The following is a 72,089-nucleotide window of genomic DNA, read 5'->3' as shown; positions in this document are numbered from 1 at the left end:
CAGAGAAATAAACTTGCACAATTACATAGCAGTAAGTAGTAGGACTGGGAATCAAATCCAGATCTATTTTTCTGCAAAACTCTTGCTCTTTCCATCACATCATGCTGCTTTTAATTTAATACAGGGGTCAGCAAACTAAAGCCTGTGTTCAAATTCCAGCCTATAGCTTGCTTTTGTAAATAAAGTTTTATTGGAATATAAACTTGTAGCCACGCTCCTTCATTTATGTTTTACTGTGACTGCTTTCTCTCTGCAGGAGCAGAGGTGAACAGTTGCAATGGAGACCATACAAAGCCAAAAAATATTTTATTATCTGGCCCTTTCATAAAATAAGTTTCTTGAACCGTGATTTAAGACATGGTCATTGATCACAGAAATATCAATTTAAAATGGAAGAGAGACAGGGAAACAAATAATTAAAATACAACTTAAATGGCTATCTTAGCCTGGTTCCCAGGAAGACAAAACCTGAGGCAGGTCATGTGTTAATATTCTATGAGCAAGTGCAATCCCAGGTAAGAAGTGAGAGGCAGGGAAAAAGAGGAAGCACATACCAAGTAGTGCATTACCCAGATTTCTGAGGAAAGCATAGTTGGTTGTCAGTCATGAGGGATGTTTCCAAGGAGGCTGTTTGGAACAAGTGCACCTCAGAATGGTCCTCACCCCTCAGGGGAAACTGAGACCATCGCTGGTATTAGAAGATGAAGTGAACTGCAGAACTGGTGGAAGCCATCACTGTGGCTGCACAAGCTGGGAAGCACACGACACCTGAGACCCAGGAGATAGAAAATGTCGAGCAAATAGGGACTGGTGCACAAACTAGTCTAGTACAATTCACGCCATCCACTTCTCAGGTCTCTTCTCACCCTTTACTATAACCAAATCTCATACATGAACAAGATGTCCTCACTTCCTCCCTGGGAGAGAAAGTGTATGTCTCATTCTTGAAATTAATGGCCAATTGTAATCTCCTAAATAGACATTGATAGGATTATCAATCTAAGCTCTAATCACTGGTGCTGCAGCAGTTGATCTTGGAGCCATAGGTAATAGTGATCTTCTTTCTCCTTTACCTCATTCCAGACTTCCCTCTCCTTTGGCCAGCATTGTACTAACTCAGTGGAATTAAGCTGACAATCATTCTCAAGGGGTCTAAGCCCTGAATTGTCTTGCCATGTCGATGGAATTGCCCATGCACACTTATCCCAGGCCACAGAAGCACCAATAGATAATCCAGTGAGTTCCTTGGGTATCAGATATAATTTTTCTAGACCCTCAATTTTGTAGTCCCCATACAAGCTCTTCATGGTGATTAAGGTTAATTATCTCATCCTTTGTTGGTTCACTTTATTGGCTGATACTTAATAAAAAATGGCCAAGTGATAATCACAGCTTCCAGTTCAGTGGATCTTACTTTGTCTCCTGGACGAAGTACCCCACCATCTATGACCAGGAAATATAGCTCGGCAGAGCCTAACATTACAGGAAGAGGGATCGGAAATTCCATAAATGGACAACTGGGAATGATGGCAGATAGGATCAATCTTACCTCCGTCTTATGTTAGTTTGGATCATCAAAGAAATATCCCCCTGCAAAATGGGATTATTTGTATAAGTTATTCTTTGGGAGAAATGCCTGTGATGGATAGAGGGGAAAAGAACAGGAATAGGCAGGGAGAGACTATGAGAGACTACAGTGCAGCTCTGATATCTATGAAAGGAGATGGGGAGGCATAATGCTATCCCTGTTACATAATACGCTTTTGATTCTTCCTGCTGCTAGAGATCGAAGGACAGCATTCCCCAAATTTATAGCTGCATGCTAGGTGTCAGAGTCTCACTGACTCCCTGGCAGCGGAGAGGGAAGCTACCAATGCCCCCCTGCCATCACCACACATACACAATAAATTTACTGTAGTCCACATTCATCCACTGTGATCCACTTGGCTTTTCTGGAGGTCTAGCAGGTAAATTAATGGAGACCTGATGAAGACCACTTTGCATCTTTTAAGTGTGTGACAGTAATGCTAATTTTTTCAAAACCTCTTAGGGTGTTATATTGCTGCTGGTATGCTTATCCTGGGGGAGAGAGTCGGGGTTTAGTCTCAGGGGCTTTCAATTGGCCCTTCTATATAAGAATTCTATCAGCTGCTAAGTATAGATTTCGAGCGTAACCACAGGGTGGATGTGTAAAGCCACTGGACTCGTGACGAGAAAAACTTGGGCTAAAAGTGCATATGTTATCTGACCTCCATAAATCCAGAGAACCAGCATGGTATTTCAGGTCTCCTAATATCAGTATTGGCTCAGCCGTCATATTTTACAGTACTCAAGAAGCCTGGGCATTCCAGAGAGGGCAATTACCTTGACCACCGGGCCATTCACAGAAGCACCTATCCCATTGGTCTATATGTCTATTTTTGCCACTATCATACTGTACTTGAAATGGTATTGCAGTTTCTTTTTCAAGAGGACTTCTCTCTTTTCAGTACACTGTGGTTCTGTAAACTATCCTGTATCTAGAAACAGGGTAAGGTACCACAATTTTTCCATTGCCATGACTGATGTTTACCTTCTGCTTGCTGGGTACTAGTTGTTTTCATTATACAAATCAAGCAACACCCAGGTCAACGTCCCCTCTGTATTAGCCCTAAGAAATCTGTACTCTATCAGCCATCACCATAAACCTATGAATCAAAGCTCACTTGCTGCCACTCTTGTCTTGCTATCCTTTATGGTGATTATGTCTCCTTACCTCTGGTGATTAGTGCTGTCACCAGCACCTCCTGTTATTATAAAATCCCACCATTCCCAGTGATATTGGGGATCCAAGTTCCACAGCCAAGCTTCTCAAAGATATTCGGGGCCCACTTCACCAGTGTTATTGCTTACTGTTTTAGAGAATGGGGTTTTCTCTGTTGCCTCTCTGGGAACATAGCTGTTCTACATAGCGAATCCACCTATTCTAAGATTTCCACTACACTGAGTCCTCTATTTCTTCAATCCTCTGCTAAGAAAGCTCCATTTACTATAGGCCATTGCTCTGTCCAAGTTTCAAGGAGTTATCTCAGCAAATTGTTAAGACCAGAAATAGACATACTTCCAGAACACTGAATCCTGAGTCGTATGTAAGATCCCCATGACAATGAATTTTCTCTTACCCACTTATCTATTGCACCTTCCCCTAGTTAGCCCCCTCCATATCCTAACATATTCCTAAGTCCCTACCGATATGTGTCTATATGCCTATACTACGGTTCTTTTGGTAACTACTACTTCTTGAAGCAGCCTTGTGCTTCCCTGCTCAGGCTGTGCTGAAACTGACCCAGCTTATTATCTGGAGGCAGTAAAATATGGTGAGGGGCAGACCTTGATGACAACAAGCATCATCTTCTGAGGCACCTGCTTAAGGTGAGGAAATGAGTGCTGTCTAGGTAAGAGGAGGCTCCTGGTCTCTACATGAAGTACGGACTTGCTTATGATGGCCAGAGAATTCAAGAGAAATTGGGGGTTATTGTTCTCAGTTTCATTCACACAAATGTTCTTATCCTAATTTTCAGGATCCCAACTCTTTCCCTATCAAAGTAATAATTTAGATATAGAAGAACTATTGAAGCTGTACATTTTGTTTTCTTTGCAGACTTACCAACCTTATATGCAGATCAAAGGTTTGAATTTTAGCCTACTCAGTCTTGCAGCTGCAGGAGATGAAAGTATTTCTAAAGATGCCATAAGGTCCTCTGGCTCTTAAAGCTTGACAGAGGTTAACAATTGTCTAGAGACTATATATATATATATTTTTTGCAAGGCTTCTGATGATGTCAAAAGAAGCCACCCAACAACACAATCCTTATAATTATCATTGTTCCCATGATGTTCAAGTACAGAAAACACGTTCTAATACTATGTCATTCACCTGTACTTCAGCTCAATTAACAAGAAGTAAAAGCTATAGCAGTTGTAATGCTGCAGCATACCAGGTGTTGTTACTACAACCTTTCTCATACCAGTTACCTTATTCTATATATTCTACAGCTATGTGACTCAAAATGTGGTCCATGGACCAGCAACACTGGCATCACCTGGAAGTTGGTTAGAAATGCAGAATCTGAGGCCCAACCCAAGAGTATTGAATCAGAATCTGCATTTTATTGAATTCCCCAAATAATTCTTATGAACATCAGATGTAAAGAGTTTTCTCTACACTGAAACAGATCATGAAGCAAAGCGAATTTGCTGCTACTTTTTTGAAGGGTACAATCCCAGCAAAATGAGAAAGGGGAGAAGGAAACAGGCAGAAAAAAGGAAAGCAAATGCAAGAAGGTACATTGCCAATTCAGAACAACTTCTCAAAACACACACACACACACACACACACACACAGGTTGGAAACTGGTCACATAGTATTTCTCCAGAGAGTCCACAAGGAATCATAACAACTTGGAACAATCTGTTGTCAGGAGGTTGGAAGGGAAGAAGTGAGCAATTTATTTGCTGGTTCACTTCTATTTCCTGCCTTCCATCAAAGACTGCCCCAAGAGGTGTTAACTTCCTAGCACTTCTGGATATATTACCAGGCCTCTCCATGCAGCTGTCTGGGAAGCCAGAGCTCCTCTGGGTCCTATGGGACCATATCTGGGTAGAACACTCAAGAATTTTAAAGATGTGGCTTTTTTGTCTTCTGTTTTTCATAGTTTCTGATCACACATCTGCTGTTATTCTTAGATTTGTTCCTCCATTAGTAGTTGCTTTTTTGTTTCTCTGGCTGCCTGCAAGATTTCCTCTTTGTCCTTGATGTCCTATAGTTTGAATATAAAGTGCTTATATTTAGGTATATTGTATGTTTGTTTTTATCCTGCTTGATATCTGTGAGTTTCTTTGATCTGTTGATTGGAAACTGATTAATTTTAGAAAATTCTTGGTCATTATTTCTTCAAATATTTCTTCTGCTCCATTCACTCTTTCTTCTTCCTATATGCCAATTACACATGTGTTAGACCTTTAATATTGTCCCACAGATCTTAGATGCTCTGTTCTGTTTCCCCTTCCCCTCTTCTTTCTCCTCTTTTTTCACTTTGGGTAATTTCTATCAACGTATCTTCCTCCCTTGGGTATACTGATTCTACAATCATACAAGTAGGCATTGCGGACATTCTTCATTTCTCTTAAAGTGATTTTCCCCAGCATTTACATTTGATTCTTTCCTACAGTTTCTATACCTCTTCTGATATTATCCATCTAATCATGCGTATTGTCTACCTTTTCCATTAGATCCTTTGATATATTAGTAATAGATATTTTAAATTTTCTGATAGTTCCAATACCTGTCCTATATCTGAGTCTAGTCTATTAATTGCTGTCTCTTGAAATTGTGGGTGTTTTTTCCTTGCTTCCTTGCATGCCTTTGTAGTCTTTTGTTGAAAGTTGAACACCTCATGCATTATAGCAGAGACCAAGGTGAGTAGATTTTACGTATGGAAGTATTCATGCTGTTTCTTCTGCTAGGCCTTTAGTATGGGAGCTGGGGGTTGAGTCAATCTAGCCAGAAACTTAAATGGGTCTGGGGGATGCTCATGCTAAGGCTCTTCTCAGTGCACCATATGTTTCAGGTTCCCGTAGAATTACTTAGAGTTTATGGTGGTAGTCAGTTTGCCAGAGGGTTTTCCTCAGTATCTGCTCCACCCACAGCTTTAGGTCTTCCTTTGTTTATGTGCCTCAGATAGGTCTCTCCCAGCAGCAGACTAATATTAGCTATTGCTTAAAGATTCTTAGTCTCTGTTTTGGGAAGAGGAGGGGGAATGCTTATTGTATTGCTCTGATTAAGCTTTAGTTTCAGGCAGGAATTGTGTCCCTGGGTTGTATTGATGGGTTCCTCTTGTGATCCTGCCCTATCCCCAGCTGCAGAAGACCTCTAAGACCAGGAGCATTTTTGTTCCTCCTTCAGAGGTAGAGAAGATTTCTCAGTTCCCTGCCAACAGCTGCCATGTGTCTCCACCAATATCCTAAGTGCCACAGGGGTCACTTCTCTTCCTCCAATAGCTTAGGATTTTTGTTCCTTAGGGGGAAAAAATATAAGGGAGAAGGAGGCAGCCTGGTTTTCATGACCTTCTTACTGTGGATGCTTTCCTCCTCTCCCAGATCCTAGGATGGCTTTCTTGGTACTCTCGCCCCACTTTCACTGTTTTTGGTGAGCACTCCTTGAGATCTGTGGAGAAGAGCCTGAAAATGTGCTATTTCCCCTCTTGTCTGCTGCTTTCAGGTAGTCTATATTCTCATTCTGTCCTCTATCTGGCCTTAAGCAATTTGTGAAAGTTTTTAGCAGAATTTTTCCTACCAGTTTGTGCAGTATCTGTTAGCATCAAGCCCAGGTAAGCCCTAATTGCTCCTGTTTTGTCTTTCCTTGGAGGTACCTGTGCTTCCTAAGACTATGGATTAGTTGGTTGCCCTGTGTTCTCAACTTTCTGATGGTTTCATGAAAAATCATGATTTTTCAGATTATGTAGCTTTTTGCTATTGTCATTGTTTCTGTTGTAAGTTTGAGAGTGATGCTCTCTCCAGCTTTCTACACACTAAGTAGGATGAAAATTTAAAAAATCATCTCAGATTACTATGAAACAGCAGGATGTCTGTTTCTGGCTTTCTGGCACCTGCTTTTACTTCTGGTACCATATCCAACTTTGGCACCTTTGGTTTTACAGTCCTTTGGTCTCATCTCCCAGCTTGACAGGCCCAGCATTCGTGCACGGCTTTATCCACTTCCTTGGTTTATATGTCCCATCTTCCTCTGTTCTCTTATGGTAACTCCTCATTTCAGCACTTAATTCTCATGTATCCACCTCTGGGGACACAGTGGTAGGATGGCATTTCCTAAAGTAATTCCTTTCCCAAATGGGGTAAGGAGTTGAACAATAAGGTAAAACTTTTCTAAAATGCCTTGAACATTTTTTTTGCAAAAGTGTTCATTTAAATTAACATTTGATAAACTGTATCAGACATCTCTAATGATTCACCTAATATCTTTCCAACTCCCATCTTACTTCACTCATTGCCATAGCAACCAGCTTTGGTAAGTGCAACTGACAGCACTTTTTCTCCACTGCACCATATAGCTTTTATTTTCTGCCCATTATAGTAATAAAAAATGAAAGAAAATAAAAGTATTTACCTACAGTTCCTCTCTTCCAACAAATCAAACCTTCAATTTTTCTATGTCTCCACCTATTACATGTTCATATACATATAATAATTTTAGGTAGTTGACTTAAGTTTTTATTCTGGTAGGGATTTTGTTTCTGAAATTTGCTTATTTGTTTTTCTTAATATGCCATTATAATAATCTGTTCATGTTGCTAAATAGTCATTATACTTTTAAGAGCTGAGTACTATTCTATGATGTTTGTGTACCCTAATTTAATTACATGCCCCTACTGTTAAATATTTAAAGTTTTTTTCCAGAAATTCCAGTAATAAACATTGCCCCTACAACCAACAATCTACTGTTTGCTTCTATGAGTTTAGCTCTCTTAGATTCCACATACAGGTGAGATCATACAGTATTTGTCCTTCTCTAACTTATTTCTCTTAGCATAAGCCCTCAAGGTATGCCCACATTGTCACAAATGACAGGATTTCCTTCTTTTACAGGCTGAATACTACTCCATTGTGTGTGTGTGTCCTCTTTATCCATTCCTCTGCTGACACTTAGACTGTTTCCATGTCTTGGCTATTATGAACACCATGCAATGAACATTGAAGTGCAAATATCTCTTTGAGGTACTGATTTCATTATGTTTGGATATACACCCAGAAGTGGGGTTGTTGTATCATATGGTAGTTCTATTTTTAATTTTTTGAGGAACCTCCATACTGTTTTCCACAGTGGCTACACCAATTTACATTTCCAAAAATGGTGCACAAGTGTTCCCTTTTCTCCACATCCCCTCCAACACTCATCTCATGTTTCTAAGAACCATTCTAATGTATGTGAGGTGAAATCTCATTGTGATTTTGATTTGCATTTCCCTGATGATTAGTGATGTTGAGCATCTTTTCATGTACTTGCTAGACATCTGTTTGTATTCTTTGGGAAAATGTCCGTTTAGGTCCTTTATCCATTTTTAATCGGATTATTTGGGGGGGTTGGTATTGAATTATATGAGTTCTTTATGTATTTAGTATATTAATCCCTTATCCTATGTATGGTTTGTAAATATTTTCTACCATTACATAGGCTGCTTTTTCATTTTGTTGATTGTTTCTTTTGCTATGCAGAAACTTTTTAGTTTTATGTAGTTTCACTTATTAATTTTTGCTTTTGTTGCTTGTGCTTTTTGTGTCATATCCAAAAAATCATTGCCAAGATCAATGTCAGGGAGTTTTTCCATGTTTTCTTCTAGCAGTTTTATGGTTTCAGGTATTGCATTTAAGTCTTTAACTCAATTTGAGTTATTTTTTTGTGAGTAGCATAAGATAGGGGTCCAATTTCCTTTTTAATTTTTCTTTTGCAAGTGACTATCCAGTTTTCTTAACACCATTTATTACAGAGACTATAATTTCTCCATTGGATATTCTTGGCTCTCTTGCCCAATATTAGTTGACTGTTTGTGTGAGCCTTTACTTCTGGGCTCTTGATTCTGTTCCATTTGTCTGTATGCCTGTTTTTGCCATTACCATACTGTTTTGAATACTATGACTGTAATACAGTTTGAAATCAGGAAACGTGATGCCTCCAGCTATGTTCTTCCTTCTCAAGATTGCTTTGGCTCTTTGGGGTCTTTTATAGCTCCATATAAATTTTAGGATAGCTCTTTTTTCTTCTATTTCTGTGAAAAATGCCATTGGAATTTTGATGGAGATTGCATTGCATCTATAGATGGCTTTGGGTAGTGTGGACATCTTAGCAATATTAATTCTTCCAATCCATAAACATGGAATATCTTTCCATTTATTTGCATCTTCTTCAATTTCTTTCATCATCTTAACAGTTTTCAGCATGCAGATCTTTCACCTCCTTTGTTAAATGTACTCCTAAGTATTTTCTTGTTTTTGATGCTATGCAAGTGGGATAGTTTTCATTATTTCTTTTTCAGACAGTTTGTTGTTACTGTATAGAAATGCAATTGATTTCTGTATGGCTTCTTTCACTTGGCATAATGTTTTTAAGGTTCATTCATATTGTAGCATGTATCAATACTTCATTCCTTTTTATGACCAAATAACATTCCATTATATGGATATACCACATTTTACTTACCTATTCACCAGTTGATGAATATTTGAGTTGTTCCCCCTTTTGGCTATTATCAGTAATGCTACTACATTCAAATGCAAGTTTCTGGATGGGCATACATTTTCATTTCTCTTGGGTATATATCTAGGAGTGGAATTGCTAGGTCATGTGGTAACCCTGTGTTTACTCATTTAAGGAACTGCCAGACTGTTTTCTAAAATGGCTGCATTCTATTTAACATTCTCACCAGCAGTGTGTGACTATTCTGGTTTCTCCACATCCTCACCATCACTTGTTATTACCATTCTTCTTTATTCTAGCCATCCTAGTACGTATGAAATGGCATCTCATTGTGTTTTTAATTTGCATTTCCCTGATGGCTAATGATATCCAGCACCTTTTCTTGTGCTTATTGGCCATTCATATTACTTCTTTGGAGAAATGTCTATTCAGATTCTTTGCTCAGTTTTTAATTGGGTTGTCTTTTTATTACTGAGTTGTAAGGGTTCTTTATCTATTCTAGATACAAGCCCCTTATCAGATATATGATTTACTAAATGTGTATAGCACTTTATTTGGCATGTTTTGGTAACTCTGTACATGATCACAGCCTTCTTTCAGACACATTCCCTGCATTCAAGTTAACTTCAAGCATGCTTTATAATTAAATCATTCAAATTAAATGCATTGGATACACATTCAGTATGATGCCTTCCCTCATCAACATTTCTATTAGATTCATAATACTATATATACCAACACATGGAGATGTTGTGTTGTGGCAGTTTTGTGGCAGGGAGGGAGAGCTCTAGAGCGTTTAACACTGGCTCCACCATGTACTAGCTATGGTACTTAGGATATTACTTCACCTCACTGAGGTTTAATTTCCTCATCTGTAAAATGAGGCTAATGGTAATACATATGACATAATAATGTAATAGTAATTAAACTAGGCTAATGTAGTAACAACTTGACCATAATTTCAGACAAAAACAGTGGTAGCTATTATGCATATTAGTGTTGTTATTATTGTATTTACTCTGTTCCAAGTAATCTAGAGACTTTATGTATATTATTTTAGTTAATTCTCAGAACAATTACACAAAGTTGATATCACATTTTCCTTTTAATATGCAGACACAATCTTAAAATATTATTATTATATAGCCATAAAACACTACACTCAATAATTATTCCCTACCTAAGTATAATTACTGGGTTAGAATATTTGTAAGACATATTTAAATTTTATTTCTCAAAATTCTGGTTTGTTTACCTAGTCTTGTGGATTCATTATTTAAACATAGTGTGATTTAAAGGAATACTTCATTTGTTTAATAAAGAATATTGACAGAGTTTGTTTTGGCTTCCTATTAAATTTTTTAACAAACATTCATATTTTTATTTGAATAGATTTGTGTAGTCTTTCCTCAAACATGTTTTAGTGATTTATATTCAATCATCACATTAATGAAAGAAACATTAAATGGTTAATTTAAGTGTTTATTTTAAAAAGTGACCAGAGGAAAATATTTTAGGAGATGGAAATTTTGGAACAGCACATATTTAAAGAAAAAGAAGGAAAAAGCTTTGTGGTATGTAGTATTAAATTCCACTGTCCCTGAAAATAGTTATCAAGCCTTTTATATTTGCTCAATTTATAGATGGCACTGGAGTTCCAATTATAAAAACATATTTTGGAGGGCTGCTGGAAGTTTGTAGAGACAGTTTTTATTGTTAACAGATACATTTATGTACAGGCTTTTTTGGCCTTTGATAAACAGTGTATATGCTCAGATTCAACATTATTTATTTGAGCACTAAACAGAGGTGCATGCTATAACATCACTGATATTTCATTTATTCCTAAGAACAATGCACAGAGGTAGGTTTATTATTACTCCTATTTACATAGAATAGGAAGTAGAAGTTCAAAGAGGTTGCATGTCTTGAAAAAAGTTATTCAGCTTCAAATATTTAAGAAAAATCTATTCTGTTGCTTCTCCCCCAGGAGGTGATGAAATCTTAATTAGTGAGTAGAGTGGGGGTTTTTTTGTTTTTTTCCATCTTTCCAGCAATTCTTCCTTTAGGAAAGTCTCTTTTACCCCCAAATAATCTGATTGTTTTCTCTATGAAGTACTATAGCAGCAGTTCTTCAAGCATGACCCTGGACCAACAACAGTATAGAATTACCCGGCAACCTGTTAAAAATGCAAATACTCCAGACCTACCAAACAAGCCCTCCTGATGATTCTGATGCATACTGAAGTTTGAGAATCATTACTCTACAGAAATTGCTCTCTAAATGGTCTCTGTCATTCTTAATTCCAAATCTACCAGTGAGCTTAGTCCTCATGAAACTTTCCTCTGTGGTGGCACTTAACAGAATTCACCATCACCTCAATCTTGAAACTGTATTATATTGTTTTCTAGAACGTGTTTTTTTCTGATCACCCATTCTGATACATCCTCACTACCCCTCCTCTTTATTCCTACATAAGATTTCCTAGGTTCCTAAATCCTCTTTTCACTCCTCTTCAAGCTTTTGATTGTTCATTTCATCAATTCCCACAGACCAAAGCATCACACATGTACTGCTGACTTCCAAAACCCTATCTCCTCCCTAGACCTTTCTATTAGTTGAATTATTTAGTCATTAACTCAGTATGTATTTGATACTGTGCAGCGGTCACAGTCAAGCACCATTTGTTGGGGACACCACAGGAATAGAGACAGACATAGCCCTTGCCCTCAGGAGCAGATAATTAAAATTTCTAAATGCCTGTAGAACATTAAACCCTGATGTTCTATAGATCTCATCTCAGTACCATCTGATTTATTAAAATCACCTTTCTCCCTAAACTTAATTTGCCTTTTGAGTCTCACAGCAGTTAAAAGTATCATCAGTCACATTGAAACCGTGATGGACTTCCCTCCCTTCATACCACATATACAACCAACCTTCCCCACCAAATCTTCTTGCTTCTTTAAAACGTGTCTCACAAGCATCTTTCTCCCTCATGCCCAATGTCTTGGGTCCTGTTCTGATCTGTAATATAGTAGATTGTAGTATATATCATACTGCAGTAGATTCCTACCTTTTTTTCCTATTCTTTTTCCCATTCAATTTTTCTTTCACAGTGTTATCTGACGTATTTCCCTATGATCAGAGATTTTGTCATATCTTTGTCCTGCCTAGAAACAAGTAACAAACAACACACTTCAATGGCTCTCAATTGCCCACAAAAACCAAACTCTTCAATAAAACATTCAAAATCCTTCTAAATGTGCCTTCCACTTCCCTTTCCAGCTACATGCCTCCACCTCCCTCGGCTTCTTCACCAATATGCCATCCACTGTCATTCTGCTATAGCCCTCCTGAGCTGTGTCCCTGTGTGCAGTGATTTATCAACACTTCCTCCTCTGGCGACATCCTACATCAGGACCCAGCTCCAATGTTATCTTTTTTTTTAATTTTAGTTATTTATTTATTATTTTTTGGGGGGCACACCAAGTTCAATCATCTGTTTTTATATACATATCTTCGTATTCCCTCCCTCCCTTGACTCCCCCCCCACCCTCCCTCAAGTCCCCCCCACCCTCTCCGTCCCAGTTCTCTAAGGCATCTTCCATCCTCAAGTTGAACTCCCTTTGTTATACAACAACTTCCCACTGGCTATCTACTTTACAGTTGGTAGTATATATATGTCTGTGCTACTCTCTCGCTTCATCTCAGCTTCCCCTTCACCCCCCGCTCCCTCTCAAACCTCGAGTTCTCCAGTCCATTCTCTGCATCTGCGTCCTTGTTCTTGTCTTGTCACTGAGTTCATCAGCACCATTTTTAGATTCCGTATATGTGAGTTAGCATACAATATTTGTCTTTCTCTTTCTGACTTACTTCACTCTGTATGACAGACTGTAGGTCTATCCACCTCATTACATATAGCTCCATCTCATCCCTTTTTTTTTTTTAAATTTATTTATTTATTATTTTTCTGGGGGTACACCAAGTTCAATCATCTGTTTTTATACACATATTCCCGTATTCCCTCCCTCCCTTGACTCCCCCCCACCCTCCCTCGAGTCCCTCCCACCCTCCCCGTCCCAGTCCTCTAAGGCATCTTCCATTCTCAAGTTGAACTCCCTTTGTTATACAACTTCCCACTGGCTAACTACTTTACAGTTGGTAGTATATATATGTCTATGCTACTCTCTCACTTCACCTCAGCTTCCCCTTCACCCCCCGCTCCCTCCCAAACCTCGAGTTCTCCAGTCCATTCTCTGTACCTGCATCCCTATTCTTGTCACTGAGTTCATCAGTACCATTTTTAGAGTCCGTATATGTGAGTTAGCATACAGTATTTGTCTTTCTCTTTCTGACTTACTTCACTCTGTATGACAGACTCTAGGTCTATCCACCTCATCACATATAGCTTCATCTCATCCCTTTTTATAGCTGAGTAATATTCCATTGTATACATATGCCACATCTTCTTTATCCATTCGTTTGTTGATGGGCATTTAGGTTGCTTCAATGTCCTGGCTATTGTAAATAGTGCTGCAATAAACATTATGGTACATGTTTCTTTTTGGATTATGGTTTTCTTTGGGTATATGCCCAGGAGTGGGATTACTGGATCATATGGTAGTTTTATTTGTAGTTTTTTAAGGAACCTCCAAATTGTTTTCCATAGTGGCTGTACCAACTTACATTCCCACCAACAGTGCAGGAGAGTTCCCTTTTCTCCACATCCTCTCCAACATTTGTTGTTTCCAGATTTTGTGATGATGGCCATTCTGATCGGTGTGAGGTGATACCTCACTGTGGCTTTGACTTGCATTTCTCTGATGATTAGTGATGTTGAGCATCTTTTCATGTGTGTGTTGGCCATCTGTATGTCTTCTTTGGAGAAATGTCTATTTAGGTCTTCCGCCCATTTGTGGATTGGGTTATTTGCTTTTTTGGTATGAAGCTGCATGAGCTGCTTGTATATTTTGGAGGTTAATCCTTTGTCCGTTGTTTCATAGGCAACTGTTTTTTCCCATTCTGAGGGTTGCCTTCTAGTCTTGTTTATGGTTTCTTTCACTGTGCAAAAGCTTTTAAGTTTCATGAGGTCCCATTTGTTTATTCTTGATTTTATTTCCATGATTCTAGGAGGCGGGTCCAAAAGGATCTTGCTTTGATGTATGTCATAGAGTGTTCTGCCTATGTTTTCCTCTAGGAGTTTTATAGTGTCTGGCCTTACATGTAGGTCTTTAATCCATTTGCAGTTTTTGTGTATGGTGTTAGGAAGTGTTCTAATTTCATTCATTTACATGTTGTTGTCCAATTTTCCCAGCACCACTTATTGAAGAGGCTGTCTTTTTTCCATTGTATACTCATGCCTCCTTTGTCAAAGATAAGGTGCCCATATGTGTTTGGGCTTACTTCTGAGTTCTTTATTCTATTCCATTGATCTTCCTCTCTATTTTTGTGCCAGTACCATACTGTCTTGAACACTATGGCCTTGTAGTATATAGTTTGAAGTCAGGAAACCTGATTCCACCAACTCCATTTTTCCTTCTCAAGATTGCTTTGGCTATCTGGGGTCTTTTGTGTTTCCATACAAGTTGTAAGATTTCCTGTTCTAGTTGTGTGAAAAATGCCATTGGTAATTTGATCGGGATTGCATTGAATCTGTAAATTGCTTTGGGTAGTACAGTCATTTTCACGATGTTGATTCTTCCAATCCAGGAACATGGTATGTCCCTCCATCTGTTTGTGTCGTCTTTGATTTCTTTCATCAATGTCTTAAAGTTTTCTGCATACAGATCTTTTGCCTCCTTAGGCAGGTTTACTCCTAGGTATTTTATTCTTTTGGTTGCAATGGTGAATGGGAGTTTCCTTAATTTCTCTTTCTGCTCTTCCGTTGTTCGTGTATAGGAATGCAAGAGATTTCTGTGCATTAATTTTGTATCCTGCTACTTTACTAAACTCAACAATTAGTGCTAGCAGTTTTCTGGTAGAGTCTTTAGGGTTTTCTAGATATAATATCATGTCATCTGCAAAGAGTGATAATTTTACTTCTTCTTTTCCAATTTGGATTCCTTTTATTTCATTTTCCTTCTCTGATTGCTGTGGCTAAAACTTCCACAACTATGTTGAATAATAATGGTGAGAATGGACACCCTTGTCTTGTTCCTGTTCTTAGAGGGAATTCTTCCAGTTTTTTCCCATTTAGAACGATGTTGGTTTTTGGTTTCTCATATATGGCTTTTATTATGTTGAGGTAATTTCCTTCTACGCCCACTTTCTGGAGAACTTTTATCATAAATGGATGTTGAACTTTGTCAAAAGCTTTTTCTGCATCTATTGAGATGATCATATGGTTTTTATCCTTCAATTTGTTGATATGATGTATCACGTTGATTGATTTGCGTATATTGAAGAATCCTTGCATCCCAGGGATAAACCCCACTTGCTCATGGTGTATGATTTTTTTAATGTGCTGTTGGAGTCTGTTAGCTAGTCTTTTGTTGAGGATTTTTGCATCTATATTCATCAGTGATATCGGCCTGTAATTTTCTTTTTTTGTGACATCTTTGCCTGGTTTTGGCATCAGGGTGATGGTGGCCTCGTAGAATGAGTTTGGGAGTGTTCCGCCTTCTGCAATATTTTGGAAGAGTCTGAGAAGGATAGGTGTTAGCTCTTCTCGAAATGTTTGATAGAATTTGCCTGTGAACCCATCTGGTCCTGGGCTTTTGTGTGTTGGGAGATTTTAATCACTGCCTCAATTTCCATACTTGTGATTGATCTGTTCATGGTTTCTATTTCTTCCTGGTTCAGTCTTGGAAGATTGTATTTTTCTAAGAATGTATCCATTTCTTCCAGGTTATCCAATTGATTGGCATATAGTTGCTTGTAGTAGTCTCTCATGATGTTTTGTATTTCTGAGGTGTCTGTTGTTACTTCTCCTTTTCATTTCTAATTCTGTTGATTTGCATCTTCTCCCTTTTTTTCTTGATGAGTCTGGCTAATGGTTTATCAATTTTGTTAATCTTCTCAAAGAACCAGCTTTTAGTTTTATTAATTTTTGCTATGGCTTCCTTCCTTTCTTTTTCATTTATTTCTGCTCTGATCTTTATGATTTCTTTCCTTCTGCTCACTTTGGGGTTTCGTTCTTCTTTTTCTAATTGTTTTAGGTGTAAGGTTAGTTTGTTTATTCGATAATTTTCTTGTTTCTTAAGGTAGGACTGTATTGCTATAAATTTCCCTATTAGAACTGCTTTTGCTGAGTCCCATAGGTTTTGGGTTGTTGTGTTTTTGTTGTTTGTTTCTAGATATTTTTTGATTTCCTCTTTGATTTCTTTAGTGATTTCTTGGCTGTTTAAGAGTGAATTGTTTAGCCTCCGTGTGTTTGTATTTTTTGCAGTTTTTTTCTTGTAATTGATATCTAGTCTCATGGCGTTATGGTCTGAGAAGATGCTTGATATGATTTCAATTTTCTTGAATTTGCCGAGGTTTGATTTGTGACCCAAGATGTGATCTATCCTGGAAAATGTTCCGTGTGCACTTGAGAAGAAAGTGTATTCTGTCGTTTTTGGATGGAATGTCCTATAAATATCAATTAAGTTGAGATGGTCTAATGTGTCATTTAAAGCTTGTGTGTCTTTATTTATTTTCTGTTTGGATGATCTGTCCATTGATGTAAGTGGGGTGTTCAAGTCTCCCACTATTATTGTGTTACTGTCGATGTCCCCTTTTATAGCTGTTAGCATTTGCCTTATGTATTGAGGTGCTCCTATGTTGGGGGCATAGATATTTACCATTGTGATATGTTCTTCTTGAATGGATCCCTTGATCATTATGTAGTGTCCTTCCTTGTCTCTTTTAATAGTCTTTACTTAAGTCTAATTTGTCTGATATGAGTATTGCTACTCCAGCTTTCTTTTTACTTCCATTTGCATGGAATATCTTTTTGCATCCCTTTACTTTCAGTCCATATGTATCCCTTGGTCTGAAGTGGGTTTCTTGTAGGCAGCATATGGAAGGGTCTTGTTTTTGTATCCATTCAGCTAGTCTGTGTCTTTTGGTTGGAGCATTTAATCCATTTACATTTAAAGTGATTATTGACATGTGTGTTCCAATTACCATTTTCTTAATTGTTTTGGGTTTGTATTTGTAGGTCTTTTCCTTTTCTTGTGTTTGCTACTTAGAGAAGTTCCTTTAGCACTTGTTGTCAGGCTGGTTTGGTGGTGCTGAATTCTCTTAACTTTTGCTTGTCTGGAAAGCTTTTGATTTCTCCATCGAATCTGAATGAGATTCTTGCTGGGTAGAGTATTCTTGGCTGTAGGTTTCTCTCTTTCAGGACTTTCAGTATATCCTGCCATTCCCTTCTGGCCTGCAGAGTTTCTGTAGAGAGGTCAGCTGTTATCCTTATGGGTTTTCCCTCATATGTTATTTGTTGCTTTCTCTTGCTTTTCTTTGTGTTTAACTGTCGTTAGTTTGATTAATATGTGCCTTGGGGTATTTCTCCTTGGGTTTATTCTGTATAGGACTCTCTGTGCTTCTTGGATTTGGTTAATTATTTCCTTTCCCATGTTGGGGAAGTTTTCCACTATAACCTCTTCAAATATTTTCTCAGACCCTTTCTTGTTTTCTTCTTCTTCTGGGATGCCTATAATTTGAATGTTGGTACGTTTAATGTTATCCCTGAGGTCTCTGAGACTGTCTTCTATTCTTTTTATTCTTTTTTCTTTTTCCTGCTCTGTGGCGTTTATTTCCCCCATTCTATCTTCCAACTCACTTATTCGTTCTTCTGCCTCAGTCATTCTGCTGGTTATAACATCTACAGTATTTTAAATTTGTTATTTTGTTATCCAATGCTGTTTGTTTTTCTGAGTTCTCATGAACTGTTTCTTGTACTTTCTCTATTTTGTTATCGAGATTTTGTATCATTTTTACTCTCATTACTCTGAATTCTTTTTCAGGCATTTTTCCTATTTCCTCCTCATTTATTTGGTCTTGTGGGTTTTTTTCCTGCTCCTTTGCCTGCATGGTGTTTCTTTGTTTCCTCGTGGTTGTCCAAACTTTTGGGGTTGCTTGTCCTGGTGATAGAGGTGTTTATAGAAGACTGTCCAAGCCTCAGACTAATGTCCAAGTATTGGATTAAGCAAATACTAAGTCTAGGAAACACATACATGTATAAGACACACAATTACTCAATCCATTAGGACATAAGGCTCTGGAAAGACCTGACAGAACCCCAGTATGCTACCAGATATTCAAAGAGAAACCCAACAGAAACTGACAACTGAAACAGAACAAATCAGAGACAAAAGCAAAAGCAAACAAACAAACAAATAACACCTTACACATACAAACACTAATCCAGGGAGATTTTGTAAGCTAGGATCAAATATAGAAAAGAGCTAGAGTACCACCAGACAGAATGGAGATTCTCAGAATGAAATTAGACAGTTGTACTAAGAACTAAGACAAAGACAAAAACCTAATATTAAATACCAAGGTGATGAGTCATCTGGTGAATAGAGCAAGGAGTCTGAGCAGATCGACAGTGTTGCTTATAAGTATGTTAAGATAAAATAAACTTAAAATGGCTGGAAGAAAGGGGGACAGAAGAGCATACTGTGGTTGGAAATATGGAAATAAAAAGAAAGGAATAGAAATGTATAAAAGATAGGGATGAAAGGAAAGTATGAGAGATATATTGTCCATACTACCAAAAACTTAGCTAGATATTGTATATAAAAAGGGAAAAAATGAAAATAGAATAAAAAATATCATTAAAAAAATTATGTTATAAAACTTGTAGATCCCTTAGGACTAAGATCGTAATTAATAAATAAAAAAAAAAAAAAAGAGAGAAAAAAAAAATCCAGAACTGATCCCAGAATGGACCAGTTCAATAGGATTGATACTAATATTTCTGTTTCCTTAGAGTCTCAGCAGTAAGTGTCCTTCTCCTCACCTTGGGTTTTTTTGCATTATTCTGTGACCAGCAGAGGTTCCTTTATTGTTCGTCTGTAAGCGTAGTTGTGTGGGGAGGGAGAGAGTACAATAGTGGCTCCTTCCCCTGGGAGTGAGTGAGCAGTGGCGCACTGTTGTTTCAGTCGGGTTTGGAGGTGCTTGTTGCAGAGGGACGCCGGTGGCTCAGGTGTAAACAGAAAGTCTTATAGTTGGGCCTCTCTAGGGTTTTTTTTGTTTGTTTTTTTTTCTCGGCAGCCTCCCTGCTGCCAGCTTTCCAAGGGGTTTTAACCCAGCTCCGCCCGAGTGCCTGAGGGTGCTTGTTATCCCTGAGTGCCTTAGGTGGCCCGCAGGGCGTCTCTCCACTGCCTGCTGCAGAGGTGTGGAAAGAGAGAGAGAGGCTATGCCCGAGGCTCCTCCCCCCCCCCCCCCCCCCCGCCTGTGAGCCTGCAGCATCCAGCCGCCATCATGGCTGGGCAGCTCTCAGGGGAAGGCACTCCTCGCCACGGACCTCTTCCCTCCTGTCTTCTCGGTCCGTCACCTTATTGGCAACGTTTCTCACCCTGAACCAGCTCTCCGGTTCCCACGCTCCCGCTCCCGGACCCTCTGTTCAGCTGTGGATCGACGTCTTGGTCCAGGAACGCTGAGCTGCGGTGCGGACCCTCCGTATGTTTCTCACTTCCTCCCATCTGCCACAGCTCTGCCGCTTCACCCTCTTTGAGCTGTCGTAGATGCCTCCCTACAGGTTATGTCGGGCTCCTTGCGGTCCTTTCTGGTGTCCGAGGCCGTCTGCTGGTGTTCAGCTGGTTCTCTGTGGGAATTGTTGTGTCCTTTGGTGCATTCCCAATGCTTCTGTGGAGAGGGATGCATTCCACATCCCTTTACTTCGCCGCCATCTTTTTCCTCCCCAATGTTATCTTTTCTGTGAACGTCTCCTGCCTCTCCTAGCAACTTTGCTCCCAAACCAGACAAAAAGAATAGCTTCCTGTTTAGTGCTCCTAGAATATTTTGTTGATGGCACTAAGAATGCTCCACTGGATTTTAAACAACTTGAGACTAAGGATTATATTAGTTCATCTGCAGATGCCTGGCATCCAACTCAGTGCTCAGCATATTAGTAGGTGTTTAATAAACAGAGGCGCAATTGATCTAACCCAATTTTAATACTTTTGGTTTCCATGTTGCAGCCATCTGGAAGCAAAAAAATTTAAAGGAATGTAGTCCTATTGTAGATGCAGGCACACGGAAAGTAAGAAGAGGTAGAGCTGACGAGGAAAACAACCTTATAAGCACAGTCCTCATAAGCAGGTAGTTGTGGTCTCCTGGATGATGGCACACAAAATCAGAGCTCTGTGTGATGCTTATTAATCATAAAAAGATTAAGTCACATCTTAAACTCTGTTTAAGGATTAGGGAAATAAACTGTGTTTTGTTAAATAAATATTTTAATACAAATATCAGGATTTTAAAATTATACTTATATCACTAAGGACTCGGTTCAGCAAATAAATAAAACACCATTGAAAACTATGGAATCTAATTTCCTTCTCTCACAACTGTCTGATATTGCAGCTGGGGCTGATGTGGCACACTGAGTTCCCGGAGAGAGGGGCTAAGGCTCCATCTGTCCTGTTGCTGTGCTTCACAGGGCCTGCACTCCCAAGGCAGCCAAGCATATCAGCGTTGGAGCCCCAGGGATTATGTCCACATTCCAGGGCTTTCCCTTTCAGGCTTCCCAGAAGTTGCCATACCACCTCTGTTTATATGCTTCTGTCCAGAATTTAGCAAATGACCACACCTTGCTACAAGGAAGCTAAGAAATGTAGTTTTTCTTCCAAGGGTCATGAGTCCAACCAAAGATTATAGGTTCTAACACCAAGGAAGAAAGAGAAGTGGAGGTTGCAAAACAACCAGTATCCTTTTAACCAGTATTTTAAGCTTCTATTTTCTGAAGCATTCACCTATGTACAGTTTCACGTTCTCATTCTCCAATAATGACCCACAAAGGAAGCATCACTGTATTTGAAAGATTACTGCCTCTCCCACATCTACATTTAAAGTGTCAAACTAGAAAACAACTTTGAGACCACGCGTTCCATTGAAAGTCCATAAACTGTTATCAGTTCAAAAAGATAAGATCAAAAACTGAAAATACTTAAAAACTTACAGTAATTTGACATTTCTGTGACATGCAAGCCCATGATCAGTAGTATACTCGCCTCAATGAACAGAGTGTAAACCAGTTTGGGTGTGATCTAATTTACCTGGTAAGTCACATGTGGCACAAGCTGAGTGAATGTCATGTACACCAGGACCATACGTAAATCCAAAATGGGCTGGCATTTAAAAAATAACCCTGGACTTCCCTGGTGGAACAGTGGTCAAGAATCCTCCTGCTAACGCAGGGGACACAGGTTTGATCCCTGGTCCGGGAAGATTCCACATGCCGCGGAGCAACTAAGCCCATGCACCACAACAATTGAGCCCATGTGCTGCAACTACTGAAGCCTACGTGCCTAGAACCTGTGCTCCTAACGAGAGAAGCCACCACACTGAGAAGCCCGCACACTGCAATAAGAGAAAGCCTGCATGCAGCAACAAAGACCCAATACAGCCTAAATAAATAAATAAAATAATAAATTAAAAAAACTCCTGCACAAAGAGTTTGAAACCCTAATCTACATCAATTTAAGGAAAACACTGGGGCCAGGACTTGGGGTTGCTGACTTCTGGCTCAGCATTGGCTGGCTTGTTCCTTTGCTGCTCTCAGATGCTAACACTGATGTCACTAACCCACATCTCTGACCACTGGAGGGGCTCTAGAGTCATTCCCTAACAAGCGCTCTAAAACCCACTGTGGGTGTTTCTGAAATCTCACTGGCTCCTCTGGGTCTGAACTGCAGTGTTCACAGGATGGATGCTGTACACTTGGGCTCCAAGGGCTGTTTCACCCCCAGCTTTTGCCTCCACTCCTACCTTACCCTCAACACTATTCTGAATCCTGCTCCAAACTGAATAAACTATAGAAAACTATAAGCCTATCCCTCATCCAACTCTGAAAATCTCCACTGTTTAAATGCCACTACTGCAGTGCTCCCACTTCCTCAACACACACACATACACACGTGCGCACACACACAGATGGGGAGAGCAATTTAGATCCAAACATTCTCATTTGAATCAATGATCAATGGTCACCCTTTAGTGGTCTGATGAAGTTTCTGAATAACCAGTTCACTGAGTTATTGTCGAATTTTTTCAAAAGATTAGTTTTGGTGATTGTTCACGTCAGTAGTTTAAACAGATGATTGGATAGGGCAGCTCAGTTATCAATTTCCCACGTGATTCACATTTCAGATACTGAAGAAATCTTCTGGGACTCAGCATTTAGGATGTGGATGGATGAGCCTTCCTTTAAACACACTTTACAGCCTTTTCTATTTCTGCAGGTGTGTGCCCTGGCCCTGCCTCTACTTCTGCTGGTGAAAAGGTTCTTTACAAACCTTCTCTGCCTGGTAAAAGATATATACCTGATGGTTTCCTGCACTTGATAATTTGGAAAAGCTGACTGTCAAAAAATGGATCTGGAACCATCATGAAGGGCCACATTCTACTGCTTCAATTATGTTTCCATTCACATAGCAAATGATTTTAACAGCTGGAAGTGAACTTTGGAGAAAAAATGGTCTCTACCAACATTAACGTTTTTAAATGTACCTATGGTGCCAAACAGTACACCAAAAAACAATCACCGCTACACAACCTCCATGCAAAAGTGTTGTTTCCTGTGGGATCCTTTCCTTGTGCTGCAATGGAGAGCCACAACGGTTTGTGTGTGGATGTGGGGGCGGCAAGCTACCTGTATGTAACACTTTACCATTTTAAAGCACCTCCAAATATACTGTCTCATCTGATCCACACACAATCAGTTAATGTGTTTGCCAGGGTCCACATTACTCTATTTTTTGGTTGAGGAAACAGAGGATCATAAAAGTTAAAGAACTTCCCTCAAAGTCATATAGGCAGTAAGTTAAAGGATTTGCACCACAAACAACCTCTCAACTCTTACTCATTCACTTGGCCCTGACTCCTATTTGGGCATTTTTAAATATTTCTGCATAAAAGAATATCAGCCAAACATTTTCACCTTCATTTCCTTTAGGTATTATCATTGGTTTGTCTCTGACCATGCTTTCCCTGCCCTATTAATACATTTAATTTATTTTTGATTTTTCACACAGTGCATTTAGCTATAAACTCTTGAAGGTGAAGGCCAGGTCTTCTCCATGGTCAGTATAGTTCATGACATATATGTCTCCTGGCATTCAAGGGACCGCGATTTAGTTCCTCTCTTTGGCCAGAGCCTTCCTTGGGTGCTTTGAATCTGGCCAGTGGGCATTAACCAATCAAACAGCTTCTAAGGTTCTGGCAGGACTTCTAAGACCTCCTCACACATAAGTTCAGGAATGAGAATAAGTCAGACTATTTTAAACAATAAATGCAACTATTCTAAGAACTGACAGCACAATGTTTTTTCTAGTCTCTTTGAAGACCAGAACTACAGATAAATGTGCAATGTCCATCATCTCTCTTAAAAAAGAGATTCTGAGTTTTCTTAACTATACTTCTCATCTGGAAAATTTGAGTGTATTGGTGTTGAACCAACTACCCTAAATGGTATTACAATATACTGTTCAGTGAGAAAGTAAAATGCAAGAGCGTGTTGGGAAAAACTTAACAAGAAGGCTGCAAAAACTTTAGAAGTGTAAAACTTCGTCCACAGGGGAGTTGGGACACTAAAACTTCCATCAAAGCACATGAAAATGACATCAATGGTCTGTTATCCCCTCATAAATGAACCAGACCTGGGCAAGGACATTTGAGCAACATCAACCCTTGTCAAACCCATAACAAAGTGTGACATCTGTTAAATCATTAAAGGTTCAAATAAAATGTTAACCAAGACAGAAAAGGAAGGGAGAGTGCTGATAGCAGGTATTAGGACTAAAAGTAAAAGGCCAGAAAAGACATGATTAATTCCTGGATTTTGGAATATCACTATAGCTTGTTGGCTAAACCTTCCCAAGTTCCAAGTCACTGGAAACTACTCTGGCAATAAAAACACTATGGAGATCTGTAATAGATGGATTTAGGGCTTTTAACACTGATACAGCTGTTTCCACAATAAGTGGAGATCCTTTGGCTCTTCACATCCTCATCTTCCTCCAGACACCTTGTTTCAATTCCATGGAATGTAATTCTCCCTGACCTCAAAGAGAACTTTGTCCTTGAATCAGCTCCGTAAGAACAAAAACAAAAATACTGGCCTATAGTACACATCTTAGTTTTTATACCTGACTAAACAGTGCATTCTTTTTTCTCTGTCCTTTGAGTCTGGGGCATACTAGCCTTGGATGTTCCCTTGTACAGGAAAAAGTGGACTTTCCCTTCAAAACTTGTGACAGAGAGAAAGCTAGGTAATCATCAAATTCTTTTATTTCTATTTTCCTGGGGAAAAAATACTACATTCCCCAGATTCCTCTTCAGGTACGTGGGGCTTTGGGATTGCTTTCTGGTGTGAACAGAGGTCATTAAGTGTCACTCCCAGGCTAAGGTAATTAAGAATAGGTGTGCTTTCCCCATACACTCTCTCTTCCCTTTCCATGGCAAACTTGGAAGTCAAGTTCCAAATGACACAGCTACAAGGAGTCAGCCTGGGTGCTTGAGTCACCAACTGGAGGAAAGATGCCACCTGACTTACATGGAGCTCTTAAGTAAGTGAGAAGTAAGCTAGTATTGGGTTATTCCACTGTTATTCAAGGACTGTTTGATACAGCAGTTAGCATTACTTTCCATGACTAATATATAACTTATACAATGCTGAAATTTGCTAAAATAAATAAGCCTGAAATTTATATGATAAATGCACCATAAAGGGATGGGGATGAATGTGCATCCAATCGAACTCAAGGAAACCTAACTGGCCTGAAGGGGAACACCAACCAGCCTTCATATGTGGGTACATGGGGACTTCCTGCAGCTATAAGGAGAGGTGCACAGGAAGTACCGTTTCATACCTTTGGTCCTGCCAGTCAATGAGGGGGGCTTTAAAAGGAATGGCCACAGTCCATTAGCTCACTTTTATGGCTATGTGTGGGTGAAGCCAGAGAAGGAAGAAGCAGGAGAATCCAGAGCAGGAGGACCCAGCCCAACCCTACACAGGCAAGAATGAAGCACTTTAGCAGGTCCTCCAACACCTAAGACCCAAGCAAGTATGCAGGCCCAGCGATGAGAAGTTGGGGTGACTGTGGAGACAGTATCAGTAGCCAAGGCAACAGGCAACTTCAGCAACTTGGTGGCAGCAAGCAATAATAGCAGAAGCTCTAGAAGCACCAGTTTTCCAGGGAGGAAATGCAGGAGTGCTGCACCAGCTGGCCCAGGCTGAGGCTCTCAGTGGGCCACAGCATGAAGGGCTGCTTGGAGGAGCTCTGGTTACAGGTGAGCATAGAGGACTGAGGGAGGGGCTGGGCTGCAGGCTCAACCACCCAACTGATAGAGGAAGCAAGGAAATGCCTATTGTGAGAATTTACTGTATCCTTCTCCCACTAGCGTTGTTCTAGAAAACAGTCTACTGGTTCTGCCTTCACCCTTAATTCTGCAATCCATTAAAACCAGCAGAGGAATTCAGATTCATATACTGTAACAGAGTATAGCTGTCTTCTCACTCTCTTTCCCTTCCCCTGAGAGAGCGTCACAGAGTTGGCAAATGTGGCCACAATACCATGCCACAGGAACAGGCAGCCCTCTCTAAACCCCTTCCCAGGGCCAGGTGGACCCCACTGCTGGCTGCATACCACACTGCTCAATACCCACTATGCACCTTATTAGGTGGGAAAAATTCCATCACAAAAAGCCATCCTAAATCCTGCTTCAATTCTGCCATATTCTGTGCATTTGCTAAGGAAAGGAGCTGGATATTTATTTTGGATCATTTTGGCCTGTACTCCACAAACAACAAGCATAAATGTGCTTCATGGCATATTAGTCTTGGGGTCACCTCAACCTTAAACAAATTATCTGCCATTCCAAAATCAATGCATAAACACCATGACATTTATGACCTTGGGATGCTTACAATCTTGTAGAACAAGTCACACATGCACATATAGATCTCCATTCTTTTCTAAGAGACAACTAAGACTGGAAAATCTAAAGACTTAGCTATGCTAGACTGACATTCAACCCATTATCAACCTGCACCCTTTAGCAGGAGAAAGCTGAGAGCTTAGTGGGTACTGAGCAGGTCAAAGAGGGAAGAAGGAGAAGAGACAGAAACAGAGGACATCTTGCAGGCCAACTGCCTGGATAGTCTTAGGCAGTGGATCCAGGACAGAGAACTTAGCTCCATAAAACCTAGAGCCACCACTGGATTCTTCACAAGTACTCAGTTTAGAAGCTCTACACACTAAGAGACGGTGAGGGAGGCTGCGGGAAAGGAGAGCGGCACTTGGTAGTTAGCTCCTGCCCCAAATCCTCAATACTTACCAGACTATGGACTTTCTACAGTGACCTGCAGTGCTCCTGTCCCCTCCAAAAAAACACTGAGATTTCTCTACCTTCTCTTGGAAGTCATTCATGCCATGACTCACCTCACTGTCAAGGTCATACAGACAGCTGCCACCCTCACTGGTGCCTAAGAGTGGGGCTGCTATACAGAACCCACTTGTGGACCTGCAGCCTCAGGGACTGACCCCCTCTTACACTTCCTAGTTTAAGACAAGACCCATTTTACCAACAACTCCTTCTCTCTGCAGAAAAATAACTAGTACAGGTAAGCAGAGAGAGTAAAGGAGCTCAGAAATCTTGCCCATATAACTGTACTGACACGTCTTCAAGTCTAAAGCTTGGCACTCTCATTTGCTCTGAGGCCAAAAGTAGAAGTGCCATTGAACGCTGTGTAGCTGTGGAAAAAGAGAAAGGAAACTAACATTTGTGTTCTGTTAAGGAAAATAAAAACAGCAATAACAGCCTCACACAAAAGCTTTCTTAGTGATCTAGAAAACCCTCTCCTATAAGCCTATGGGATAGACTGTCCCCACTTTATAAACAAAACTGGGTCTCAGAGAGAGAGAGAGATTGTGCCTTGCCAAGGGTTACAGCAGAACCCTAAGTGCAAAGCCCAGTACTGAATTCGGATCTGATTCCAAAGTTCTTTCCAGACACAAAACTGCCTCTATGAAGAGAAGCAGCTTTAGCCTAACTGTAACAAAGTAAAAACAAGCCAAGAAGAGTATCTGAGTGTCTTGGAACTTGGAGGGGGTGGGGGAAGGGAAGGGCAGTCGATCTCCCAAATGGAACAGCTGCCACTGCGAACATCACCACCATCATCACCACTGTCATTATCACTTTAGGGAACTATTGCCTACTATAAGAAACTGATTAGATTCCTCCCTGCACACTATAAGGATCTTGCTTTGCTCTTTACTCTTGCTGCTAGGAAGCTCAGAGACCAATCCGAAGTTCCTGTGTAATAACTGTGTAGTACTCCACATGCATATCAAGAGTTCCTTTTTTCTTATCTTGATCCTGGATTGTGACTTCTATTTCACTTGGTTCTAACCTTTACTCACCATTTATATATTCATTCATTATATATATATTCTCTAGAGACCCCTCAAAACTTCAGTAGAATAAGGTAAGCTATGTATGACATTAATTTAAAAAAATAATTTACCTGGGTACAACTTTCATCTGTAGCATCACACAGATTCTTTAGTTCTTTGAATTCTATTTCTAAAATATCTGAAGAAAAAATCAAGACACCATCTGGTGCCTTTGGAAAGACAGAGGTAATCAGGTCTTTGATCTGCTCTGCACATGGACTGGGAGAGGGAAAGAGGACCAAATCTCTCTGACACAGACAATCACTTGCTTTATTAAACAAGTGTCTTGTATTACACACAGAGTAGTGCATTATGCGGATGCACAAGAAAAAATTATGATGAAAAGTAGATACTGAGCATATTGAGTACTCTGGGTTTTGAAACATTAACATCACAGCTGTTTCTAATAATTTTTCTCTAACTGCCAGCTTACTGCCACAACATGTACTAATGTAACTGTAACTGCCCCAAAATGTTTTTCATTTTTTCAAATGAAGTCTTCTTAGAAATGATTATGCAACTGAGACCCCACAGCCATCTTAGCTCACTACCCCACATACAGGTTATTTTGTATTCATTTTTTGCTCTGCTATATGATTCAAGATGGGACAGTTAACAACAGCCAACCTACTTATAAACTTCTGAAATGTGCCTTTCCAAACAACAAAACAAACAACAACAAAACCCCAAGAGAACCTCACTAATGAGAAAAGTCAAGGAAGTTCATCAGTGGTGTGCCCTGCAGTTTTAAATGTAAATAACAATGAGGAAGAAACTCATTCCTCGCCTACTATCAGGGGCGCTGATAAGGGTAACAGGTCACGGAACCGGCCTGGGAACTACGTGCTAGTAGGCCCAGGGCTTGGGGAAATTTAAGTCTTCTTTGTTGCTGTTTAAGGGTTCTTTGGTTTATACCATTAAAACTCCGGGGTTAACTCGATCTCCAGTGCAAACAAAATATACATTAATATTCCTTTCAAGTTCTTCCTTCTAGTTACCTTTTAATTCTCAATTGTTTCCCTCCATCCACCTAGATGCTTCCTTTTCTAGATGGTTTTACAGTTTTGTGAAGAGCTGGGGGGACTTCTTCCTTTGAGACTCTCCGCGGAGGTTTGACCATCGGAGACCAACGTCTTCTCTGGGGTTGGTTTTCCTCAGAGACTTGGGGTCGCCTCCACTGCGTCCGCAGATCAGGACAACCTACAGGGCTTCCCTTTCTGCCTGGGTTCTGTCTGGGGCGCTCAGCTCCTGTTTGGGCCAGGAGTTCCAGAGTCTCCCACGGCTACTGCCCGCGGCGAGTCGGTGGGGTCCGCGCAGAGCCGAATACAGGATGCCGGGAAGGCTGTTCCGCCCAGGTCAGGCTCGGGACGGTCAGGCTCGGGACGGTGCGGATGGTCCCCAGGGCGCCACGTGCCCCCGCCGGAAGCGTGGCGATAAACGACCAGGAGCCCCTTTCTTCCGGGAGGTCGCAGGCCGGGGCCTGAACTACCCTCACCCTCCACCTTCCAATCTGGGAGGGCTGTGAACAGCCACCCAGCGGGATAGTTGACGGTCTCTGCCAACCCCCCCCCCCCCCCTCCTCCACCGGAATATATTATCCCGCCACCACCTGGCGGGCGAGCCGGCAAGGATTACTAGCCCCGTTGTAACACTGAGGAGGTTAAAGCCGGGACGTGGCCAGGATCCCGAAACAAATGCGTGCAGAGTCGCGTCAGGAGGGGAGCTCAGTCCCCGTCTCCCCGCCCAGAATCCTCGGAGCCGGGCGGGCTGCGGCACAGGCCGAGGCCCGAGGCCGGGGTGGATTCCGGTTCACGCCCTAAGGGGAGGAAGCGGGCGGCGACGCGGCTGCAGAGGTCAGGGGCCCTGGAGCGGCCGAGCCGAGCGCGACAGGAGGCGTGCGTCGCGGAGCTCAGGAGCCACGAAGAGGCCCAGGCTCCCCGGGACGCGGTGGGTGCCCACCTCCCGCGCGCCGCCTCCAGAAAAACGGCGCCCGCGCCGCCCCGGAACTAGAGCTCCCCGCGGGCGCCCTTAGGTTTTCACTCGCTCTGCTCTTTAACCCGTTTTTAAAAAGAGACTCTGAGCTCGAAACTCTCGGAGACAAAACTGCCTGCCCACGCCAGGCGCTCCCCGTCCCCGCCCGGCCATGGGGACAGCCGGCCCGCGGCGACTCCGCACGCACACGCACGCTCATGCAGGCACACATGCGCACACGCCGCGCACGCCGTGTCAGGGCTCTGCCGCGCCTCTCGGGCTACCCCCGCAGGGTGGGGCGAGGCCGCGGAAGCCGTCGGTGCGGCGGTGCGGTCTCCTGGGTCTGGGGATGTCTCTGAGGGTTTTTTGATGATCCTTAATTATTAGTTCCCCTCCGAGGAGGCAGCGCCGCGCTAGGCGAGGGGCCGGGGGCAGTGCGCCCTTCTCAGCCGGCGAACGGAGGCACAGGCGCGGCGCCGGCGCCCACGCTCATCGATGACCCTCAGCGGGCTCTGAACCACAGGGGGCTGAGAGGCCTTTCGGAGGGAGCCGCCCAGGGAGATGATGTATTTATTCTTCGCACTTACTGTGCGCTTAGCACCGAGAGGGCTGGTCTTTGCTCTTAGCAACAGAAACCCGCGGCTCCGCAGCCCTGACTTCCTATGGCCGCTGAGCGCGAGTCCGCCCGGGGGCGCGGGATAGTAGGCTCGGTCTCTCCAACAGGTGGCGAGGGCTGGCGGCGACCGACGGGGAGGGACACTTTCCGCCCTGCCTGACCCACGTCTCCTGGGTGTCGCGGCCGGCCACCTCGCTCCGGAGAAGAGGGGCGAGGCCTCGGCGTGCGCGCTGAGGAGTGAATCTGCAGGCGGGCTCCGGACTCCAAGCAGTTACAGCGCCGACGCCGAGAGTTTTCTAGGAGCTTGCTTTGATTTTCCGTCAAATAGGTTTAATTAATAGCTGAGAGGAAGCTACCTTTCAAGCGACCTGAGCAATCAGAGAAGCTCCTCTGCTATCCAGAGAGAGGCGGGGGGGTGTTACTCCCTGCTCAACCCCCCACCCCGACCCCCACCCCCGAGTTTGCCTCCCTAGTCCTCTTGACTTCACTCGCACACAACCCACTGGAGAAGTCTCAGTTATAAATTACGGAGTCGCCTAGGCGTGGCCGTGCCTTTCTCCCCTAACATGCCCCTTCCTCGGATGACTGAACTCAGGATGGAATCCGATTCCAGCTCGGATCCCCGTGGCCGAGCCTCAGTCACTCCGGTCGGGCGAGCCCAGCGGCTGCTGGAAAATCGCGGCTGCAGCGGGCGCGCGGCTTCCAGCGTGCTGCTCTCCCGAAGCTGCCGCGATGCTGATTTATGCTCCAGCCGCTCGCGAGAACCCCGACGCTTTGACTGGGTTAATTTTTGTCAATTGTTCCTCATCACACTGAGATAGTTTGCAGCTTGAGGTGGGTTTTATTTATCACCCCGCACATTTGAAATACAGTCAGACATAAAAATAACTGACTCTGGGACTCTGGCGCAATATTGGAGCCGTCGGGGAATAATTTGGCTAACTGACTTGGACGTTTCACCTTCTAAACAGAAATGCAACTCTCAGTCAAACTGTAAATCAGATTGTCTTCGGCAATGGAAAAAAAAAAAAAAAGGCACCAAACACAGGAGGAAACGGAAACAAAATGAAAGAAAACTCAGATATTGACCAAAGCAAAACGAGCTTCAGAAACCCAGACTGGATTTTAATTTTAGGCGTGGAACCTCATCGATAATGTGAATTCGTAAATGTTTTACCAGTCGGATCTGCCTTGAGGATTCTAGGGTGCCCCTGGAAACTGGACTGATTTCTTTTTACTGTTACTGCTGTTTTTGTTATTAAATAATATATGCTCTTTCGGGGGGTCCCCTTGAAGAGCTCCAGTTGTAAATGTTAACGAGAATGATCTGGGCAGGACAGGGTGGGAGTTCTGGGAACGACCTAAAACTTGGAGAAGAAGGAAATCAGAAAATTTCCCGGCACTTTACTTGTTCCCAAATTTCTGTGAATAGGTAGAAAAGAATCTGATAGTCTTCTCGGCGCCTCAGGCATTCCTCTCCCCCACCTGTCTGGAAGCCCCCGATAATGAAAGCTCCGTTTCTACTGCCACACTTAGACCGAACGGTCTGAAGCCTGGCCAGGACTGGCCTTTAGTAAGGCAGAAACTGGAAAAGAGAAAACCCACTCACGCGACCACTCAACAGTTGATCGCTTAGGGGAACTCAAAACGCAACCCAATAAAAGTTATGCCAGGGCGGAGAGCATCTGCTATTATTTTTGCATTATTTCACACAACGCTTACCCCGCACAAGTAAATTTCATTCTAACGTAACAAAGCGGAGATCAGTCACTAGCGTTTCCCTAGCTTCTACAACGGAAATCTGAAGACGGCTTTCTTGACATGAACCCACAGCGACCTTAAATGTAGGCACCTGCCCCAGTCTTAGGGTATTAAACAAATATATATTTGTTTAAACTCTTTTTTGGCCAAGACCATTCACATAACTTGCTTCTAACATTTCTCCAAATAAACTGGAACAGGAGAGCTGTGACTCTTAAAATCCACAAATTAAAATTAAATTTAAAAATACCACAGAGGGCTTCAGATAAAAAAATTGGAGGGATTATTTTCAAATAACTGAAGGTTTAAGAGAAGATGGTAGTTGATAGTGCTTGGTATCCATACCCAATATATAATATTAAATTACGATTGCAATCAAAACGTGGTTTCAAAGGCGTTAAATGAAATAAAATTAAATCTAATATTTTGATGGGGAAAAAGATCTGCAAGTAGTTGGAAATTTTTCTCAAAAACAAATTTAATTGGTGTGGTTTTGACATTTGCGAGATCCGATTCTTATCTAGTGGTTTTTGTATCAACCCCAAACCGGTTTTGCTCAAGTTGACATCTCTGTTTATTCAGAGTGGGAACTCAGTAAAGTGTGGCATGCTCTCCTGACGGGCAACTCCTGTGCTGTGAATAACCCTTTGCCAATAGATGGTCTGATGTTCTTTTCAGTGTAACCAGCTGGGAAATTAAAAGAAAAATGTTTGCCTCTCAACATAATTATTTTTATTTGTTGTTTTTTCTTTATTTCTAACATATCAAGAGGAGTTCTTTCTCTTAGAATCCCAAACCACAAATATCTCCTAAAAAACATATATTTCAAAAAAATTAAATCTACAGATGTAATACATACTGTGAACCCTATAAAATGCGTTTACAATGCTGACTTAAAGAAAGAAATTTATAACTTTCATATGTACCTTCCTTTTGCAATAGGCAACTGCCATATGTTTCCGACTTCCATAATTCAGTTTTTCCTGGACATCTGTAGCAGGTAGTGAGTGCTTCTTAAAGTACATTTTATGTAATTTGAGAAGTAACCCGCACCAAAGACTAAAGGTTAACATAAAAAAGCACAGGTCTTTCTAGAAATGCTAGTTGTTCAAAATTTACATCACCTGTTGTGCATGGCCTGAGATAGCTTTTTCCTCTCCCTCTTTCTTCTTGGGGCTGAATTTGGAAATGCAGTATTGTAAATACTGAGGATTCTTTACAAGGAAACTTTCCAAAATATCTAAATGTTTTGGTAGAGTTCCTCTTGTTATTACTGTTCTTTAGCCTTTTGCTTGAAGATTCTCATTTTGTTCTTCCTGAAAACCCAGGCTGGAAGTGTACTGCAGTCAGATTATTTTATCTGAGACAAAGTTTTATAATTTTATATGAAAAAGGGGGAAACTATGAGCTCTTTCATTTTTCATCTGTCTTAATTGTTCATCTTACACTTGTTAAAGGATGGAAGAGTTTACACAATTAAAAGTAAAAACAAAACCAAACCAAAAGTAATGTAGAAAAGTCAAAGCTTGTTCTCAAATTTTTTTGCCCATGTGTTTAAATTCAGGGTTCATTCTTAATGATAATAATGTTTTTCGATAGCTCATTTCTTTTTGTGCAGTTCCAGTGCTAGCCTTAAATTAATCTGTTAAAAGTCCTTTCATTCAGCTGAAACTGAAATGCCTCATTTGAATAAATATGAATAAATTCCAGCCACATTCTTTATTGTTTACCCTTTCAGCAAATAATATAAATGCGCACAAAATTTTCACTGTTTAACAGCTGTGGGTATATACACATATGAAATAAAACAGGGCCCAATTTACAGCCAATTAAAGGGTCTAATAATTTGTATAAAATGCTACACACCCTACCTAGTGATTCTTACTAACAGGGACTCAGTTTCCTTTTCAGTTCATTTTATTAAACCAGCAGACTCAAGATAATCTTTGTTTATGGGGAAAAGTAGCATTAAATCTTTAATTCAAAGAATATGATGTGGCATATTTAAAATATCAATTTAAACATCATTTTATAAAGCATACCCATTAACTATTTAGAGAATATTATTTAATTTTCCCATTCATTGTCCCATTTTGATTTACGTCCAAATTGAGCTGTTGCAGTATTGATATCAGCAATGTCCAACTACCTATCCTTGGGTATTTATTTACATCTAGGTGTTAATTTCATTACCACCTTCAAGCCAGCTTATATTTGGATCAGGTATTAGTGATAGAGACAAGTGTTTCCTTCTTGGACTTTTCTGTTACTAACCCCTTACTGTAGTAGGGTTGTCAGAGGACTGTGGGTCAATGAATGAAGAAGTGAAGGGGCCGGTTTTTCACTGCACAGGGTGAAAAATATTTGCAGCATCATCTGGAGTTACAGCAGATACTGCTGGAAATTGGACATGAGTGGAGAAGGTCATTCGCCCATCGGAGTGAGTTTTCTTCCGGATACATTGCAGGTTCATTATGTCCTCACGGCCCCACGACTTGGTGGGTCAGAGGCCCCTCTTCTTCCTTCCTTTTCCTTCCCCAAACTGGAGAACTTGGACGTGGGAAGGAGGGAGGGGGTGATGATGACAAGCTTACCGTTAGAGTACACTCCTTTTGCTCTCCCCAAACTGCGCACCTCCCCTCAACCCCACCAAGAAATGAGCACTGATTGAAAAATCAACACTAGAATGAATCTCTCCGGGCCCCAAACTGAGCGCTCCGGAGCCCCAAAGAGCACTTCGGTGGGCTGCACGACTTCTTTGCTAGCGAGACTCGGTCTCAACTAATCAGAATAAGTAAGAGGCTGTTGGAAGACGAGAATGGTAAACAATAGCCAACATGTGGGTTAGTGCTGTCTGTGTGCGCAAATCCACGACAGAGGCGAGCCGCGAGGAATCTCAGTTCTGGATCTCTTTCTCCACGGGGCCTGTGTTTGCAGCTGCAGCCGGAGACCCGGCAGGGAGGAGGCCCGTGAGAGCGCAGCGGTCCAGCCCCCGGCAGGCTGAATTTACTCCCGTAGCCTTTGTAAACTTACACAGGTTATAATTTATTATTTTTATTAACCCAGATCAGAGGGAGAGGCGAGAAGAGGAGCAGGTCAGAGAAGGGAGTGGAAGAGAGTAAGGGTAGGAAGGGAGGTGAGAGGGAGCCCCAGCTCGCGGGTAAGGTGCTGCCGGGTGACTTGGCAGTTCTGAAGTCCACGCCCCCAATTAGGATGTGGCTTCTTCCCAGATTAAGTTACAAATTAAGGCAGCCAAATAAGTACCCGCTTGGTACTAGGATTGGGCCCTTGCTCACTCCCACTCTCTCGTTTATTTCTGTACTTCTCACTAAATTAATCTTCTAGCTAATAATAAACCTTTTTTTTTTTTTTTAACGCGTGGGAAGGAAGTCCGGATCCTGCCTGTTTGGAAATTCGGGGACCACCTGATATAACTCTCATTCACGGGCCAAGAACAGACTCTCGTGTGCCAAGGCGCCCCTCCTGTGTCAGATCTTCAGCGTGGGAAATTAATCCTAAGGGCTAGAAGCTCTTATGGACATCGTCAAGGGTAAAAGAAAAAGAAAAAAAAAAAAGTCTATCTAGACAATGAAATCCTAACGCATAGGATTTTTAAATTTAGAATTAAAAATAAGCAATTGTTTATAAATATAATACAAGTAGCTATGTCAGGTAAGAGGAAATAGTAAGCTCTCTCCAAACACACACACACATTTACACTATATATAGTGTAAACAGGCTCTAGGCTGAGAAAGCACAGCGGGAACCAACAGAGAGAATGCTTTTGAAAAAAACTGTTCGGAACTGTCCAATTTTAAAATGCACCGAGAAAAATAAGGAAGAGGAACCGACTGTGCTTTTCAACGCCCACCCCCGCCCCCGCGATAGTTTTGCTCAACGGCTGGACAAGGATTCCACTAGGCACCATTCATTCGCAAGGCTCTTGTGTCCTTCAGTCTCCCCCACCCCCACTCCCCGGCCAAGTTTCTGAGACAGGTCCACTCTGATGATGTTCTTCCCTGGATGACTTTTATTTGAAATAGAGCCTTGCTATTCTTGCCAGAGGCCTGACAGTTTCAGTTTTAATCGTTTCCTTAACATAGCTCACGCGGGGAACAGATATTTTCTCTCTTAAAGTGACGAGAGGCACACGTTCCCCGGTACGCACGACCCCCACTCATGTTTACATGCGCGCAGGTGCACACGCGCATCCATGCACATACAGACACGTGCACGCGCGCACCCCGTCAAGTGTTTCTCCCACCAGTGCGCGCCGTGTCCCCGCTTCCTTTGCTCTCTTGACTCACAAAGTGCAGGGCCCTAGCTTGGCCCTGGCACGCGCACGCCACGCTTTTGAGAAAACGCCCTATTAGGGTGATGGCTTCGCCAGCATTCCGAAGGCCGCGACTCCGCCAGCCTGCCAAACCGGCCTTCCTTCCCTCCCGCTCCCGGCAGAAGCTCAGCGCCTCCTCTCGGGAGCGACGGTCGGGGGTGGGCTGAGGTCTGCGACCTCTGGCTTCCCGGGGTCGGGGGCAGCTGGTCCCGCTGGGTCCCGGAGGCTAAGCCGGATTCAATGAGCCCAAGGTGGAGAGCGGCAGTGCGGCTCTATCTCTATGGTTCCCAAAGCCCAGCCGGGACTTGGACTAAGGAGATCAGAGCCTTGGTCCTGTCCCGGGCGCCCAGGGGGTATCTGGATTATTTTTAAGGGCCACATTCTATCTGACATCGTGGGTGTGTGTGAGGCCCGGCTTTCCAGCTTTGTCTGTAGGGACACAAGTCCCCGGTGTCCGCGCGTCCCGAGGGCTGCGCCCCTTGCTGCCTGGGGTAAAGGAGAAAGAAGTAGTGTAGGGATACAGGAGGCCTTGGGGCTGTGTGACCCTCAGAGAGCCCCGCAGCTCCATGTAGTCCTTTGTAAATCAGTTTGAGCTGCGGGGCGTATAAACGGACAAGAACCAGTCTACAAAGCCGGCTTCGAGTCTGGAAAACCGCATTCGTCCCTGGCGGCCTGGGGTTTCTCCGGAGGAGCCGATCCCCCTTCCCCTGCGGTGGGGCCGGAGTAGGCCTGAGGTCCCCGGCCACTCCACCCTTGGGCCCCAGCGCCTCACGTTTCTAAGGCCGCATCGGGCCGCTCCTCCTTGGAGTCACCGAGAGCCTGGGCCTAGAGCGGAGCGCTCGGTCCCCGCAAGGCTGCCGGTGCCGGCTTCAGATGCCCCAGCCGCGCGCAGCTCCGTGAGCAGCCTCCGGCCACGTCTGCGGCCCTCCCTCCACCGTATCCCCCTCCCCACTCCCTGCCTGGACTGTCTAGGCGGCCTCTTCGCTCTCCCAGGCTCGCGCCTGTCTTCGGATAGGCTTCAGAAACCGGGTTTGCGCTTCCTTTTAAGGCTATACTACCGGCCCAGGGCGCCGCGGAGTTTGGAGGTCCTCCGAGGTCCGGACAGCTCCAGACCATTCGCACAACCTTCTTTTGCAAATGCAAAACACCTCCTCCGGGTTGAGTCCGGTTCTCAGTCTTTTAAAAGAGGCCTCCCGCGCAGGTTGTTAGGGAGTCGTGTTTGACCCTGAGGTTGCCGGGCCCGCCGGGAACGCCTCTGAGCACCGCCTGCTCTGGTTCCCTCTCTTCTGGTTGCGTTGGAAGAACCGCGAGTTCGCCCTGAAGCTACGGTAAAAAGATCGCAGTGGCGAAGCTACTGACTGAATCACTGTACAGGAAACTAAGAAAAAAGTAAGAAATAATGGGGCAGCCAACAGTGTGGAGGTTGAACAGAGCGAGGGAGACAAAACGAAAACAAAAACAATGCTTTGTCGTGTATTTTATACCAAAGATTTTAAAGTAACATGCATCATGAATTTTATTCTCCGAGAGGCTTGCTCTATTTACACCGCATCCATTATTTTTGTTAAACCAGAGCAAAAGTCGAGTAGAAACTACAAAACAAACTGTACAGATACATGATTAGTGTTATTCAATTAAAAATGTCTTCTAAAAACATTGTTTTAAAGAAACATATTGGCTCTTTAAAAACCTGAGAAAAGAAGTAACAAATTGTCAAAACCCAGGGCAAACATGAAGTTACGTTAAATCACAGAGACTTTTTTTTTAAAACTGCAATGGAAATTTTATTGCATCTATAACATATGTCACTTTGCGAAGTGTTTAGGGGTCTTAAAGCTAAGTCCTTATTATTAAAGACATAAAAATTAAAATACCAGGTTTAAATGAACTATCCTGGTTTGAAAGAAATGGGAGGCTCCGGAAAGAGCTTGCTTTTTTTGACTAGTTCATATAAAGGATTGAGCAATAATGGGGTAAAATTTTGCTCTCCTAAATAGGAGGATTTAAACATCTTGAATTCCCCCTCCCTCCCTAAGAAAAACCCACGGAGTAAAACAAATGTCTAGTGCCAAGCCCGGCGCAGAGTGGGTGTTACTAAATGCAGGAATGTGTACATGAGAAAAGACGGGCCTGGTGGCTGTGAATTCTCCCCACTCAAAATGTTCTGATTTGTAGCAATATTAAGAGATAAGGGAATGGGACTGGAACTTAAGGTTTCTTGAAAGACTTGATATTCTAATGTGGTGATCACTTTGGTTTAAAGCCAGGAACCTCAGCCTTTCAGGTCCTGGTGGGGAAAGCTGGAGACTCCCGGGCTGGACTGTGCTGTGGGAGGCAAGGAGACTTGACCCGGTTCAGCGCCCGGGCTGGCACTTCCAAGCCAGACGGCGGCGCTTTCCACTCTAGGTTTTTTGCGACCTTGTAAGGAAGTGGGCGCGGGCTGAGCGGAGTCGGCGCCTCCTGATTGGCTGGTCTTCTCGGTGATGGACAGGACCCTGGACTCCGCCCCCGCCCCTTTATTGACACTAATGAGCAAGTTCTTCCCACCGCTCTCCTGCCTGGAAGTGCTGACAGATCAAGGCAACAAATTTCAATTACAATCCCTAATTTGTGTCCGCAGAGTGTTTTTTACCCATGTTAGTCCTCTCTGGCGCATCAGTCGAGGCAGATCTTGGAGCAGCAGGAGGAGGTGGAGGGGGTGGGAGCGAAGAAGTCCATCAGTGAGAGAGCGCGCGAGAGAGACCGAGGGAAGGAAACTTGGCGGGCGCGTCGCTGGTTCCTCGGATCCCAACACAAGCGCGAGAGAGGAAACGCCAAATTTGTTTTTGCCCGCGGCGGGGAAGGGGGCAGATCTGGGCCTGCGGGAGGCCCCGAGCATCGTTCAGATTTTGGTGGGGGAAGGAGAGCGAGCGTGTGCGTGTGCCCGCGCGTGTGTATATGAGCAAGGGGCGGGCGCCGGGCGGCGGGGATGGCCGAGAAGCGGAGGGGCTCGCCGTGCAGCATGCTAAGCCTTAAGGCGCACGCCTTTTCCGTGGAGGCACTGATCGGTGCAGAGAAGCAGCAACAGCTTCAGAAGAAGCGGCGAAAGCTGGGCGCGGAGGAGGCAGCCGGGGCCTTAGATGAAGGAGGCTGCAGCCGCGGTAGCGGCGCCGGCGAAAAGGGCTCCTCTGAGGGAGACGAAGGCACTGCGCTCCCGCCGCCGGCTGGGGCGGCATCCGGGCCCACCCGGAGCTGCGCAGACCTGGAGCGGAGCTGCGGCTCCCGCGGAGCTGCTGGTGAGTCGGCCCCTTCCCGCTTAACTTCTTCCCTGCACGTCCCCTCCCGGTCCCGAGGGCCAGTATCGCGGAGGAGAACCTGAACTTCTGAGAGTTGTGGGTGTGTGTGCGCGCGCGCGCGGGGCCCCTGCGCGCCCGGGACAACTCAGCCACAGGCGCACTAGCCGTGCGTGTCAGGGCGCAAAGCTCGCGCTGCCCCTGTCGCTCTCGCCGCGCAACTCGGGTCACCCTCCAGAAAGTTAAAATGCCGCTCTCAGCCTGGGGTCTCAGGCTGCCGCCGCCCACTCGCCAACCCGCGCCCTCGGCAGCTGCAGTTTGCGGCGCTCCGGGGCGCGGATCTGTGCTTTCCGCATCTGCCTCCCTTGGGCTTCCAGCCCCTGGATGCTCTTTTTTTCTTTCCTAACGTTTAAAAGCATGGGAATGGGGGTGCAACGGCATACCACCCCCCACCCCCCCCCACCGCCCCCGAAACCGAAACGAATGCCTAAACCGTTTGGGCAAAGCAGGAAGAGGGCGGCGTATTTGCAAACGTGGTTTCCCGAGGGGTGGCTGAGCCGTTCCGTGCCTTCTTTTGATTCCCGCTGCCAAGGCCGACGGCGATCGTGGGCTTTGTTTTTCGCGCTCTTATCTTCCCTTTGCTGCTTTGCTAAGAAGCCCAGGGCGGCCGGGGAGTTTGGCGAGAGCGGTGTCTGAAGAGCTTTCTGGAAGATGCCTCCGGCCGGGCCCGAAGCAAGGCGCCTCGGACGCCTATTGCGAAGGGAGGCCCAGGCGCTTGGGAAGAGGAGCCCTGGCGCCAGTCGTTTTCTCTCCTTGCTCTCCGTGGCGCGGGGTGTGTCGGGGCCTACAATGGGGATCTGGACTCGGGAACCCATCTCAGGCTCCGTTGGGCATGCATCCCAGACTCCGGGTGCGGCACAAAACTTAGTTTGGGGCCTTGACCGGGCGGAAGCACGGAGGGTGGGGTGGACGCGGGCCGCACGCCTCTGCGGGACTTGAGACTTGGGGGCGGAGAGGGCCCTACTTGAGCGTCGAATGTCCGTCCCTTTGGCTGGCGGAACGAGTATTTACCCCCCACCATGGGCCTGTTTGTTATAAGGGCCCGGTGGCAAGAGAGCTTCCCCTTTCCTCCCGGTCTTTTTCCTCTCCCCACTGCCCTCGCGGGTTAGTCTGCCCACCAAGCTTCCATCTGGAGCCCTCACCAGTTACCCCTCTCTGCCCTTTGCTGCCCAGGCGCCTGTGAGGACGGCTTCCTGCAGGGCACTTCCCCGCTGGCATCCCCGGGAGGCTCCCCGAAGGCGTCGCCGGCGCCCGCCCTGGCCCGGCCCGGGACCCCGCTGCCCGCGCCGCAGGCCCCGCGGGTGGATCTGCAGGGAGCTGAGCTCTGGAAGCGCTTTCACGAGATCGGCACGGAGATGATCATCACCAAGGCGGGCAGGTAAAGGGCAAGCTGGCGCGAATGGCCCCGGCCCTGGCCACCCCCCATCCCTTGGTGGGTTAGGAAGATGGACCTGCAGGGCGGTGGGGTCGGTGGTTAGCAGTTTCTACAGACAGGACAAGGCCCCGGGTAGTGGTTCACTTTTGAGACTGGTTTTGCCTACCTAACCCGGAGTGCAGTATGGCGAGGGGCACAGCCCGGCCGTCGTCTCCTTGGATGCTAAGGAGAAAATCACTGTCGCCGCGGAGGCGGTAAGGGTTACTTGTTGATATTCCGCATGCAGGGAAGTTATAGGTTCATGATCATACTTAATATCTATTCAGGTATTTACTGAGGCTTTAGTTATGTTTCTGGAACTATGGAACAGACTCTCCACCCCCCACCCCCTTTTTTTGAAACGCAGTTTGCTCCTCAACAAACTATCACTTGCTTTTTCAGATTCGAAACTTCCAGTTGGTTCTTTATCAAAAGGTTTGCTGGCAGTATGAGAAATGTGATGTTATGCTATTTTGATATTAGATTAGGATGAAAATTACTAGAATCACTGGTAATACATGCTTAATCCCTGAAAAAACAATTGCCCCTATTTCAAAAAAACATTCTTTTTAGAGATTCACAGTTACGTGGTTACATATTTTTTCCTAAATGAAATCCAACAAATTAGCCTATGTTTGCTGAGGAATACCAAAAGAATTTGTAAGTTATATCTGTTTTTTGAAAGTGTGAAATTTGCACATCCATCAGTAAAATAGATTTGTTACACAGATCACACTAATTTGAGGAAGGCACAGAAATAATTGCATTTTAAAGTTTTCAGTTCCCTTAGTGCAGTGAAATCTATGAATACCATCTTCCTTAAAAGAAACTTTAAAAAGCACACAAAACTCTTTCAAGGGAGTACACATGGCAAAAACCTGGATAGCATAAAAGTATCCAAACTTATTAGAAATTACAAAAACATATTTTATTGAATCCATATGCCACCTTCTACATTTTCACAGAGCTTTTATTAATGATCCAAATTCAGTCTTCAACAACACAAAGCAACAGTTGTCTTATAAAGGATGTAGTTAAAGACCTTTACTCTTTATCTTACAGGTGCACTGAAATAACACTAAAACAGCCAGCGTATTAAACTGTTCTCATGCCTAGTTAGGAATAATGGACTTTCTTTTCTCTGAAAGTGGTCTTTAATGGCATTATTGTTATAGGAAACATTTTTGGTAAATAACAGTACTAAAATTTGTGTTATAAGGTTAAATTAGCAAAAATTAGATTAACTGGAAAGGTCCTAGACATAAATCATTAGATGAAAGATTTTTTTAAAAAAAGAGAAAACTGCTCTTTTAAAAAATATATACAATACTTTGCTGTTGTATTCCTTGCTATTGTGCCCTTTTTAAAAGATAGGTGCATTTACTTTAGCATCTCCTTTGCTATGCATCTCTGGGAAGCCAAGAGACATGTGGATTTTCATTTGTGTTAATTAGCAAAGTTTTGAGTAAGTGTGGTTAAAAAAGAAAGTATTTTCAGGGTATGGTGGGGGAAGGAATGAGTTGGTAAATATACATTGTGTTTAGTTTCTGCTTTCAATAAAGAAGTTTTACTATACCTTTCAAATTTAGAGCAACTTTTGCACTTCACCTTTACCATGCAGCAGACAGGAAGTTCTGTCTCAATAAAGAACATATTGTTTGGTTATGGCATGGCACATTGGCTCCTTGTGCTTTTTTATAACCCTTTTAAAATTTCACATTATAATATATTTTATCACTTTCAGAAATTCAAATTCTCTATTTCTACCATTTAGAACACTTTATTATTTGTATTATTAAAGTCAATTTGCTTAGTGATTTTTGTTTAAAAAATAAAGTGCTTCCTGTGCCATTATTTCTTCAGTGTACAAAGTTTTTTTTTTTTTTTGGCTTTAGCTATACTGACATTTCAGTAAACGTGGAATGCACGTACAGTGTACAACAAATTACATTTAAGTGATTCAGTTTTGATATGTCCTGTATTCAGATTCTTTGAATGACATCACCAAAGTGAATGCTGTAAATTTGTCCATGTGAAAAAATACAGATTCAAGAGTTTCCTTTGCTTATTCATCCTCCAGGCGTAATTAGAAACAAAAACAAAACCCAAACCGTCTTTGCTCCCCTCCCTTATACATAGGCGCATGTTTCCAGCAATGAGAGTGAAGATATCAGGATTAGATCCTCACCAGCAGTATTACATTGCCATGGATATTGTGCCAGTGGACAACAAAAGATACAGGTACAGTGATCAGACGGGGTCACAGGATAAGAAGACGCTGGGATTTTACGGGCTATGCCTGTTTGATCTGTGCTGACTATAATATTTATTTCCAGAAGCCTGTAGAATTATCAGAGCCATAATCCAACCCCCGTCACTTCCAGTAGTCTAGAGGGTGCCTTCTCTTGCAGTAAATGTGAAAATTTATTTTTGTTTTGTTTTGAATAGGTACAGAAATGTCTTTAAGTGTTGAGGAATTTTAATAAGGGGCCAGTTTGGTATTGGTAAACTAAACGTGTCTTTTATGTTAATTCACATTTTGATTAGGATTTTGAGAGGAAATGTTGAGTAAAGTTTGCAGATATACGTAATAGTTAACAAATTGTTCCATTTTCTTCGTGATTTTTTGGACCTTTAAATAAATTCCCTTTATTTTGTTGGGTACAAAATAACAACTGTTCGCAAGACTTTTTTTCCTTTGAGAAAATTATTGAAGATTTTTAACAATTTAGAAAAACAAAATCTCACAATTCATTACGATGTTAAGACATCTTTAAGCTGGCGATGAATTTGTTACCTTGTTGTTTTTTGGCTGGTAGTTAACACGATAATTTTTTTAAATTTTTGTAATATTTGGATTTTGAGAGAATATATTTATCTAGATATCAAGTAAAGTTGGAAAAGATACTTTCTTCCGTATCAAACCAACCTTTGCTTTTCCTTCTGCAAGTAAGCAAATTAACAGTCTTTGATGACAATTCTTTTTATTTTCCTGAGGAGTTGAAAAATGCTAACATTTAAAAAAGGAAATTCTGAGTGGAAAATCGGAAGATGCTGGTTTAAATTTTGGTCTTCTTTGTTTCTGTCTTTTAAGTAAACAGCTAGAGCATTTAAAACAGCAAGTTTCAAGATGAAATCGGATTTGGTTTTTATTACTTCTTAAGATTTAGGGAGTCGCTTTTTTGAAACAGGTTTATGGTGTCGAAAGTATACAGATTTAATTAGTACAGGCACATATGGAATACTAAAAATATGGGTAATAAAAAGGACAGTATTTGTGTTTTGTGTATAAGTTGTATCACTCATTTTAATTAAGTAATTCATTAGGGAGTTTTGCTAAAATTATTTACTATGTGATAGAAGCTAGAAGGCATTGAAGTTTATTCTTTAAGTACACTTGGTTTAAAGTCCATATTGTAATTTGGGTTTTGTGCTGAGGAAGACAATGTGATTCTAATGAGCTTAGAAATTATTCTTTTCTAACTTTGTCTTCTATTTCTTTCTCCAAATCTCTTCCATATATTTTGGATGGTGTATTTTACTTAACCGATCCTTATTTTTCCCACATCAAGCAAGAAAAATGTCAAGTATTAGTATCAAGATGCCATATTTTAAAAGATCAAATTATAAAACATATATTTGCTTTCACTTATATTGCACCTCAAGAAAAAAAATATTTTCAGCATTTGTATTGAGAATGTTTCACAAAGAATATGTAACATACAGCATTTCTTCTCTTAACGGGTGTGGATTTTTGAACTCTTCAATATGCATACTTTTTCAAGGTTTTGACAGAGCATATTACTCTATTTTGGCAATAGCTCTATATCTTTTGTGCTGCTTTTTCTTGCATTTCTTTTCCAAGTTTTTCAGCAATAGTAGAAACAAATATTTTTGGTGTATTCTCTGCTATCGAAGAGTGGTATTTAGTCAAATGAAAAGTGATTGTGATTAATTAGACTGTAAAATTAATATTCACAAAAGCCCATGCACTTAGGAGCTTATTTATTGAAATTGCACTATATTAATTAAGGGAAGCTGTTTTTATTATTATTATTATTAATTTTGTGATAATGTATTTTTTCCCAAGAAAAGGAATTAAATACAAGACATATTGAACTCAAAAGAGAATGAAATGTGTGACCATAGTTGAAACAATGGGCCTCACCAGAGATATTATGAAAATGTTTAATGCCATTTTAAAAAGAAATTTGCATACTATACTGGTAGAATTCTCTGAGACTATTTGTAAATTGTTGCTTTAAATTGTGTGCCATATGGAAACAAGTGGAAGAAAAACATCCAAGTATATAATTTAGTTTTCTGCCCTTTTCTAAGTCAATCATTCATATACTAGTTTCCAGTTTTTGAATTGTGTATTTTAAATTAACATTAATAAGTGATAGTCTGTTGTCTTATATACTGCTTGAAACATTGTTATTTAAATGTATTATTTTTACAGAGTCTAGCTGACATACATAAACAAACAGAATAGGATGTTTTGTCTCTTAATTAGAAAGGTAATATTAATTAGATGTATCATAATTTTTAAAGTTTGATTTATATTTAATTAGTGATATGAAAAATTTAAGGGTTTTCCTACAACAGTCAAAAAAGAGAAATATAGGAGATAAAGTCCTGCATTTTATGATTATACAAACTTTTAAAATTAAACTGAATATCCTCAGATTATAGTGTGAATAGAGTTAGAAAAAATAATTCTAAATAATAGATGGAGCTTTTTTCTCTATGAAAATACATTTCCTGAAAGTTCTGACAAGTTCCCTTTGCCTTTTTACCATTTATCTCATCAGTTTGAACATAAGCCTAAAATGGGAAGGGATAAAGAAAGTGGGACACTTTAAGATATAATTCTCAAGTATTTTTGAGAGTTCCTTAAAGGGGAGCTTGACAACTCAATAGTTGTCATGTCAACTGAATATTCAGATGAAAAAATGTAAAGCATCAGAATACAGACAGAATGTCTAATATGTACAAGTGTGACTCATCTGAATTAAAATACTTGCAGTTATGGTGGGAATACTGTGCATGTTTTTCACGAAATTCTTAATATACCACTTTGAGTGGTTAGTAGCCTACCACTGCTTTGGAGAGTTTTTTAAAAATTCTTGAATTCTTATTTTATACGCCTTGAATGTAAGGAGCAAATCATTGAATTTTAGACTTCGAAAAGGGTGCACGTATTGTCTGAGTCTACTGAATTGGGAATTCCAAGAAAGCAATAGTCCACATCCTGAGCCTTATCGTTGCCTTCTAGGTATGTTTACCACAGCTCTAAGTGGATGGTCGCGGGCAACGCTGACTCCCCTGTGCCACCCCGGGTGTACATTCACCCGGACTCGCCTGCCTCGGGGGAGACTTGGATGAGACAAGTGATCAGTTTCGACAAGCTGAAGCTCACCAACAACGAACTGGACGACCAAGGCCACGTGAGTAGATGGCCTCCCTATTTTGCCTGCGTTGGATGGCGCAGCCATTATCTGTACTGTGCCTGCCTGAAGGAAATGAACTTTTTCTAAGATCGTGAGATTCCTCTCCTGGTTGACCAGCTTGTACACAGTCTGTGCAAAATCAAGGTTATATGTGCATCAGACACTATGCCTGTGGTTGGAGGATTCTATGAAGCATTTAATAGATAAAACTAGGTATTGCATTTGTATTGGAGTGGAAGAACCTCAGCCAGCCATTTTTAGCCAAAACATTTGTTTGAAATCCCATGAGGTGCTAATTATTACACTGTGAATATGAATTCTTGGCAGTTGGGTGAGCAGGGATAATGATTTCTTGTGTCCTGCCTGCGTCCAGTTCTGTCCCCAGCTGAGGCTTGTTTCTTCTCAGCGCCGGCCCACGCTTATGCTGCTCGCGGGTTCCACCTGCAGTTGTTTTGTAACGACATCTAAAGTGTCAGAGTATGTTATAATACTAATTCCCTTTAGTCTTAAAACTGCTGAAATAGGATATATATGCTAAAGTCAGCCATTTCAGTAATATAGTCATTTTAAACACCTTATTAATTTTTACACAGTATTGTTCTTAGGCACGATTTCTATTCTTATTAATTTAATGAATAAGTAACTCTGGATACATGCTGATTTCCACTCAGTTTTTCTGTTAGGTTTCTGTTATTTGAGAGGGTTTTGATTGAGGCAGGATTGAAATGCCTTTTGAAAAATGTATCCTACATAAAAGAAACACCAGCTAGTTCATTCCTCAAAGGGGTGACATGGGCCAGTCTTTTAAAACAAAAATGCAAACTGTCATAAGCTAGTAATACAGCGATGACAGGATGTGATTTGTAAGTTGCTAGACAGTATCTTAAGCAATTGACCTTAATGACAACATTCAAGTACAAATTTCATTGTGGTACAGATGCAGTATCTGGATTTTTAAGACTGGTCTCTCTCAAACTGCCAGTGTTTTTGTGTATTTGTTGCCTTTTATGATTTAAAACAGAATCAGAAAAGTAACATTGTACATTTTATTTCCGAATCCAACTTCATGTCCTGTATTTTAGTGCATTACTTTGCTTCCCTTTTTTTTTTTTTTATATACACAGTCAAGTTGTAACCATTATTTTTCACTTGATTTCAGAGAAAGAACAACTAGTTTCTTCTGTCTTATTGAGGGAGCTAACGGTGAAATTTTGTCAGTGCATCCACTGAGGAGTCTTTAATTTTTTTAGAATAAAAAATTTAAAAATAACTGGCACTAAGCGTTACTTGTTTTAAAGGCTTAAATTTACTCTGCTTTTCTGAGTTCTGTAGTTTGAGAATATATCTTCCAAAGAGATCATTGGGTCTAAAAACTATACACTGTCATATATAAGGCACTAACTCCTTTAAATAATTTAAATAAATATAGTGATTCTATAATTCAAATTCTTTCAGATCAAATTACTGGCTTTATATCTAATATCTAACATATCTACAATATTGGATATAGATCTAGTGATTTATCTATTTTATTTTTAACTTCATAATTTCACTAGACTATTTAAAACAGCATTCTCTAGAGAAACAGAATGAATAGAATGAATAGATATAGATAGATGATAGATAGATAGATAGATAGAGATAGAGATAGAGGAGGGATTTATTTTAGGGAACTGGCTCACACAATTATGGGGGCTGGTAGGTCTGAAATTTGTAGGGTGGGTGGGCAGGCTGAAGACCCAGGGAAGAGCTGACATTGTAACTTGAGTCTGGAGGCAGCCTGGAAGCAGAATTTCCTCTTCTTCAGGGGACCTCAGTCTTTTTCTCAAGTGTTTCAACTGATTGGATAAGGCCTACTCACGTTATGGGGGGGTGTCTGCTTTACTCTACTGATTTAAATGTTAACCTCAACTGAAAAATACCTTCACAACAACATCAAGACTGGTGTTTGGCCAAATATCTAGGTACCATGGCCTAGCCAAGTTGACACATAACATTAATTATCACACAGCATTTGTTTAAAACACAAAAGAATAGATTGCAACTTGAGTCACAGTTGTTTATACTTAAATAATGATAACATTTCACCATTAAGAAAAACAAAAACGTAGCAGAAAACAGACACAATCTATAGAAGTGTGTCATTTTCCAGTAAAATTTTTCTTTTAAGGTTGTAGCAGGATGTAATACTTTAATAAAAGAAATTAGTGTGCACAGGGAATAGGGAGAGAAAAATATGTACCTGTGCATTTTAGAAGCAAGGAAATTGCCTTTGCAAATAGTAAAAATGTACCTCTTGCTTGATACTAAAGGCGTAGGTAGGAGAGAAAATGCTCTTTTCCATTTTTTATTTAAGAACAAAGTTTTGAAGACTTTGTAAACTGTAACAGGAGATTAGAAGCCATAGTCTCTGCCTTCAGTGATCTTGTAGGCTAGATGGGGAGAGAAGACAGGCACACAGGTGATTGGGCTGTCAGCGCACAGCAGCGCAGCTGCCACATTGTTCCAGCAGGAGAGATGGGGAAGGCTCCTTGAAGAAGGTGTCTGTTGTGTTTCTTGGCTCAGTTCGATGACCCTAAATAAGGTTAGATTAGAGATTAGGAAGTCATTTCTTACTCTATTGTTGATGTGATTCAGGGTCTGAAAAGACAGCCGTACATTGTGAAGAGACTAATTCAGCAGTCCCTTTCCTGATGCAGAGACCTCGCAGGGACTCTCACCCCTCTGCCCTCATACAGTTGAGCCTCCCTGCCCCCCAATTCTAAAGGAAGTGACACTAATCTCTAACTAATCAAGCTGTAGACTCAAATGCGAGGGAAGTGATGTTCCAATTTGCTTTCTAAAGTACTTTCCTATTTTCTGTCCTCTCGGTTCCCAGTTTTACTCTGCTAAAGATGTACAAGTGTTCAACATAGTGACTTGAGAACTCCATGTAGGCCTGGGACTTTTATAAAACACAGAGAGATTGGAGGATTCAAATTGTCACAGGGCTGTGAGTGGACCTAGGGCTGCATGAAACATGAGATCGTGTGCCATTGTGATCTTCCCCAAACTAATTTTTCACTTTTCCAAATACCAAGAATTGTTTAGAGAGGAATACTGGTGAGAATCGAGAGGTGTAGAAATGTCCCACCACATCACAGCTAATCTCGAACGTTGTAAAGACTTTATAATCCCTACTTGCCCTTTGGGGGACCCATAGTCAGCTTTGTCTTGGATTGTATACAAACCAAGCCTGGTCCTTGGGCTACCTGTGTGCAGATGGTCAGCATGATTGGGTTGGGTATTTCCTCCTCATCATGTGCATGTTTCACTTGGAATTTGCTGTCTGGAGGGAAACATTTATGTGAACATTTCCCTGCAGATTTAGAAGACATGTAACAGGTAATGGTGCCCCTTAAACCTGGGCAGGACTTGCACCCACAGTGCTTTGGAAGGAAGCAAGGTCAGGCAGCCACAGCCAGGGAACCTGTCGGAGGGTCTGTTCTTCCAGCAGCTACGGATTCAGTGATACAGAGTCACCCTAGCTCTGAGTCTGTCCTCACCCTCTTCCCATTTCTGCTTGAGAATCAGGTGGGGAAGCAAGAGATCACAGGGGAGATTGCCGAGATTTCCCTGACGGAAGGAACTTGCCATGGCCTAGAGGTCTGATGTTCGTGAGCACATCACTTTGACTCTCTGGGCCCTGGTTCTCTCATGTGTTATATTGGAACCAGAGAATTTTGAGTGAATCAAATGAGCTGATGCATTTGGAAGCCCATGTGTGTAAGGAGTGCTTCATCTACAGTGTCACACCTGAAACAAAACCCAGGCCACTTTGCTATGGAGTTTGCAACCCTGTGTAACTACCTGGACCCCTACCATGTAAAGCAATCAGCATCTGGTATCACCAGAAATGCAGGGAATCATGTTTTTGTTATCTGCTCCCTCTTGGTCCTTTGCTTGACTTGTTCCAACACTGGCATTTAGGTCATCTAAAATTTCCGGAGTCAGCCAATAGTGTTTCCCTACCGAACTGTTTTGTAAGGCACAGGCGGTATGTCTGTCACACTACCGGCACTTTAGGCCCATCAGATCAGAAATAAGTAATATTGTGCTGCTTTTGATTCAGACCTAGTATCTTTAATGTGGGAAAAAACTGTATTAACCTGCACATGGGAAAGCGCCCTGTGTTTATGGACAGAGGTCCATGTGACTGTTTGTGCTACTAGGTAATGCCCCAAAGGAAAAAAAAAATCCTCCATCTAAACAGAACAGAGAGCAGAGAACATGCAGATCAGATATAATTATTTGAGTTTGGGTAATGGGCGTTATCATTGTGGTCTCCTTGTTTATAAGGCCAGTGGTTTTCCTGGTTCTACTTGTTTTATTAAATAAGCAAAACATTCTTGACCACTTATTATAACTTTGATAGTTCTTTAAAAAGCAAATAATGCTATTTTGTAAAGAATAACTGAGGCTTGTTTAGCATTCTCTGAAAATTTCCAGGGATATACTACATTCCTATAGATAATATTGAAAGTATATTATTTTGCTTGAATAATTTTCAGGTTACTATTGGTAGTTACCCTTTAATGTGCAAACATAGGCATGCCTCAGCTATTTCTGTAACCTACCCCAGAATACCCCACCTTAAGTCATTTTGGAGATTCTGTAAGGATATAAACAAATGAATAAAATTAAAATGTATGTAGCTACATGGAGAAATCTGCTGGAGAGAGCAAAGACTTCGTAAAACAAGAACTCACTTTTCATTGACTAGTAAACAGAAACCCAAACGAATTTTTGTTTCCTTCACTCCAAGTCAGTGCACTCTCATCTTCTGAAATTGGCTGTGCGTTTTATGTTTGTTTGTTTCATGTAAAGTCGCTTTTTCCAATTTTTCTTCTGCTCTGGAATTTGCTAATCATTAGAATTAAATCTTGCTTTTTCAGACTTTTTACCCGACTCACAGCCAGGCATACATCTTGTGTTAGACTTAGTGTACACACACACACACACACACACACACACACACACACAGAGAAAACAGTGTTTTGCAACACAGTACTTATCCTTACTATAAGCAGCCACTCTATTTTTCTACTTTATCTTCTAATTTTACTTATTTAAAAAATTTCCAATTGCAACCCTTTAAACTGATTTTGTGAGCCATGAGTGAGTTATTTGAAATTCTGTCCTCTTTTAGACCTGGAAAAAGACTTGTCCAGAGGTTGCTGATTCGTATTGTGTGTCCTCAGATGATGATGAGGGCTACTGTCCCTTCTTGTCCTTTCCTCAGACTCATGCTGTCCCTCCATCAAGCATGTCTGGTGGGTAACAGTATTAGATCTGCTCTCCAGGCATTTCCTCCACTGATAGAAAGAAAATGTTAGGGTTAGCAAACCCCCAAAACTGTTGGTTAGTAACAGAGAGTAAAAAAATTCCTTTGGGGGCAACAAACACACTCTACAGGTAGAAAGGCTGTTTGTGTTTGGGCTGACCAGTGATTCTGAATTTGACTTATTAAAACGGTGCACATCCTGAAAAACATGAGGCAGGTCAACCAACCACTGTGTTTTCCCCAGACTTTTGTTTAAGTGTTTCTCCAAACTCCTAACACCCTAAAACCTGAATCCAAATTGTATAGCTCAGGAAAGTTATAAATTCGTTGGCCAAACTCATTAGTGAATACCTGATTTGAATTCCCGGCAGCAAATATTCTACCTCCTCAACCTTGAAAGTATAAAACATATAAAGAAGAAGAAAACATTCACCCACAGTTCCATCATCTAGAGATGACCACTGTTCATATCTTTGTGTCCTTTTTACTGCATCCTTTTTACTGTCTATTTTTATGTAGTTATGGTAAGTTTAATAATAACTTGAATCCTTTATTCTAATTTAAGATTTAAAACGAAGTGTTTCATTATGTGGTTAAAAATGTCCTAAAAGCATTAGTAATGGCTGTATAATGCTGTATCCCATTGTGTGGACTCTCATTTACCTAACCAATCTACTCATGGTTTATAGTTTTTCCACTGTTATAAATGGTGCGTTGCACATTTTTGTACATGAAACACTTTTCTGGATTTGGAATATTTCCTTAGGATAAATTCTCAGAAGTGGAATCACTGGGCGGAAGACAGTTGAACCATATCATCAGATTCCCCTAACTGAATCTGAGAGCTTTTTCTTCCCCAGGTGTCTAGGTTTTGGAAGCCTTCTTGTGATGGAAGCACGGACGCTGGGCTCTCCAGGCAAATCAGAGACTTTGTGAGCCACACATAAGGCAGACCCTGGGGTATCCTTAAAATCCCTTTGCCCTTGAATAGACATGTTATAGTCACCAATAGGGGAAAAATGTTCTCTGAAGAAAACCTTGGTGTGCAAACACTTGTTTTTAGGGGATGGGTGTGGTGGAATTCAGATAATCATTTCAATCTCATTTTTAGTTTTATGGGTTTGGACTCTGTGTTCCATTAGGCTCATTATAAATAAAATGCTTATGAATTTATTCTTGTGTTTTCAGAAACAAAAAGTTTGATGTTACATTCATATGGTTGTACACAGGGTTCCACCAAAATAATGATTTCCTTTTTTGCTTTTGTATTTTTATGCACACTTTACAAACAGCTTCCTAGCTGTCTCACTCCAATGTTGATATACTTTATTAAATTGGCACTTCACAGCCTTGGATATTTTTATTTCCAACTGGGATTTGTTATGCATATTAAATATTTAGTCAAGGTGTTGAGATTGGGCAGAAGTTGCTGACAAATTTGGCTTTTCTTTCCCTGACATAGATTATTCTTCATTCTATGCACAAATACCAACCACGAGTCCATGTCATCCGTAAAGATTGTGGGGACGATCTCTCTCCCATCAAGGCTGTTCCATCTGGGGAGGGAGTGAAGGCATTCTCCTTTCCAGAAACTGTTTTTACCACTGTCACCGCCTATCAGAACCAGCAGGTACTGTTCTCAGAATTGGGATCTTTCTAGACTTTTAATTTCACATGCAGATTGAAAGCTAGCTCTCCTTTCCACTGTATCTAAATGTTATGAATTGTCATAAAGCATTTGCCATGTGTGACACCCAGAATATATAGGTATTGTAATAACAGTGATTTATCCACGATTCCCCACGTAAAGCTACTTTAGTGAGGATTTCTTTAGACCAGAGTGTGTCTCATGACTGGCAGTGGAGGTTTACTTTCCATTTTGAGACATTGAATCCTGATGTCATAATTAAAATTAGAAAGCATGTGTATTGACTAGGAAATACACATGTAGAATATGAAAGTGAGTTGTATCACAGGGCATGGGATTTGACAGTGCACTTTATTTTAAAGCTACCATCCCTGTATTATGGGAAGTATTTCAGAAGCATTATCCTATATAGTCATTTTGGTATATATACAAAAGGGATATTTCTTTCAAGATATGCTTTAATTGTGATAGAGGTTGGGGCATATGCGTCTAGCCTGAGAGATGAGCGATTGTGGAGTAATCCTTTCATAAAATTAGAACTAACTTCAGATGTGAAATACTTCTTTTCTAAATGAGTTAAGTACATGTACTTCTTTAAGGCTGTGTCAAGCAAGTGGAGAATTGAATTGAGGCAATTATTTTATCCATGCAATTCAGGCCAGTTTTCATAAGAAACAGCGATGGCATTGAGGCTGATGTGGTCTGTGGTAGATTTTTTAAAAATTTCAGCAGTCAGCAGAATTATTTTAGGTTTCCACTTCTCTTTAGGTTTATATACATCTCAGTTAACAATTTTAGGCTTTATAAGCTCTCTGTTGTGCTTTCTGTTGTTTTAAAGCTTCTTAGGAGATTTGGACCCTGTCCTGTGCGTCCTCCTTTAGGGCAGAGAGGCTTATCTACTCTCATCCATGTGGTGACACCAGTCCCACAGCCCAGGCTGTCCTGTCCTCTCACACTCACATTGTCACACTTGTATACAGGCTTTTAGGAGGGAACATGAAATTAACCTTTAAAAGGGCTGGAGATAATTAGGAAGATATTCTTAAAATATGTCAGGTGTAGAAAATAAGGTTTTTTTTTTAAGGAAAAATATAATGCGTGGGGAGAAAAAAGCAGAGGCATTTGGTACCCAGTTCATCTTTTTTCTCTGTCAGTCTCACTCCAACACACCCAGTTAACTGTGTTAAATGTGTATATTCTACCAGCCTCTGTGATACAGTAAATGAGCTGCAGTGGACTTTTTGTGCATCTTGGTGAATAACATCACTTCACAAATGTTGAGAAATCAATTGAGGATGGAAAAATTAGAAGAAAGGAAATTGATACTGGAAAATCATGTTCATTTTTTTTAAACTTCCCAGCTGTTATTTTTAAGAACTTTTGGAAAATTGATAAGCAGCCCATGTTTGCTGGTTACCAACATGGGCTCTAAAGCCTGGGGTCCCAGCCCAGTTCTATGGCCAAGTAACCTTATGATCACAGGAAACTTAAGCCAGGATAAAAGAAAACGTAAAATTGGGATAATAACTACATCTAAGTTGCTATGAGAATTCAATGAAATGATATGTACAAAACTCATATTACAGCATACATGGTATGCACTCAACAGATGTGATGTCAGTAATAAAAATCATTGATAATAGTAATTGTGACAAATCTATATTTAGACAAGGTACCATTATATAAATCTGTACTCTTTTTTAAAATACTATTTTAAATGAACATTTAAATTATTTAAATGGTATACATGGTGAATTACTTAGCAGACCCTTATATTATCTCATTTATAATGTAGTTTTATCCAAAAACTAAGACAGTAGCATCTGGAGTACACCTACCTCAGGGGTAGCATGGCTGATTGGCAGATGGCTGAGACCATATACGCACAATATAGGGGGATGGCAGATGACTTTCCAAAGATGCCTTTCTTTACCTTAGTGTCATCCAGCAGTGTTCATTTGTCCTTGGCCAAAATGGCACCATCAAAAGTATGTTCATTGACTTTGTAGATTCCACTAAGCTAAGGAACACAGAAAACAAAGCATGATGTGCTTCTTAGAAAATAGGCTGTAAACTTCTCTGGGCAAAGTGGAGATCTGGTAAGAAACAAATGGGATGTTGTTTATCCGTGTCAATTTCAAGATGGTATCATCTTGAAAATCAAAAAAATTGGTTTTAATGGAGATGATTAGACCACTTGTAAAAATTTTTCTTTCGAATCTTGGGGTCTTCCTGGGCAAAAATCTGGTTATGAGTCAACAAATTACAACTGTAGTTAAGATGAAGCCATTATGTATCTCTCCCACATGTGTAAAATTGAATCCCATTGGAACCTTCAAGTCGTGGTTGCCTCTGGTTAGACATTCATTGTATTGCTCTGACCAGGTCATGACTCCACAGACAGAAGAGGAGATGAGAGCTGTAAAGATGATTCGAGGAAAGACAAAGAAAAACAGGGGGGCAGGAAAGTTAGAGGAGTGTATGTTGCCTATTTCTGACGAAGGTTAACATTCAAGCGTATAAATGGGTATTAAATAGAAGTTGGATATTATCTGTTCCCCGTCACCACTACTGCAAGAGAAACAGACACATGTCACAGAGTTAAAGGGAAGAACTTTAGTTTAGAGAGATTGTCAAGCAAAGGGCAAATGATTCAGAATCTCCTTCTCTAGGGATGTTAAAAGCGAAACAAACTTTATCTATTACAGAGCTTGAATAGAGGTAGGGGAATGTCCTTTTCATAGCAAATGAATGTCTAGATGATTTCTGAAATTTTCTTGTAGCTTTGCTACTAAGATAATGAAATACCTGAAAAGTAGGGGAAAAGAACATAGTAGAATCCTCTGATAGTTCTGGAGTTACTTATAGTTCTTCCATCATTTCCATTTTTAATAACCTTCCTTGGCATTTATAATAAGATCTGATATGTTTTTTTTCTACTCTGCAGATTACTCGCCTGAAGATAGATAGGAATCCCTTTGCCAAAGGCTTCCGAGACTCTGGGCGTAACAGGTGAGTCTCAGTGAAGAACATTCTGGCTGTGATAAATATGCCTGATTTTTTATTGTGAATTTTCCATTACAAAGTAAACAGTTAAATTTGCTGACATGGTTTTGAAATAATTTCTGATGAGGATTTAAATTTACTAATATCATTGAGCCTTGGATGTAACTTATTTTGCACGTGGCATTGTGGCTTGTCCATTTCTAATGTGAATGTTGATGTGAGATGCTGGGGTGAACACAGAAGTTCTCAGGGTATACAGTGCATGCTGCCTCTGAAGGGCCTTGTGGAAACCAGCTTCTCCAGGGGCTTTAATATCCCAAATCAAAATACTCTGCCCTTGGTTTAGAATTTGCTTAGTGATGTCACAACTGTGTATTGATCTGTCTCTGAAATAGGACACAGACTCTTGTTCACTCAGATTTCAAACTAGAATATGAAACTATCCCCCACTGCCAGGACAGCTGATGTTCTTTAGTTTCCAAATTTGTCTTGGCTCTACTGACAGCCACACACTTGTTTATTTTTTCTGTGTCATGTTTTATGGTGTTTGTACTAAGTGGGAGAGCTACAATAATGAATTCCACTCTATTACTTTTTATCAAAAAGCAGGTCACCCTAGTCTGTGTGCCAAGAGGTTCTGAATTTATTGATATGATTCTATTCCAATACAGTTTGGTGCAACATTTTCTAAAGTAACTGTTGATAGTAATAATAGACTAACGTTCTCCAGATGTCCTTTCAGGGTAAGACTTTGACTTAAATGTTTTTAAAAGCATTTTGTTTTTAAAAAGTATTTGAGACATTTTTATCACTTTATTCCAGAAATTATTCTAATACTTCTTGAAAACTTGGTATTGATAGGCTGTGTCTACATGAGGTTAAACTCCCCAATTATCTTATTTTAGGAACAATTTCACTTAAAATTTTAGAGAGAAAACAATCAGGTGGTAGTGCAGACTTTTAGTTCTGTCAGCTGATTAGCCGGGCAAGGTAGGTGTAGACAGAGACCTTTTCTCAGAATAAACTCAAGTTTTTGCAGAAAGACTTGATTTCATCTTCATAATGCAATGGTTCGTTTAAACACCGTGCAACGTGAGGATTAAGATGTATGAGTGTAGAGTAGCCTTTAACTTAGCACAGGCAGATCAAAAAGACTGACTAATAACAGGGCTTCCCTCTGAAATTCTTCACTCTGTAGGAGGATCTACAGGTATTCCTCTACACGGTGTCTGCTGTATTCAGATTATTCTATTGTTTTAGGTGTCTCTTTCCAAGTGGAGAAAACTTTGCTTGGCTTTTGTTCTGCTGCATTAGCTCCTGGTTAACTTTGCTTCTCAGAGGAGTTTCTGAAAGTTGAATAATACAGTAACTGAGGTGGTAACTGGTAAGGTGACTGAAGGAAGCTCCTGGGATGACTCCTTTTTTCTACCTTGACAAATACTCTGATGGAATCTCTTTGTGGTTTTGGTTGTAGCAGAAGAGTATTTATCTATTTAAGAGCCTTGCATTTCTTTCATTTTTTTTAAAGCAGATTATAAATTTATTAAAGCTCACTGAAACTCCAGGAGGGCAGCACTTAGGCTTGAGACTATACAGTCAGTAACTGAGTCCAAGCTCTCCTGTTAGATGGATCTAGCAAAGACCTCGCAGCTGTTGACATTGTGGGGTTACATGGCCTGTACGTGGCCTTTTTTTTCTTCTTCCACTGTTATTGAGATGTAATTGACATACAGCACTGCATAAGTGTAAGGTGTACCATATAATGATTTGACTCACATATATCACGAAATGACTATCACAGTAAGTTTAGCAAACATCCATCATCTCATATAGATAAAAAATTAAAGAAATAGAAAAACAATTTTTTTGCTTGTGATGAGAACTCTTAGGATTTATTCTCTTAATAATGTTCCTATATAACATACAGCAGACTTAATTATATGTAATATGTTACACATTACTGTCAGTTCATTTTTGAAGCAATAACTTTAAACATATTTTTAAAGGTGTATTCTGGGTAGTAGTCATAGTGGATAAGTCTAAAAGAAGGAGTGAGATGATGATACTATTACAAGTTTTCAGGAAGAATTCTAGATAAGTCAGCAGAATGAAAAGGCATTTGTCTTTTTAAATTTAATCAGTGAAAAAAAATCAGAGGCATTGGTGAAAATAAACCACTAAGTCTCTTGTTTGGTACCATGAGGTCAAAATGCTAGGTTCTGTAGACATTTTTTCTTCCCTGTGGCTGTTTCAGGAGTATATAGGCATGGCATCCATGGTGCTTGCTACTGTTTATTGCCTGACTCTAAAGCTTTTAAAGTTTTTCATGGACATGCAAAAAATAATGAATTATGTTTTAACACTTTTTAAAGGTTGTTAAAATTTCAAATTTTTATTTTACTTCAAATGTTTAAACAATATCTTAGTAGAGCAGAAAACATGTTGAGCTTATACATAGCTTCCTAGTTAGTGAAATGAATAGTTTCCTTTTTTTTTTCTCATTTAAATGACTTCTCCTGCTTATCATAGAAAAGCTTTTCAGTGCTCATTTTGGAATGCTAAATATCTATGACTTAGTATTTCCAGTTTTAAAAAAATCTGGTTTTAACATTTTCCTCTGAAATGCAAAAGACAGTTATAAATAAAAGAGTGAATTTGGTCAGCTTTAAACGTTTCTAACTTATGTATTATTTTCCTTTAAAAATAAAAAAGCCCAGGTTATCAGGAAGACCAGGAGGGTGCATTGGCACTGAGGACTTGGGGGAGGGGTGATCTTTTTTCATGTATTAATAGAAAAGAAAGCCCATGAGGAAAAGTTCAAAATATTTCTTTCATATCCCTGGTTTTCTTGCACTGTTGGTATTGCTTTTTAATACACATTCTATTTTTATTTTTCCTTGACATGAAATAAACAAATTATGCAGGACAAGAAATAAACTTGGACTTGTGATTTTTTAAACTTTATAAAACAATTTGCTTTAATTAAAAATTATACCTTCCTGGCTATTTATGGTTCTGTGGCCTATTTTATAGGAATCAGTAGCTTCAGCCGTTAAAAGCTCTCCTGCAGGACATTTGTTACGTGAAGGAGAATTTATGTGCTGAGAATAGTTTCATTCTTCGGTTAGGCCTTAGGGTTGACCCTATAAAATGTTTTACTCAGGAAGGTACAAAAATTTCTTCTCTTTAAATACTTCAGGAAAAAACATAACCATTTTACTAAATAAACTCGGCCATTTGATAGCATAAATTAGGGGGGGTGATAAAATGTGGAAATTGTTCAAAGGCATCTTGTATAAATTATCGCCTTGGCTACACTCCTGCAGGAGGTGCCTTTTATCTTTCCTTTAACTAGATGGGAAAAGTCTCCATTACTGAAGAAAATGAAGGCTTTTTTTAAAAAATAGTCCAGATTCAGCTAATAAATATTTTATAACTGTTTCCTGCAAAATATCTGAAATCCTTTCTGGAACTTGCAGTGTGAAACAGCAGCCTCAAGAAAAATATCAATAAGTCCCAATCAGATTACTTGTAGAAATGTCACCTTCAGAGCATCTCTTTAATGCTTAGGGTTAGATGTTTGTGAAGATCAGTAATTTCTCCCTCAGAATTTGGTCTGTGGGTTTGTATTTGAAACATAATAAAGTTTACACTGGTGAAAGCAAATCATGCACTGATGCTCATCTCTACAGTTAATAAACTTCCAAGTCCCACAGATGCTCATTAATTACCTCTTACTAAATTCCCATAGAGATCACTCCAGGACTGCTTTTGTACCCTGAATACTTTATTTCATTTCATTTCATTTTATTTTGTTTTATTTTATTTTTTAAGAACTTTTATTGAGATACAATTGACGTACAATAAACTGCATATATTTAAAGTGTACAATTTGGTATTTTTTTTCTTATTAGTAATGTATATATGGCAATCCCAATCTCCCAATCATGCCACCCCCAACCCCCCGCCACTTTCCCCACTTGGTGTCCATATGTTTGTTCTTTACATCTGTGTCTCTATTTCTGCCTTGCAAACCAGTTGATTTGTACCATTTTTCTGAATTCCACATATATGTGTTAATATATGATATTTGTTTTTCTCTTTCTGACTCACTTCACTCTGTATGACAGTCTCTAGGTCTATCCATGTCTCTACAAAGGTCCCAATTTCGTTCCTTTTTACAGCTGAGTAATATTCCATTGTATATATATATGCCACATCTTCGTTATCCATTCATCTGTTGATGGACATTTAGGTTGCTTCCATGTCCTGGCTATTGTAAATAGTGCTGCAGTAAACATTGGGGTGCATGTGCCTTTTTGAATTATGGTGTTCTCTGGGTATATGCCCAATAATGGGATTGCTGGGTCATATGGTAACTCTATTTTTAGTTTTTCAAGGAACCTCCATACTGTTCTCCATAGTGGCTGTATCAATTTACATTCCCACCAACAGTGCAAGAAGGTTCCCTTTTCTCCACACCCTCTCCAGCATTTACTGTTTGTAGATTTTCTGATGATGCCCATTCTGACCAGTGTGAGGTGATACCTCATTCTCGTTTTGATTTGCATTTCTCTAATAATTAGTGATGTTGAGCAGCTTTTCATGTGCCTCTTGGCCATCCGTATGTCTTCTTTGGAGGAATGCCTATTTAGGTCTTCTGCCCATTTTTTGATTGGGTTGTTTGTTTTTTTTGATATTGAGCGGGATGAACTGTTTATATATTTTGGAGGTTAATCTTTTGTCTGTTCATTCGTTTGCAAATATTTTCTCCCATTCTGAGGGTTGTCTTTTCATCTTTCTTATAGTTTCCTTTGTTGTGCAGAAGCGGTCTCCTGAATCGTATATCAGATATCACATAACTAAGTCCTCCAGGTCCTAGAAATGAGGCCCTTTCATAACTACAATTACGAAAACTCATCTATGTGGTTTAACAAGGCAGTTTATACAAAACTGTGTCCTAACTTCTTTAGCTTAAAAAAGTTTGTTTCTAGAAAGTCATACAAATTGAGTATTCATACAAGCAAAAAACAGAGTAATCAGCTAAACAGCACCCAGCATTCATGAGTCAAGTATTAAATGCAACTGGCAGATTAGGTCTGGCTTTGGGACTGACCAGGCTGCCAGATTTCTCGCCAATCAATACTTTAACGTACATAAAATATTGCTGAGTAGAGTGGTCTTGGACCAGGTTTGTAGTCAGCCACAGATAGGATGTTTAGTTTGGAAAAAAGTCACTTAATGGTAAACAACTTTCGAGCTAGGAGAAGATTCAGAGCTTTGTATTCCAATCTTCACTTTGTGGGGAACTGCAGTCCAGGGAGCTTCAAACATTTACTCAAGGTTAGTGGGTTGCAGTCACAGCCCAGTTCTCCTGATCCCCAATCCAGTGTCCTTACCACTAAATAGTCCTCTCTCTGGGGCACACTGATTCCATCTGAAGCCAGACTCTGTCCCTCATGCTCGGTGCAGCCCAGGGCAGGGCAGGGTAAGACGGTTTTATCTGCACACACAGGTCACTTACTATGGGTCTTTAGAGAGCTTTCACCATATTGTATAGGGGGTGTGACTCTGTGAGGGGGTTTTCTATAGTCTTAGTTCAGAGCTCATGACTTGTAGATGCAGGGAATCCAGAGGAGGTAGCACGTGGAGTCTAAGCTATTACAGATGGACCCTGTCATTAATATCAGCATTAAATCCAAATTATCTGTATTAACTAAAACTGTGTCCAACAATGACATAAGATGTCTGAATATTGTTTGACATTCAGGAATCAGGCATTTCCTTCAGCGGAGCTGTATGTTTCAGGAAAAGCACAATGTTACCCAGATTAACAGATTGCTTAGGGCTGAGATGGTTGAGGGAAGAGTGGTGAGGCCTTGAGAATGTGCTAGCAGAGTGAAGGGCCTCATTTCTGGAACCTGGAGGACTTAGTTATCTGATATATGGAAGGGAAGACTCTGAATCACTTATGGTAGGAGATACATACATTTATGTATGTATTTAGAGTAGTCACCTGTGTTTTAAAATATACATATATCATGTAAGGAGCCCATAATGAAGTTATCCTGTCTCTTTGTGTCCATTCATTAAGTGTACGTAGGGGCTTTAAAATAATGTGTGTGATGCTAATACTAGCTCCATATACCTCAGTGCCCTGTGAGATCACCCTCCTGCGATCCCCCTGCAGGCTGGGCTGAGAAGCCAGGGCTGCACCGCTCTCTTCCCTGGAGCCCACCCTGGCTGCCCTGGGTGTGGTGATCACGCCTCTAAGAGAGAAGTCAGTTTTCTTTCTTTTCAGCTGGCTGCCGAGGCACCGAATAATGGATAGAAATGCCTCTTTACAAGAGCATGCTTTTGTGGAAGAGCCTTCCTCATTAGAGGGGGAGTAACGTAACAGGGAGAGAGGGTGGGCTCCAGATCACAGCATAGTCTTGGACTCACAGCAGCTAGGATGGACGCTCTTCACCTCCGCTTCCTAACCCAGGGAGACAGTTTTTTATCCTATGAGGTCGGCTAAGTTTTCCGAGAACATTAACAGGACATCCTGGATGGTTTCCATCCTCTTGTGCTCCTGGTGACAGAACGGTAGCACATCCCTGAATCATTTGGTTTTTTCTGTTTGTGCCAAGCTTCTCACCTGCCAATGTGGGGGGCCGCTGTCAACACCAGTGGTGTTTTCTGAGCTGCTTATTACAGGTGAAAACTCCGACTGCTCCTAACTGGGCTTCTTGTTTTCACTCCCATCCTGATCCTTCCATATAGAATGGGTTTGGAAGCCCTTGTGGAGTCATATGCATTCTGGAGACCTTCACTACGGACCCTCACCTTTGAAGATATCCCTGGAATTCCCAAACAAGGTAAATCACAAAGTCTTCTGGGTCAGGGACTTCCTTGGCGGTCCAGTGGTTAAGACTTCACCTTCCAATGCAGGGGGTATGGGTTCCATCCCTGGTCTGGGAGCTAAAATCCCACATGCCTCCCGGCCAAGAAACCAAAACATAAAACAGAAGCAATATTGTAACAAATTCAATAAAGACCTTGGGAATGGTCCACATCAAAAAAAAAAAAAAAAAAATCTTAAGAACAGAAAAACAAAGGAAAAAAAAACAAAGTCTCTGGGGTCATATATACAGCCAGTTCCTGCCTAGATGCTCAGGCACTGAAAAATGCACAAGTCATTGCTTGTCCTCTATAATGGTGACCTCATTACCAACATCCTCCTATTATAGGATCCCTCTCTTTTCTGTCTGATATGGGGTTGGGCCAGGAAAATGGCTGTTGTGGTCATAAGAAGTTTTGGATGTTTTAGGCTCTTTATGTACTTCACCCTTAAATCTCGTCTTAAAATTAGAGGTAGACTAGTTGGCCCTAGTACCAGGTGTACTTCACAAGTAATTGTGGATGTTGGTCTCAGTTCACCCTTTCTGGCCAGGTTCCTCTTCCTTCAGCAGAACTGCCTCTAGCCAGGGTTCTCCTGTCGGATTTATGATGAGAAGGTCAGGCACACTGAGGCAACCTTCCCTGAGCTCACCTCTGAGTATTTCCCACGAGCCCAGGGCTGGTGTTTTTTCCTCGGAGGGAGCTGCACGGAAAGGGATGATGCGTCCTCCTTTACACGGGAGGGAGGACTCGCAGCCCACTTCTGCACCCAGGCTTTTTATGCCTGATCCTGCCCAGCACCCTGCTGAGAATTTAGCATGCTGGGTTTGAGATAATTATCATTGGGCAGATTGGGCTTTTAGATTATTTTGAGAAGCTATATAAAACACTGTCGCTAGAGCAATGAAGGTTTTACAGCCTGTCCAGCCCATTGGAATTCTCTTCTCTCCTTAAGTTCCGTCAAGTTGCAAAGATCAATCTGCCAGCAAATCCAGAGGAGGGAGACAGCCGCCACCACCGTTATTGATTGGACACAGGGCTAACCACCCTCTCTGTTTCACAGGACTGTTTATTTGCTGGGCCTCTGCTCTTGTGTTTGCATGTGATTCACCAAACCATTTTCAGTTTGGAAGTGAGATATATATATATATATATACATGTAGCTGATTCACTTCATTGTATAGCAGAAACTAACACAACATTGTAGAGCAACTACACTCCAGTAAAAAAATAAATAAAGTTCTAGACCATTGCCTTATTGCGGTAGCCTTGAGTGGTACAGTCATTGACACACACAAGCTTTCAGTGGGAAGTGGCAGGTTTATTTGAGGCAGGAGATGTCTTTGACCCGCTTGGCTCTTTTCTTTGAATTCTTTTTTTCTTGCAAGAAAATATATTGCTCCAGAGCAACCTCTGCTGAAAGAAAGAGTAAAGGGTGGGCAGAGTGAGGTGATGGTTACACTTTTGGAACAAGATACAGAGTAAGATGAAATTTATATTTTCTAAAGGTGCCAGGAAAGTCAATATTTGTAGTGTTTATTATAAAAATGAGAAAGAGAAAGCTAATTGAGGGAGAAAGTGTGAAAATTCTATGTGATAGTGTCCTAATATCTTCTGGGGGAAAAAAAATCATTCCTTGGGGAGATAATTTCCTTGATAGTATTGAGAGGATGTGTGTTTAAAATAATTCAGTCTGAATTCAATTAAATTACAATTCCTGAGAGCGGAGACCATCTCCTTTTCGTCTTTGTACCCGCCCCTTGTAACAAGTCCGTCTAGCTCACTTGTACAAAATTGAAAGGAAAAGATGCTCTTTACATTTCAACTTCTTTTGTAGGAAATACAGGTTCCTCCACCTTACTCCAAGGTTCTGGGAATGGCGTTGCAGCCGCTCACCCTCATCTTCTGTCCGGCTCCCCTTGCTCGTCTCCTGCCTTCCACCTGGGACCCAACACTAGCCAGCTGTGTAGTCTGGCCCCGGCTGACTACTCCGCGTGCGCCCGCTCCAGCCTCACCCTCAACCGATACAGCACGTCTTTGGCCGAGACCTACAACAGGCTCACCAACCAGACTGGCGAGACCTTCGCCCCGCCCAGGACTCCCTCCTACGTGGGCGTGAGCGGCAGCGCCTCGGTGAATATGTCCATGGGCGGCACGGATGGGGACACCTTCAGCTGCCCACAGACCAGCTTGTCCATGCAGATTTCGGGGATGTCCCCCCAGCTCCAGTACATCATGCCTTCACCCCCCAGCAACGCCTTTGCTGCTAACCAGACCCACCAGGGTTCCTATAACACGTTCCGGTTACACAGCCCCTGTGCCTTATATGGATATAACTTCTCCACATCCCCCAAACTGGCTGCCAGTCCTGAGAAAATTGTTTCTTCCCAAGGAAGTTTCTTGGGGTCCTCACCGAGTGGGACCATGACGGATCGGCAGATGTTGCCCCCCGTGGAAGGAGTGCACCTGCTTAGCAGTGGGGGTCAGCAGAGTTTCTTTGACTCTAGGACCCTAGGAAGCTTAACTCTCTCATCATCTCAAGTGTCTGCACATATGGTCTGATGAAGCCTTTAAGTTAAACTACATTGGAGTCTGGCTAATGTATTTTCTTTCTTCGTTTTCTTTGTCTTTTCTTTTTGGAAAGCAATATGAAAAGAAACTTATCGGTAGCTTGTAAAATGTACATATAATAGAAAAAGAAGGCTCACTGAGTTTTTTTTGACTTTCTCATGGCGGGATTGTAGTTATCTATGGTATATATGTGTACTGTATATGGCACGTGGAGTTTTGCAGCCTACCAAACCAGAACCTCCCTCTATTTTTCCCCCAGTTACAAAGAGTATTGGCATAAATGTAGTGTGTTTAACCAAAGGTTTTTATACTTTTTAAAAAACCAAACAGCAAACTTAAACCTTGGCAATGACAATAACCAGACTAAGATGTTTAACTTAATTTATCAGAAAAATGCTCTACACAGTTTCCTGCCTGAGCCTTGATAACCAGCAGTAACCAGCACTCAGAGTCTTGTGATTTCTGTTATTCTTGGGCACAACGTGAGAACCTAAAGTCAGCAGAAGTCTTAGTAATAGGACTGAGGTATCTGTAATCATGAAGGATTGGCTTTTGTGTTCCTGCTGGCTCTTATTTATCACAGATATTAGGTGACTTTGGTCCTGTAAAAATTCATATCTGTAATAATTACTTTCTGAAGGAAAATGGAGAGGCTTATGATTTTTTCACTTTCCATTGGACATGTAAGAGGTATTTATTCATCTGCAGAGAATAAATTTCCAGTATTTTGGATTTTGCTCATTTTACTGAGTATCAAATAGACTGGTACAGAATGTCCTACAGACATTTTTAAATTACAGTTTTCACCAGGGAAGGAATATATGATATGACTGGAATGGCAAAAGGAAAATAAATCCACCTTAAATTCTTGATTCCAATGAGAAATGTCTAACTTTTTAAATCAAGGAGAATAATATTGTTAGCTATCCCTTAGGTATTTATAGTGTGGATTTTTCTTATTCAGGATTTTTTTCCATCTTGCTTTGAGATTCCTGACCCATGGTCTATAAGTAAGGGGAAAAGGCATTTATGCTACTTATTTATGTCTCATAACTCCTACAAATTGAAACCTTCCCCCCTCCCGAACCTTGTCCCTTTGTCTGAGTCTTTCTCAAAACAGATAGATTCTGGTGTTAGATAACGCCGTAAGGAATTTCAGGGGGTTATCTCCAGCAATCTGTCTTTTGGGGGTTGCAGTGCAAAGGCCAAAGCCCATTACTATAAAGTTCCTCTTGGAAGACTAAGGAGGAAGATACCAATTATGATAAAGGAGCTGTAAAACTTTAAACCTCAACATCATTTTTAACCTCGAAACAAACAAACAAAAAATGAAAACAGCATTATTTTTTAAAAACCCCTAAAACAATGTATACATGGTTTCACAACATGTAGTAACTTTGATAGCACATAATGAGGTGAATAGGAAAGGCTAAGAATGCAAGGTGAAGAGCATTACCATATGCCTATTGAGAATGAAATTATGTGTCTGTCCATTGACTCATTACATTTCATATACTTGCCAAGTGAATGCAGTGTGGTTTCCTTTCAGTGCTAAAGGCTTTATCCCATCCCTAGGTCAGATGGGGAAAGAGCATAGCTCCTGATTTGCTTCTTTTCTTTAAAACAGCATGGCTGTTACATATTTAGGGGGATTATTATTTGAACAATATTTGCACAGAATGTGACTCTGTTTATATATACTGATAAATTTCCTCATGGTTTCTCTAACAGTTTGTCAAATTAGTATTGATCTTTAAATTTAAAATTAGCGTGAAGGCACATGACATATTTCCAGTAGGTAGATCCATGTAAGATGCTTGTGTGTGGTATTAATAATTTGACAAAGATTTGGGGAAAGTCCTTATTACAAGTACATCCCAGCCTCAGAGCTTGGTATAATTTAAGGAGAACAAGAGAGTTTTCCATATTGAGAAAACATGGAAAGTAATGATCTATACCTATATGCATTGATAAGATGAGAATTTTCCTTTTTGCTCTTTGTGATTTGAGATGACACCGCAGAACAAGTAGAATTTTTAATTAATCTTTTCTTTTCGATTTAGTTGTATTGTACAAAAGCTGTTTCCTTTAGGTTTTACTGTAAATATTAATCGTCATGTCACTTCAAAGACTAGCCTTTTATCGTTATATTAAATGACATACATGCATTGATAATTATAATTATATATCTGTATTTTATTAAAAAATGCTTAAGAAATTATATAATAAAGTGTGTTACTAAACCCTTTTTATGGCTTTGGAGAGGAATCATTTAAAGTGTCTATAAATGTTGTTCCAAGAAAAAGCACACACGTTCATACTCCAAACACAAATTTTGTAGCTTACAATTACAAGGCATGGGGAAATGGGCCTGGTATTCATTTTTCATGTGTTAAATATAATTTCTTGGTGCCTTGACCATGTCATTGAAGGTGAAGCCCCTGACAAATGTTGAACACATGAAAATTCAAACGTGAGAAGAGGAGGGCAGAGTGGGATGTTTTGTTTTGGGTCTGGGGTGAGGGGGAAGGGCAAGGATATAAGAATGAGTGCTTGTACCACTGACCAGTGATGACAGATCACTTTTAGACCCCTTGCCCAGAAAACATTCCAGGGGACATTGTGATGAGGTGAGGTTGCTGCTATCACAACCAGTCACATTTTGAAAATTAACACTTGCTTCCATACAAGCTCCCTCCCAGAGGTCAACAGCTTTTCACAAGCAGGGCACCCAGTTGCTGACCCCTGATTTCTGGAATGTAGGGGGTCAGGAGACTTTGGTGGCCCCCAGAGGAGGTTGGGGCACAGTGTTGCTGATATAGCAAAGGATCACACTCACTCTTTACATTAGTGGAATTTTAAGCAAAATGCACCTTACTTTTAAAATGTGAATTCCTCTTGAGACCTAACTCCCTAGATTTAAACCTATTAGCAATTCACACCTTAGTATGAAATAGATAAACAGAAGTTTTGGAGATCGCTGGAAGTTTGATTAAAAGAAGACAGTAATATTTGGAGTAGGGCAGTTCTGGGAAAATATGACTGCAAAGGAGAAGGTGCAAGAAGAGTGGTCACTAACCAAGCCTGGTGTAAAGCCATTAAAAACAATTTCATGAGTTTCTTTCAGGAGTCATGGTGGAGTTGGTGGATGCTATGCCAATGCTGTCTTTAATTAGACAGGTTTGTAAAGAATCTTTATTTCAAAGTGTAACTCTGCTGGGTTTCCTCATGGGGAGTTTATTGACTCATCTACATGGAGATTTTCTTAAGCCTTCCATTGGAAATTGTCATTTTATTAAATTATTACCACATTGTGTTTTAACCTCATTGATCATCGTTCCTTAAAGTAGGTGCTCAGATAAGCTGTGGGTGAGGTTGAATATGTGAACAGCTACATAGACATACATGATGACAGTCTTCTAGGAGCTTAAAGCTTAAAAACATTATTGGTGCTTTTGCACAGCGAAAGAAACCATAAACAAGACAAGAAGACAACCCTCAGAATGGGAGAAAATACTTGTCAATGAAGCAACTGACAAAGGATTAATCTCCAAAATATATAAGCAGCTCATGCAGCTTAATACCATAAAAAGCAAATAACCCAATCCACAAATGGGCAGAAGATCTAAACAGACATTTCTCCAAAGAAGACATGCAGATGGCCAACAAACACATGAAAAGATGCTCAACATCACTAATCATTGGAGAAATGCAAGTCAAAGCCACAATGAGGTACCACCTCACACCAGTCAGAATGGCCATCATCAAAAAATCTGGAAACCACAAATGTTGGAGAGGGTGTGGAGAAAAGGGAACTCTCCTGCACTGTTGGTGGGAATGTAAGTTGATATAGCCACCATGGAAAACAGTTGGCAGGTTCCCTAAAAAACTAAAAATAGAACTACCATAAGACCCAGTAATCCCACTACTGGGCATATACCCAGAGAAAACCACAATCCAAAAAGAAACATGTACCATAATGTTCATTGCAGCACTATTTACAATAGCCAGGACATGGAAGCAACCTAAATGCCCATCAACTGATGAATGGATAAAGAAGATGTGGCACTTATATACAATGGAATATTACTCAGCCATAAAAAGGAATGAAATGGAGCTATATGTAATGAGGTGGATAGACCTAGAGACTGTCATACAGAGCGAAGTAAGCCAGAAAGAGAAAAACAAATACAATATGCTAACTCATATATATGGAATCTAAAAAAATGGTACTGATGAACCCAGTGACAGGGCAAGAATAAAGATACAGATGCAAAGAATGGACTGGAGGACATGGGGTTTGGGGGGGGCAAAGGGGAAGCTGAGACAAAGTGAGAGAGTAGCATAGACATATATACACTACCAACTGTAAAAGAGATAGCTAGTGGGAAGTTGCTGTATAACAAAGGGAGATCAACTCGATGATGGGTGATGCCTTAGAGGCCCAGGACAGGGAGGGTGGGAAGGAGTCGCGGGAGGGAGGGGATATGGGGATATATGCATAAATACAGCTGATTCACTTTGGTGTACCTCAAAAACTGGTAAAAGACTATAAAGCAATTATATTCCAATAAAGAGCTTAAAAAAGAAAACAAAACAAACAAAAAAGCACATTATCCGTGATGGAAATGAGCAACAACAATAACAAAATATATACATGTGTGTATATATATATATTTTTTTCAAGTATGGGAACATCCAACAGATGTTTATAAACTTAGTATCCATCTACATGCTGATAGATTTTCAAATTATGAAGTTTCTCTTTTTTTGAATTTTGGTATGGTGAGATCATAACTTTTTTAAGAATTAGGGAACTTGGTTTCAAGCCTGGGGTTTCCCAATCATGCTTTTGGATGAAACATAACCACTTTAGATCTCGGTTTTTTATGTGTGAAAGGAGTGTCTGGGTGAGAATCTTTACTATTCCTTCCAGTTTCAAATTCATATGACCTTAGTGTATAAATAATATTCAGTTTAAAAGGGAAATAGTTTTATAAAAATATATCTTTGGGAAATACATACATATATTTGGATATATATATATTTCCCAAAGATATATTTTTATAAACCTATTTTAGATATATATCTATCTTTATAAACAATATTACACCACAAGGATTATTTTAAATTTATTGGATTACTTAGAATTTTTAAAAAATGGAACTTTGCTTTATTTAGCTATAATATATAGGAAATACTTTATCTATATTAGTATTTGAAGGAAGCTGCACTTAATAATGTGTTTGCTACTTTATAGTGAACAGAAAAAGATGTTAATAAAATTTCCTTTTCATGATGCTCTTAATTGCATGGCATAAAATTGTTTCACTTTGGAAATAAGTGAAATAATTATGGCATCTAGTAAAAAATTTGGAGATCATTCCAAGCCATTCAAAATTCATTTAAATCTTCAGTGAGAAAAAAAAAAAAAACCTCAGTTTGTCTTTTTGAAGGGTTTTATTCATGCTGATGCTCAGATACAAACTATGAAATGGTTGATTACTCTGCAATTCACTGAGTTTTTACAAGTGGATCCACATACCTATCCTTTTAAAAATTATATTAATTTTTCAATTATATTTTAAAATATTTTAAAACATTAATTTTAAATGTATATTAATTAAAAATTTTTAAAGTTATCTTAATCAGGTCATTAAAATAACAATAATAAAGCAAAGACATTTTTCTGAATAACAGCTTTATTGAGATATAATTCACAAACCATACAATTCACCTATTAAAAGTGAACAATTCAGTGGTTTTAGAATAATCCGAGTTGTGCAACCATCACCACAATCAATTTTAGAACATTTTAATCACCTTGCAAAAAACTTGATGCTCGCTAACAGTTACCTCCTTTTCCCTCTACTGTTTCTTTAACCCAAAGTCCTAGGCAACCACTAATCTACTTTCTGTC

General features: G+C 40.9%; 1 protein-coding gene across 1 annotated transcript; it reads left to right on the top strand.

Annotated features, from left to right (window-relative positions):
- The first annotated feature begins 39,508 nt into the window (after positions 1–39,508).
- On the top strand, positions 39,509–66,868 carry TBX18 (T-box transcription factor 18). The gene is made up of 8 exons (XM_057739316.1): positions 39,509–39,815; positions 41,046–41,250; positions 43,426–43,527; positions 46,565–46,736; positions 53,525–53,692; positions 56,658–56,722; positions 63,482–63,576; positions 65,436–66,868. Exons 1-8 carry the CDS (start codon positions 39,509–39,511, stop codon positions 66,158–66,160), a joined length of 1,839 nt encoding a protein of 612 aa, XP_057595299.1. The 3' UTR covers positions 66,161–66,868.
- Positions 66,869–72,089: the final 5,221 nt, after the last annotated feature.

This window comes from Hippopotamus amphibius, chromosome 6, assembly GCF_030028045.1.
Source record: "Hippopotamus amphibius kiboko isolate mHipAmp2 chromosome 6, mHipAmp2.hap2, whole genome shotgun sequence".
Classification (NCBI taxonomy): domain Eukaryota; kingdom Metazoa; phylum Chordata; class Mammalia; order Artiodactyla; family Hippopotamidae; genus Hippopotamus; species Hippopotamus amphibius.
This window is presented reverse-complemented; position numbering and strand designations above follow the sequence as displayed.

Bases quoted from the DNA above. Each gene is read 5' to 3' on its own strand.
- TBX18 (XM_057739316.1), top strand. From the start codon at position 39,509: ATGGCCGAGAAGCGGAGGGGCTCGCCGTGCAGCATGCTAAGCCTTAAG. The intron at 39,816-41,045 runs GTGAGTCGGCCC...TTTGCTGCCCAG, and splicing joins CGGCTCCCGCGGAGCTGCTG to GCGCCTGTGAGGACGGCTTC. The intron at 56,723-63,481 runs GTGAGTCTCAGT...CCTTCCATATAG, and splicing joins CGAGACTCTGGGCGTAACAG to AATGGGTTTGGAAGCCCTTG.